Here is a 72089-nt window from a genome sequence, read left to right on the forward strand (position 1 = left end):
CATTTGTGTCAAAGAACATGAAAGAAGACGGCTGAAAGAAATTCAAAAAGGACAGGGGCTTATGAGTATCTTTTACTTTATTTGGATGTTAGCTGCATTTTTATCTAGACATCTAAAATTATCATGCTTTATGGCCATTTTTAGTAACGTTTAGAATCAGGGAAGTGATAGGATGACTATCTTTCTGAAAGAGAGGTCATTCTATTACAAAAGTGACACATTTTCAATGCAATTCAGCATATCAATCAAGAGTGCAAGTTTTGTATCCTTTTTGTGTCAAAAGACGATTGAGCTAACTCTTTAAAACCACTTAATACTGTAAATGTTTGTGATACTTCCCATGGTTCCTCTCAAAGGATATGGGTCCTATTATTTTACAAGAGTTAAGAATTCAATTATCATCAGCCACCTTCTCATTTTCATAGGACACATGTTATTATCTCCACATGAGTACTAATTAGATTCATGAAGATGATATGTAAGGGGATCTTTGGTTGAGTTCATTATAATTTATCATGACAGATCAACTGGCAGATCATTAATTTATATAAGACTCAAAGTGAGATTCTCAGTGTGCATTAGTCTTGATCAGAAGTTTAAATGCATTCAACTGACTGATGAGTTGAAAATGAATGAAATTATTTCCTCAGCATTGCATCCGCCTACAAGCTAAAATGCACACAAACATGTACATGAGGCTAAAGGGTGCACTCACATTGAAGTTTTTGAGTCTGTTTGTGTGTAGAATTTTTTTTACCTTTTTACTTGCTACAGAGTATATACTCAAAACCTAAGATACAAACACAATGAACATACTGTATATACCCTGCTATAAGTAAATAAAAAGCAATAGTGCATATAAATAACATAGGGTACTCAGTAAACACTGTTTTTGATTTAAAAAAAGGGTAAAAGTCATCCTACCAATGCCAATGTGTACCCAATCGGGACAGTCCTAACCTCTAGTATTAAAAACTTACCATGTGACAAAAATGTCCTCTATGTGAATAAGGGCTGATCAGGACCAGGACCCAGCTACGGACACCCAGCAATGAGAAGCCATATAAACGTAATACCCAGTTAAAGGTAAGGGAGGTTGCACTCTTACGTGCACTGAGTGCAAGGTCTTAAAGCAAAACCGAAAGAGATGAGCCAGCGTATAAGTTGGTATACAGTACAGACCAAAAGTTTGGACACACCTTCTCATTTAAAGATTTTTCTGTATTTTCATGACTATGAAAATTATACATTCACACTGAGGGCATCAAAACTATGAATTAACACATGTGGAATTATATACTTAACAAAAAAGTGTGAAACAACTGAAAATATGTCTTATATTCTAGGTTCTTCAAAGTAGCCACTTTTTGCTTTGATGACTGCTTTGCACACTCTTGGCATTCTTTTGATGAGCTTCAAGAGTTAGTCACCGGAAATGGTCTTCCAACAATCTTGAAGGAGCTTCCAGAGATGCTTAACACTTGTTTGCCCTTTTGCCTTCACTCTGCGGTCCAGCTCACCCCAAACCATCTCGATTGGGTTCAGGTCTGGTGACTGTGGAGGCCAGGTCATCTGACGTAGCACCCCATCACTTTCCTTCTTGGTCAAATAGCCCTTACACAGCCTGGAGGTGTGTTTTGGGTCATCGTCCTGTTAAAAAATAAATGATGGTACAACTAAACGCAAACCGGATGGAATAGCATGCCGCTGCAAGATGCTGTGGTAGCCATGCTGGTTCAGTATGACTTCAATTTTGAATAAATCCCCAACAGTGTCACCAGCAAAGCACCCCCACACCATCACACCTCCTCCTCCATGCTTCACAGTGGGAACCAGGCATGTAGAGTCCATCCGTTCACCTTTTCTGCGTCGCACAAAGACTCGGTGGTTGGAACCAAAGATCTCAAATTTGGACTCATCAGACCAAAGCACAGATTTCCACTGGTCTAATGTCCATTCCTTGTGTTCTTTAGCCCAAACAAGTCTCTTCTGCTGGTTGCCTGTCCTTAGCAGTGGTTTCCTAGCAGCTATTTTACCATGAAGGCCTGCTGCACAAAGTCTCCTCTTAACAGTTGTTGAAGAGATGTGTCTGCTGCTAGAACTCTGTGTGGCATTGACCTGGTCTCTAATCTGAGCTGCTGTTAACCTCCGATTTCTGAGGCTGGTGACTCGGATAAACTTATCCTCAGAAGCAGAGGTGACTCTTGGTCTTCCTTTCCTTGGGCGGTCCTCATGTGAGCCAGTTTCTTTGTAGCGCTTGATGGTTTTTGCAACTGCACTTGGGGACACTTTCAAAGTTTGCCCAATTTTTCAGACTGACTGACCTTCACTTCTTAAAGTAATGATGGCCACTCATTTTTCTTTACTTAGCTGCTTTTTTCTTGCCATAATACAAATTCTAACAGTCTATTCAGTAGGACTATCAGCTGTGTATCCACCAGACTTCTGCACAACACAACTGATGGTCCCAACCCCATTTATAAGGCAAGAAATCCCACTTATTAAACCTGACAGGGCACACCTGTGAAGTGAAAACCATTTCCGGTGACTACCTCTTGAAGCTTATCAAGAGAATGCCAAGAGTGTGCAAAGCAGTCATCAAAGCAAAAGGTGGCTACTTTGAAGAACCTAGAATATAAGACATATGTTCAGTTGTTTCACACTTTTTTGTTAAGTATATAATTCCACATGTGTTAATTCATAGTTTTGATGCCTTCAGTGTGAATGTACAATTTTCATAGTCATGAAAATACAGAAAAATCTTTAAATGAGAAGGTGTGTCCAAACTTTTGGTCTGTACTGTACATGCAACATGTAGGAACATGTTCACACTTGCCATTAAGCAGGAAAAACCTAAGATAGAAACAAAATGAACATATACCATGCTATAAGTAAGTAAAAAGTAATAATGCTTATAAATAAAATAGAGTACTTAGTAAATATTGTTATTGATTAAAAACAAAATGTAAAAGCCATCCCACCAACTGAGGATAAAGGGTGCACTCACATTGAAGTTTTTGAATCTGTTTGTGTGAGTCTGATTTACTTGCTGTAGAGTATATGCTCATTTTGTTATATTCTTTTCTTGGGCTTTGTCTGTTAAACGGCTGCAGTGTGAACGTGCTCGTAGACATTGCAAGTATACAAATTTATACTCTGTCTCATTTCTTTGGTTTTGCTGTAGTGTCTTGTGCTTTGTACAAGCAGGGGTATAGCTCCCCTTTTGTGAGCTAGGTATTTCTTTTACATAGCTTCCCATGGGCAGGTATCTGAACAGTCAGGCCTGGGTCCTGCTCTGCCTCCATCTAAATTGAGGTTCGGTTAACATAAGGTGAGGTTTTAATACCAGAGATAGGACAGTCCCGATTGGGTACACCTTGTAGCGGTGGCATGGCTTTTGTGCTTTTTTGATCAAAATAGTGTTAACTATGTACCCTATGTTATTTACATGGACTATTGCTATTTACTAATTTACTTACTACAGGGTATATGCTCAATTTGTTTTGCTTTTTTTTCCTTGGGTTTTGTCAGTTAAATGGCTACAATGTGAACATGCTCCACATTGCACGTATACCAATTTATGTTCTGGCTCATTTCTTTGGTTTTGCTGTATGTGTGAAGAATTCATGCATTTTTTAGTGCGCCTTGAGAACCTAATTGACAGCATCTACGGCTCTGCTCTTGATTAGCCGACCTGGCACAATGTGCGTCATGTTGCAATAATGATGTTGTGCTAATCAAAAAAAGAGCCGCAGATGCTGAGAGGAAGGCGATGGTTTTCATGGCTCACATCCAGCGACCATAGACGACCAACATGGCTGCTGGACTGGGTCCTGTGAATTGATTCGCATCAACTATATTACTGAGCTATCTCTGTAATTCTTGTAGACTTTGAACAAACGATCAGTGTGTATATGTCACTCCTTCTGCATTTCAGAAAAACATACATTTAAAAAACACTAATGTGAATTTGCCCAAAGAGTACAATTAAACTGGGAAACATACCAATAGCAACAAACACTGGAAAACCAATAGCAACAAACACTGAAAAAAAAGCTATTTTAGTTAAAGTTTTTGGCAGGTGAAGTAGTGTTATGTTTACTAGATAAACCTTATGCTATGTATTAGGACAGGAGTGGATGATCTTTTCTGTGGCCCTTGGGCAGATTCGGGGAACCGCAGTGCTCAGGCCGACCCTTTAAACCCTCACCTACACTGCGAGCACGCGCATGCAACATTCACTACTAAACACTGAGTACACATGCCTTAAAGGATTATGTCCTCACGCTGGCACAACATGAGGACGTACTTTATGAGTAGGCGTGCGATGCACTCCCGTCCCACAGAATAAGAGAACAGCGGCAGCCACGTCGTCCCCAGTGATGTCTATGGCCCCCAGCCCTCCTCAGTGATGTCTATACCCCCAGTTCTCTCCAGTGATGTATATGCCCCCCAGCCTTCACCAGTGATGAATATGCCCCAGCCCTTCTCTGTGATGTCTATGCCCCCAGCCTCCCCAGTGATGTATATGCCCCCCTGTCTTCATCAGTGATATATATGACCCCCAGCCCTCCTCAGTGATGTATATGCCCCCAGTGATATATATGTCCCCAGCCTCCCCAGTGATGTATATGCCCCCAGCCTCCCCAGAGATATATATGTCCCACAGCCCTCCCCAGTGATTTCTATGTTCCTAGCCCTCCCCAGTGATGTATATGCCCCCAGCCTCCCCAGTGATGTCTATGCAACCTAGCCTCCCCAGTGATGTCTATGTCGCCCAGTCTCCCCAGTGATGTTTAAGCCCCCCAGCCCTCCCCAGTGATATATATGACCCCCAGCTCTCCCCAGTAATGTCTATGCCCCCAGCTTTTCCAGTGATGTCTATGCCCCCCAGCAATCTCCAGTAATGTATATGCCTCCCAACTACCCCCAGTGATGTCTATGCCCTCCAGCTTCCCCAGTGATGTCTATGCCCCCCAGCCTCCCCAGTAATGTCTATGCTACCCAGCCCCCCCAGTGATATATATGACCACCAGCCTCCCCAGTGATATCTTTGCCCATGCTTCCCCAGTGATGTCTATGCTCCCAGCAATCCCCAGTGATGTGTATGCCTCCTAACCCTCCCCAGTGATGTCTATGCCCCTCAGCAATCCCCAGTGATGTATATGCCCCCAGCCCTCCAAGTGATGTCTTTGCCCCCAGCCTCCCCAGTGATGTCTATGCTCCTAGCCCTCCCCAGTGATGCATATGCCCCCGAACCTCCCCAGTGATGTCTATACCCCCAGCATCCCCAGTGATGTCTATGCCCCCAGCCTCCCCAGTGATGTCTATGCTCCTAGCCCTCCTCAGTGATGCATATGCCCTCCAGCCTCCCTAGTGATGTCTATGCAACCTAGCCTCCCCAGTGATGTCTATGCCCCCCAGTCTCTTCGGTGATGTTTAAGCCCCCCAGCCCTCCCCAGTGATATATATGACCCCCAGCTCTCCCCAGTAATGTCTATGCCCCCTAGCCTCCCTAGTGATGTATATGCCCCCATTCTCCTCAGTGATGCTATGCCCCCAGCCTCCTCAGTGATGTCTACACCCCCAGTCTCCCCAGTGATGTCTATGCCCCAGCTTCCCCAGTGATGTCTATGCCCCCAGCCTTCCCAGTGATGTCTATGCCCTCCAGCAATCCCCAGTGATGTATATGCCTCCTAACCCTCTCCCATGATGTCTATGCCCCCCAGCCTTCCCAGTGATATCTATGCCCTTAGCCCTCCCCAGTAGTGTTGAGCCACCCCCGTAGTGTTCGAGTTCGGTTCGGTTCGTCGAACACTCGTGTGTTCGCCGAACTGTTCGTCGAACGGTTCGTCGAACACCTTCGAACACCGTTAAAACCAATGGCAGGCAAACAAAAACAAATAGAAACACATAGAAAACACCTTCAAAGGTGTCCAAAAGCTGACAAACTGCTCAGAAGACATAACTAACACATGGAAAAGTGACAAGTACATATAGTCATGCGAAAATAAAAGAGGTGGAGGAGTAAAAGGAGGGGGAGACACAGATATAGGCATGTCATGCCCTTCTAAAATCCAAAAAGTGAGAAGCCGACACGGCCAGTCCGCTCCTGCCCGTGCCACCTCCGTGTCACCGGGTTTGTGCCAGAGCCGCGGTGAACCCTGATGGCCAGCCCCCCTCTCCCAATACTGGTGCCTGTCCGCTGGTGGGTCGAGCGAGCCCCCCTGTGGTGGAGGCAGCTCTAAGCTTTTTAATTTAAATTGTCTCTCTAATTTGAATGAATACACTTTAAATCCATTTACAAGGATCTATTGGAGGGCAAGTCTCATGCCAGCAGCCGCGTAATTCCAGCTCCAGTAGCATCCACTAAAGCTGCTGCAGTTAAAAAGCTTTTATAAGGATCGAGCTCGGCTGTCCACCGCAAGGCATCCTACTGCCAGTCCCAGCCCCTATGCCTTGGGGTGCCTCCTGATGCTCTTCACTGAGTATCCCATGGTCCCGAAGCATTTCCTTTGAAAAAATTAAGTGTCTAAACTACAGGTGGTGTAGCTTGCTTAACAGCCGGGATAATCCGCTGACTAGCAGACACTGCTACTAGGCACAAAGTATTTCCTGGGCTAGATGCAGTTAAAAATTTGTAATTAGATACTCTCGTTGAATGCTGAGAAAGCATTCCATAGAGTCTCCTGGCACGCCATATATGATTCTCTTAAAAAGCTTGGGGTAGGGGTCTAGGGGACCCTTTTATAGCCAAAATCACGGCCCTGTATCACAATACGTCACCTAGGCTGAAGATAAATTGAACTGTAGCACCCTGAGGGCTCGGTTGCTACAGAGGTATTGCACCTCACCCAGAGGTGTGATATCTCACTCTCAGGTAAGGATGGAGTGTGGATCAGGACCCGACACCTGCATGCATTACACCACATTGCCGTGGGGCAGGGCGACCAATATGCCTCTGAGATGGACACGACAGTCCCTGTCCCTGGCTGGAGTGGGGGGAGGGAACACTGAGGAAGGGGAACCCTGTAGTGCAGGAGCAGGGAGGAAGCAGTTCCTGGGTGCATTGAGAAGGGAGTATAAAAGGTGGGCACCATCTTAGTTCAGTGCAGAGAAGTCTGAGCAGAAGTGGCAGGGAGCAGGGGCTCTGCATGAGCTCTGCTCCGGAGGCGGGCCTAGTAACAGAGGCCCAGGCCTGGAAGAGGGAGAAGGAAGGAAGAGGAGCGGAGAAGGCTCCAGGAACAAGGAATGAAGGGATCCCAGGGGTGCGGACGGGCGAGTCGCCACCGCACGCCCGAATCCACCTGCGTGGAGGGGTCAGGCCAAAGGGGGAGACCGGTCCCCGAAACTAGTGGAGGCAGGAAACGACCCTCAGCTAGAAACCGGAGGCTGTGACATTTTATGTGGCGCAGCCCCTCGCTACACCCGCTAGGAAGGCACTACATAGGGTCAGGGAAACTGGCGCCAAGTTTACCAAGAGGAGGCCCGAGGCAGCCGGACACAAGGGTTGGTAAGAAAGGCCAGACAAAGTACACACAAAGGGGGTCCTGTGAAGCGTTCCAAAGTTATCTGGGAGTTGTCTGAGCCCCTCACCTGGTGAGCACAGTACGACGTGGGCAGCCGTTACCTGCAGACGTGGTCTGGATAATAAGAACTGTGAGTAAAGGCCCTGGACTGCATCACTGACTCCGTGTCGTTACTGCTGCTGCCCTGCACCATCACCCCCATCCTCCGCATACACTGCCCTGAGGCTATACTCCTCCCGTGGGGAGTTATGCTACGCTCTGCTGCACCCACAACACCAGCCTCAGCGGTCTGCCCTGCAGCGGCGGTTCACTCTGACCGCAATCCACGGGTGGCGTAGTCGGACATTTAAACATCAAAACCACATAAATAGTTCCGCCACTGGTTTGACCACCCTGAGCCACGGAACCGGGTCGACGCCGCGAAGACTACAACCACCAGCATCCACCAAAAAGGGTCCGGCTCCGGGTGTCCCAAGGCCCAGGGGGTGCATCAGAACATTTTCATCACCTTTCACAATCACCAATGGGACAAGGCAGGGATGTCCTCTGTCCCCTCTCTTATACATCCTAGTGACGGAGCACCTGCTCTCATCAATTCGCCATAACCCCAATATTAGGTGGATTGAGGTGGGAGGCACCGAGTACAAGTGCTCTCTATTTGCTGATGATGTCCTAGTATATATCACTCAATCACATATATCCATCCATGCTGTTATGGCTGAAATAGATCACTTTGTTACATGGTCAAATTTTAAAATCAATGCAGCGAAGTCTGAGGCCCTCGATGTCTCCCTCCCCAAATCCATATAGGATTCCATCCAGTCCAACTTTCCCTTTGCCTGGCCCTCACAGGGTATCAAATACTTAGGAATTCCTATTCATAGAGACCTCTCCCATCTATGTTATCTTAATTTTGGGCCCTTTATTGAACAACTCCATACAGACCACGGTTGGCAAGTTAGAACTGTAAGATTCACTACGTGAACCACTGGTGTTTTGTGGAAAAGCACATGTACACTGCGTTCCAAATTATTATGCAAAAAGTGTTTAGGAGTGATAAGGGAAGAATTTATTTGTTTGTCAGTTAAACTCATTGATGGTGATGTGTGTCAGGGCTCTTTATATCACTGTAAGCAATTGCAGACACCTGTGCTAATTAGTTTGGCAGGTGTGTCCATTGAAAGGCAAGACTACTTAAGAAGGCTGTCTCACATTATTAAGCAGCCTACATTTTCTGCCAAAATGGGAAAGAAAAAGGATGTGTCGGCTGCTGAGAAGCAACAAATTGTGGAGTGTTTAGGTCAAGGCATGACTACAATCAACATTGTGCGATGATCAGGATGAAGTGTCTTGGCAATCAAGAAGTATGTAGCTGATTCACAGTACACACGTGTGCGTGCTGATAAGGGCAAATTGATGACTCTTTCCTACAGGCAATTACGTCAGGTTGAGAGAGCAGCGGCAAAAAAGCCTTGTCATACTTTTTTTGATCAAAAATAGTTCACTAAGTACCCTATATTTATTATGCAACTTTGCTTTACATTTATATATAATGATGGTAGGGTATGAGATATATTTTTGTCTTTTGTAGGTTTTGCTTCTTTTTGCTAGTGTGAACATGCTCCTATTTCTTGCATGTCTACCATCTTAGACCTCAGTTCACATTGCTTGGTTTTTTGTCTTGTTTGCATTCTGTGCAATTTAAGGGTGTGGCATCCCCTTTGTTGAGCTGATTAGTATATATGTAGCTTACCACAGGCCTAGGTGGTCTGGAGTTGGGACCCGGTCCTATTTGTCTACCCTTTTATATGCATTACTTCAACTTTGATATACAGTAAGGTTTTTAATATAGGCAGTATAGGTACCGTCCCAATTTAGGGTCACCTTGCCGCTGGTGGGACGGCTTGTATACTTTTTTTGATCAAAAATAGTTCACTAAGTACCCTATATTTATTATGCAACTTTGCTTTACATTTATATATAATGATGGTAGGGTATGAGATATATTTTTGTCTTTTGTAGGTTTTGCTTCTTTTTGCTAGTGTGAACATGCTCCTATTTCTTGCATGTCTACCATCTTAGACCTCAGTTCACATTGCTTGGTTTTTTGTCTTGTTTGCATTCTGTGCAATTTAAGGGTGTGGCATCCCCTTTGTTGAGCTGATTAGTATATATGTAGCTTACCACAGGCCTAGGTGGTCTGGAGTTGGGACCCGGTCCTATTTGTCTACCCTTTTATATGCATTACTTCAACTTTGATATACAGTAAGGTTTTTAATATAGGCAGTATAGGTACCGTTCCAATTTAGGGTCACCTTGCCGCTGGTGGGACGGCTTGTATACTTTTTTTGATCAAAAATAGTTCACTAAGTACCCTATATTTATTATGCAACTTTGCTTTACATTTATATATAATGATGGTAGGGTATGAGATATATTTTTGTCTTTTGTAGGTTTTGCTTCTTTTTGCTAGTGTGAACATGCTCCTATTTCTTGCATGTCTACCATCTTAGACCTCAGTTCACATTGCTTGGTTTTTTGTCTTGTTTGCATTCTGTGCAATTTAAGGGTGTGGCATCCCCTTTGTTGAGCTGATTAGTATATATGTAGCTTACCACAGGCCTAGGTGGTCTGGAGTTGGGACCCGGTCCTATTTGTCTACCCTTTTATATGCATTACTTCAACTTTGATATACAGTAAGGTTTTTAATATAGGCAGTATAGGTACCGTCCCAATTTAGGGTCACCTTGCCGCTGGTGGGACGGCTTGTATACTTTTTTTGATCAAAAATAGTTCACTAAGTACCCTATATTTATTATGCAACTTTGCTTTACATTTATATATAATGATGGTAGGGTATGAGATATATTTTTGTCTTTTGTAGGTTTTGCTTCTTTTTGCTAGTGTGAACATGCTCCTATTTCTTGCATGTCTACCATCTTAGACCTCAGTTCACATTGCTTGGTTTTTTGTCTTGTTTGCATTCTGTGCAATTTAAGGGTGTGGCATCCCCTTTGTTGAGCTGATTAGTATATATGTAGCTTACCACAGGCCTAGGTGGTCTGGAGTTGGGACCCGGTCCTATTTGTCTACCCTTTTATATGCATTACTTCAACTTTGATATACAGTAAGGTTTTTAATATAGGCAGTATAGGTACCGTCCCAATTTAGGGTCACCTTGCCGCTGGTGGGACGGCTTGTATACTTTTTTTGATCAAAAATAGTTCACTAAGTACCGTATATTTATTATGCAACTTTGCTTTACATTTATATATAATGATGGTAGGATATGAGATATATTTTTGTCTTTTGTAGGTTTTGCTTCTTTTTGCTAGTGTGAACATGCTCCTATTTCTTGCATGTCTACCATCTTAGACCTCAGTTCACTTTGCTTGGTTTTTTGTCTTGTTTGCATTCTGTGCAATTTAAGGGTGTGGCATCCCCTTTGTTGAGCTGATTAGTATATATGTAGCTTACCACAGGCCTAGGTGGTCTGGAGTTGGGACCCGGTCCTATTTGTCTACCCTTTTATATGCATTACTTCAACTTTGATATACAGTAAGGTTTTTAATATAGGCAGTATAGGTACCGTCCCAATTTAGGGTCACCTTGCCGCTGGTGGGACGGCTTGTATACTTTTTTTGATCAAAAATAGTTCACTAAGTACCCTATATTTATTATGCAACTTTGCTTTACATTTATATATAATGATGGTAGGGTATGAGATATATTTTTGTCTTTTGTAGGTTTTGCTTCTTTTTGCTAGTGTGAACATGCTCCTATTTCTTGCATGTCTACCATCTTAGACCTCAGTTCACATTGCTTGGTTTTTTGTCTTGTTTGCATTCTGTGCAATTTAAGGGTGTGGCATCCCCTTTGTTGAGCTGATTAGTATATATGTAGCTTACCACAGGCCTAGGTGGTCTGGAGTTGGGACCCGATCCTATTTGTCTACCCTTTTATATGCATTACTTCAACTTTGATATACAGTAAGGTTTTTAATATAGGCAGTATAGGTACCGTCCCAATTTAGGGTCACCTTGCCGCTGGTGGGACGGCTTGTATACTTTTTTTGATCAAAAATAGTTCACTAAGTACCCTATATTTATTATTCAACTTTGCTTTACATTTATATATAATGATGGTAGGGTATGAGATATATTTTTGTCTTTTGTAGGTTTTGCTTCTTTTTGCTAGTGTGAACATGCTCCTATTTCTTGCATGTCTACCATCTTAGACCTCAGTTCACATTGCTTGTTTTTTTGTCTTGTTTGCATTCTGTGCAATTTAAGGGTGTGGCATCCCCCTTGTTGAGCTGATTAGTATATATGTAGCTTACCACAGGCCTAGGTGGTCTGGAGTTGGGACCCGGTCCTATTTATCTACCCTTTTATATGCATTACTTCAACTTTGATATACAGTAAGGTTTTTAATATAGGCAGTATAGGTACCGTCCCAATTTAGGGTCACCTTGCCGCTGGTGGGACGGCTTGTATACTTTTTTTGATCAAAAATAGTTCACTAAGTACCCTATATTTATTATGCAACTTTGCTTTACATTTATATATAATGATGGTAGGGTATGAGATATATTTTTGTCTTTTGTAGGTTTTGCTTCTTTTTGCTAGTGTGAACATGCTCCTATTTCTTGCATGTCTACCATCTTAGACCTCAGTTCACATTGCTTGGTTTTTTGTCTTGTTTGCATTCTGTGCAATTTAAGGGTGTGGCATCCCCTTTGTTGAGCTGATTAGTATATATGTAGCTTACCACAGGCCTAGGTGGTCTGGAGTTGGGACCCGGTCCTATTTGTCTACCCTTTTATATGCATTACTTCAACTTTGATATACAGTAAGGTTTTTAATATAGGCAGTATAGGTACCGTCCCAATTTAGGGTCACCTTGCCGCTGGTGGGACGGCTTGTATACTTTTTTTGATCAAAAATAGTTCACTAAGTACCCTATATTTATTATGCAACTTTGCTTTACATTTATATATAATGATGGTAGGGTATGAGATATATTTTTGTCTTTTGTAGGTTTTGCTTCTTTTTGCTAGTGTGAACATGCTCCTATTTCTTGCATGTCTACCATCTCAGACCTCAGTTCACATTGCTTGGTTTTTTGTCTTGTTTGCATTCTGTGCAATTTAAGGGTGTGGCATCCCCTTTGTTGAGCTGATTAGTATATATGTAGCTTACCACAGGCCTAGGTGGTCTGGAGTTGGGACCCGGTCCTATTTGTCTACCCTTTTATATGCATTACTTCAACTTTGATATACAGTAAGGTTTTTAATATAGGCAGTATAGGTACCGTCCCAATTTAGGGTCACCTTGCCGCTGGTGGGACGGCTTGTATACTTTTTTTGATCAAAAATAGTTCACTAAGTACCCTATATTTATTATGCAACTTTGCTTTACATTTATATATAATGATGGTAGGGTATGAGATATATTTTTGTCTTTTGTAGGTTTTGCTTCTTTTTGCTAGTGTGAACATGCTCCTATTTCTTGCATGTCTACCATCTCAGACCTCAGTTCACATTGCTTGGTTTTTTGTCTTATTTGCATTCTGTGCAATTTAAGGGTGTGGCATCCCCTTTGTTGAGCTGATTAGTATATATGTAGCTTACCACAGGCCTAGGTGGTCTGGAGTTGGGACCCGGTCCTATTTGTCTACCCTTTTATATGCATTACTTCAACTTTGATATACAGTAAGGTTTTTAATATAGGCAGTATAGGTACCGTCCCAATTTAGGGTCACCTTGCCGCTGGTGGGACGGCTTGTATACTTTTTTTGATCAAAAATAGTTCACTAAGTACCCTATATTTATTATGCAACTTTGCTTTACATTTATATATAATGATGGTAGGGTATGAGATATATTTTTGTCTTTTGTAGGTTTTGCTTCTTTTTGCTAGTGTGAACATGCTCCTATTTCTTGCATGTCTACCATCTTAGACCTCAGTTCACATTGCTTGGTTTTTTGTCTTGTTTGCATTCTGTGCAATTTAAGGGTGTGGCATCCCCTTTGTTGAGCTGATTAGTATATATGTAGCTTAACACAGGCCTAGGTGGTCTGGAGTTGGGACCCGGTCCTATTTGTCTACCCTTTTATATGCATTACTTCAACTTTGATATACAGTAAGGTTTTTAATATAGGCAGTATAGGTACCGTCCCAATTTAGGGTCACCTTGCCGCTGGTGGGACGGCTTGTATACTTTTTTTGATCAAAAATAGTTCACTAAGTACCCTATATTTATTATGCAACTTTGCTTTACATTTATATATAATGATGGTAGGGTATGAGATATATTTTTGTCTTTTGTAGGTTTTGCTTCTTTTTGCTAGTGTGAACATGCTCCTATTTCTTGCATGTCTACCATCTTAGACCTCAGTTCACATTGCTTGGTTTTTTGTCTTGTTTGCATTCTGTGCAATTTAAGGGTGTGGCATCCCCTTTGTTGAGCTGATTAGTATATATGTAGCTTACCACAGGCCTAGGTGGTCTGGAGTTGGGACCCGGTCCTATTTGTCTACCCTTTTATATGCATTACTTCAACTTTGATATACAGTAAGGTTTTTAATATAGGCAGTATAGGTACCGTCCCAATTTAGGGTCACCTTGCCGCTGGTGGGACGGCTTGTATACTTTTTTTGATCAAAAATAGTTCACTAAGTACCCTATATTTATTATGCAACTTTGCTTTACATTTATATATAATGATGGTAGGCTATGAGATATATTTTTGTCTTTTGTAGGTTTTGCTTCTTTTTGCTAGTGTGAACATGCTCCTATTTCTTGCATGTCTACCATCTCAGACCTCAGTTCACATTGCTTGGTTTTTTGTCTTATTTGCATTCTGTGCAATTTAAGGGTGTGGCATCCCCTTTGTTGAGCTGATTAGTATATATGTAGCTTACCACAGGCCTAGGTGGTCTGGAGTTGGGACCCGGTCCTATTTGTCTACCCTTTTATATGCATTACTTGAACTTTGATATACAGTAAGGTTTTTAATATAGGCAGTATAGGTACCGTCCCAATTTAGGGTCACCTTGCCGCTGGTGGGACGGCTTGTATACTTTTTTTGATCAAAAATAGTTCACTAAGTACCCTATATTTATTATGCAACTTTGCTTTACATTTATATATAATGATGGTAGGGTATGAGATATATTTTTGTCTTTTGTAGGTTTTGCTTCTTTTTGCTAGTGTGAACATGCTCCTATTTCTTGCATGTCTACCATCTTAGACCTCAGTTCACATTGCTTGGTTTTTTGTCTTGTTTGCATTCTGTGCAATTTAAGGGTGTGGCATCCCCTTTGTTGAGCTGATTAGTATATATGTAGCTTAACACAGGCCTAGGTGGTCTGGAGTTGGGACCCGGTCCTATTTGTCTACCCTTTTATATGCATTACTTCAACTTTGATATACAGTAAGGTTTTTAATATAGGCAGTATAGGTACCGTCCCAATTTAGGGTCACCTTGCCGCTGGTGGGACGGCTTGTATACTTTTTTTGATCAAAAATAGTTCACTAAGTACCCTATATTTATTATGCAACTTTGCTTTACATTTATATATAATGATGGTAGGGTATGAGATATATTTTTGTCTTTTGTAGGTTTTGCTTCTTTTTGCTAGTGTGAACATGCTCCTATTTCTTGCATGTCTACCATCTTAGACCTCAGTTCACATTGCTTGTTTTTTTGTCTTGTTTGCATTCTGTGCAATTTAAGGGTGTGGCATCCCCTTTGTTGAGCTGATTAGTATATATGTAGCTTACCACAGGCCTAGGTGGTCTGGAGTTGGGAACCGGTCCTATTTGTCTACCCTTTTATATGCATTACTTCAACTTTGATATACAGTAAGGTTTTTAATATAGGCAGTATAGATACCGTCCCAATTTAGGGTCACCTTGCCGCTGGTGGGACGGCTTGTATACTTTTTTTGATCAAAAATAGTTCACTAAGTACCCTATATTTATTATGCAACTTTGCTTTACATTTATATATAATGATGGTAGGGTATGAGATATATTTTTGTCTTTTGTAGGTTTTGCTCCTTCAGAGGTTTGCAGCTGTGCATACGCCATCCTGTCGACCTCCTCTATCCACTTCACACAAGCAGAAACGGCTCCAGTGGGCCAAACATTACATGAAGACTGATTTCAAAACTGTTTTGTTCACGGATGAGTGCCGTGCAGCGCTCGATGGTCCAGATGGATGGAGTGGAGGATGGCTGGTTGATGGACACCCCGCGCAAACACGGCTACAGCGCCAACAAGGAGGAGGTGGAGTAATGTTTTGGGCTGGAATCATGGGGAGAGAGATTGTCGGCCCCTTTAGGATCCCTGAAGGCGCTGAAGATGAACTCCATAATGTATGTGGATTTTCTCAAACAGCACTTCCTGCCATGGTTCAAGAAGAAGAACCGTGTATTTCACAGCAAGATCATTTTTCTGCATGATAATGCACCATCTCATGCTGCACATAAAACATCTGCATCTCTAGCTGATATGGGCATAAAAGGGGACAAACTTATGGTGTGACCCCCATGCTCCCCTGACCTGTACCCCATTCAGAACCTTTGAAGCATCATTAAAAGGAGTGTCTATGATGGCGGGAGGCAGTTCACATCTAAGCAACAGCTCTGGGAGGGTATTCTGTCCTCATGCAAAACAATTGAAGCAGAAACCATCCAAAACCTGACAAATTCAATGGACGAGAGAGTTCAGAAGCTCCTTTCGAACAAGGGGTCCTATGTGAAAATGTAACATCACCTAGAATAAAGTTTTGAGTTGAAAACTGTTTGATTTCAGTTTCTAACAACCTGCTAATGCTTATAATTTCAAAAATGACCATTTTTTTGGTCTTTATTAAAATGAAAAGGTTGATCGAAAAGTTTGGGGGATCTAAGAGTGTGGCAACCCAGTAGTCATGATTACTTCGAATTCTGACAATATGAGGGTCATGCTGCAGGTAGTGCAGCAAGAAGGCACTTATGTGTCTTAGAATCATAGAATCATAGAATCATAGAATGGTAGAGTTGGAAGGGACCTCCTGGGTCATCTGGTCCAACCCCCTGCTCAAAGCAGGATTCACTAGATCATCTCAGACAGATGTCTGTCCAGCCTCTGTTTGAAGACGTCCATTGAAGGGGAACTCACCACCTCTCGTGGCAGCCTGTTCCACTCATTAATCACCCTAACTGTCAAAAAGTTTTTTCTAATATCTAATCTGTGTCTCCTCCCATTTAGTTTCATCCCATTGCTTCTAGTCTTTCCTTGTGCAAATGAGAATAAAGATGATCCTTCTACAATGTGACAGCCCTTGACATATTTGTAGACAGCTATTAAGTCTCCTCTCAGTCTTCTTTTTTGCAAGCTAAACATTCCCAAATCCTGCAACCGTTCCTCATAGGACATGGTTTGCAGACCAGTCACCATTCTGGTCGCTCTTCTCTGAACTTGCTCCAGTTTGTCTATGTCTTTTTTAAAATGTGGTGCCCAAAACTGTACACAGTATTCCAGATGAGGTCTGACCAAAGAGGAGTAAAGACCGATAATGACTTCACGTGATCTAGACTGTATGCTTCTGTTAATACATCCCAGAATTGTATTTGCCTTTTTTGCTGCTGCATCACACTGTTGACTCATGTTCAGTCTATGATCTATTAGTATACCTAAGTCTTTTTCACATGTACTGTTGCTTAGCTCTATTCCTCCCATTCTGTATATGCTTTTTTCATTTTTATTGCCCAGATGTAGTACTTTGCATTTTTCCCTGTTAAAAACCATTCTGTTGGTTGCTGCCCACTGCTCCAGTTTATTTAGGTCTTTTTGAATCCTCTCTCTCTCTTCTCTAGTATTAGCTATCCCTCCTAGCTTTGTGTCATCAGCAAATTTAATCAGTTTACCCTCAATTCCTTCATCTAAATCATTGATAAAGATGTTGAACAATACAGGTCCCAGGACGGAGCCCTGTGGTACCCCACTTGAGACATTCATCCAGCTGGATGTGAAGCCATTTACAACCACCCTTTGAGTCCGATCACTAAGCCAGTTATGAATCCACCTAACAGTTGCCTGGTCCATTGCATACTTGGTCATTTTTTCAATAAGGATGGTGTGAGATACTTTGTCAAATGCTTTGCTCAAGTCAAGATATACTATATCTACAGCATTTCCCTGATCCACCCAGTCAGTGATTCTGTCATAGAAGGAAATTAAGTTAGTCTGACATGACTTGTTAGTTACAAACCCATGCTGACTCTGGTTAATCACTTCATTCTTATCCATGTACTTACATACATGTTGTTTAATAATTTGTTCAAAGATCTTTCCTGGTATAGAAGTCAGACTCACCGGCCTATAGTTCCCTGGGTCCACCTTCTTCCCCTTTTTGAAGATAGGAACAACATTTGCTCTTCTCCAGTCTTCTGGGACTTCTCCTGTTCTCCAAGAATTTTCAAAGATTATGGAGAGTGGTTCTAAAATTTCTTCTACGATCTCCTTCAGTACTCCTTCAGTACTCTTGCGCATCTCGGAGCCCCAAAATTATTTTCCGGGCTAGATGCAGCTAAAAATTATTATTAATTTTAAATCTGGTGAAGCTTTAGTATAGATGGCCTAATAGGATCAGTGCTGCACACTGCTACAAAGCCCAAATTATTTTCCAGTCAAGATACAGATAAACATGATTAGTAATTTTAAATCTGGTGGAGCTTATTATAGATGGCCTAATAGAATCAGTGCTGCACACTGCTACAAAGCCCAAATTATTTTCCAGCCAAGATACAGATAAACATGATTAGTAATTTGAAAGCTTAAAACGGTTGGTAGGGTGATTTTAACCAATCATCAAGCTTTTACTCTCCCCAGGATGACACAGGGGTAGAAAAGTCGTTTCGGATCCATGATTTGTTCATCTTTATGAACGTGAGTCTGTCTACATTATCAGTGGAGAGCCGCGTGCGCTTATCTGTCAGCACACCACCAGCAGCGCTGAACACACGTTCAGACAGAACGCTGGCTGCGGGGCATGACAAGATCTCCAAGGCGTAAGTGGCTAGCTCCGGCCATTTATCCAGATTGGAAGCCCAAAAAGAGCAAGGGTCCAGTGACACAGTCGTGGCTAGAGATGAGCGGTGTTCGACTAGAACTGTTCGCCAATCTCAAATTCGAGCTGTTTTGGGCGTTGTTCGAGTTGTTCGACGAACCCGAACGATTTGCAAAAAATTCGGCTGTTCGAGGTGATGTTCGATAACTGTTCGTGCACCAAAAGCGTGTCCTGCATGTCTGGCGCTATTTAGAGCACCAATCATGCAGGGATTGTCTGCCACTCACTGTAATGCCACAGCCATGGTGGTTTTGGCATTACAGTGATTGCCCAAATCGATGGAAACAGTGCCAACAGTGAAACATGAAAAGCCTGCAATTCATCAGCGGCATACACCGGTACCCGACAATTTAGAACCGAAAGAATAGAGCTTCACACATAGATTAGATAGATAGAAACATGTCAGTCACACATATAAGAAGCACAGTGACAGTGTTGCTTACTGTACTTGTCATTTAGTGTAAAGGATTTATCAAAAAACATAATAGTGTTTTCATGCACCGTCTCTTTAAAAAAGCCGGCCGGCAATTCAGCAGCGGTACCTGACAATTTAGAATAGAAGGAATAGAGAATCACACATAGATTAGGTAGATAGAAACATGTCAGTCACATATATATGAAGTACAGTGACAGTGTTGCTTACTGTACTTGTCATTTAGTATAAAGGATTTATTAAAAAAAATAATAGTGTTTTCATGCACTGTCTCTTTAAAAAAGCCGGCCGGCAATTCAGCATCTGTACCCGACAATTTAGAATAGAAGGAATAGAGAATCACACATAGATTAGATAGATAGAAACATGTCAGTCACATATATATGAAGTACAGTGACAGTGTTGCTTACTGTACTTGTCATTTAGTGTAAAGGATTTATTAAAAAAAAATAATAGTGTTTTCATGCACCGTCTCTTTAAAAAAGCCGGCCGGCAATTCAGCATCTGTACCCGACAATTTAGAATAGAAGGAATAGAGAATCACACATAGATTAGATAGATAGAAACATGTCAGTCACATATATATGAAGTACAGTGACAGTGTTGATTACTGTACTTGTCATTTAGTGTTAAAATAAAGGATTTATTTAAAAAAAAATTGGCGTGGGGATCCCCATAATTTTAGGCTCTAGCGGAGTTTAACCAGACGGCTGGGGCAGATGTTTGAAGCCTGGGAAGGGGGTAATACCCACGGAGCTTCCCAGGCTACTAATATCAGCCCCCAGCGGAATACCTAGCCTTTACTAGCTATTAAAATGGGGGACCCCCCAAAAAAATGACGTGGGGTCCCCCCTATTTTAATAGCTAGCAAAGGCTAGGCAGACAGCTGGGGGCTGATATTAATAGCCCAGGAAGGGTTCCATGAATATTGGCCCCCTCCCAGGCTAGAAACACCAGCCGTCAGCCGCCCCAGAAATGGCGCATCCTTAGGAAGCGCCAATTCTGGCACTTAGCCTCGCTCTTCCCACTGCCCTGTAGCGGTGGCAGTGGGGTAATAGGGTTGGGGTTGATGTCAGCTTATAATGCCAGCTGACATCAAGCCCAGGTTAGTATTGGAGAGGCGTCTATAAGACACCCCCATTACTAACCCCATAGTCAAAGTTAAAAGAAAACACAAACACCCAGAATAAAGTCCTTTAATTGAAATAAAGACACATTCCTTTATTGTTCTAAATTAAACCATACTTACCATCACGCCCATTCCAGCTGAAGCCAACGATCTCCTGCAATAAAAGAAAAATAATAAAGCAACCTCATCCTTAGCTTTCCATGGTTCCCACGACAGCTTCAGCTCTGCTACATCGAGATAACAGGCTGGACCGCAGCAGAACGCTGCCATCCAGCCTGTCATCCCGCAGACACTGAGAAGCTCGGACATGACCTCGGCTCATCTGGATGCCGTCACAGCCAGACACTGAGTAGCGCAAGCATGCCTGCGCTTCTCAGTGTCTGCGGGATGACAGGCTGGATGGCAGCGTTCTGCTGCGGTCCAGCCTGTCATCTCGATGTAGCAGAGCTGAAGCTGTCGTGGGAGCCATGGAAAGGTAAGGATGATGTTCCTTTATTATTTTACTTTTATTGCAGGAGATCATTGGCTTCAGCTGGAATGGGCGTGGCGGTAAGTATGGTTTAATTTAGAACAATAAAGAATTGTGTGTTTATTTCAATTAAAGGACTTTTTTCTGGGTGTTTGTGTTTTTTTTAAATACTTTACTAGAAATTCATGGTGGTCATGTCTAATATTGGCGTGACCCCATGAATTTCGGGCTTAGGGCCAGCTGATAATGCCAAGCTGGCCTTAACCCCTTTATTACCCAGTGAGCCACCGCACCAGGGCCCTGGATGAGTTGGCTATGGATGCGCCATTTCTGGGGCGGCTGACGGCTGCTGTTTCTAGCCTGGGAGGGGGCCAATATTCATGGCACCCTTCCTGGGCTATTAATATCAGCCCCCAGCTGTCTGCCTAGCCTTTGCTAGCTATTAAATTAGGGGGGACCCCACGTCATTTTTTTGGGGGTGGGGGGTCCTCCATTTTAATAGCTAGTAAAGGCTAGGTATTCAGCTGGGGGCTGATATTAGTAGCCTGGGAAGCTCCGTGGGTATTACCCCCTTCCCAGGCTTCAAACATCTGCCCCAGCTGTCTGCTTAACCTCCGCTAGAGACTAAAATTACGGGGAACCCCACGCCAATTTTTTTTAATAATAAATCCTTTATTTTAATACTAAATGACAAGTACAGTAACCAACACTGTCACTGTACTTATTATATATGTGATTGACATGTTTCTATCTATCTAATCTATGTGTGAAGCTCTATTCTGTCTGTTATAAATTGTCGGGTACAGATGCTGAATTGCCGGCCGGCTTTTTTAAAGAGACAGTGCATGAAAACACTATTATTTTTTTTGGATAAATCCTTTACACTAAATGACAATTACAGTAAGCAACACTGTCACAGTACTTCTTATATATGTGACTGACATGTTTCTATCTATCTAATCTATGTGTGATTCTCTATTCCTTCTATTCTAAATTGTCGGGTACAGATGCTGAATTGCCAGCCGGCTTTTTTAAAGAGACGGTGCATGAAAACACTATTATTTTTTTTAATAAATCCTTTGCAGTAAATGACAAGTACAGTAAGCAACACTGTCACAGTACTTCATATATATGTGACTAACATGTTTCTATCTATCTAATCTATGTGTGAAGCTCTATTCTGTCTGTTATAAATTGTCGGGTACCGCTGCTGAATTGCCGGCCGGCTTTTTTAAAGAGACGGTGCACGAAAACACTATTATATTTTTTAATAAATCCTTTACACTAAATGACAAGTACAGTAAGCAACACTGTCACTGTACTTCATATATATGTGACTGACATGTTTCTATCTATCTAATCTATGTGTGATGCTCTATTCCTTCTTGTCTAAATTGTCGGGTACCGGTGTATGCCGCTGCTGAATTGCCGGCCGGCTTTTTTAAAGAAAGCGTCTTCTGTTCCCCGAACCCGAACACTACGGGGGTGGCTCAACACTAGTCGTGGCTTCAATGTTTACTTGGAGATACTCCTGTACCATCGTCTCTAGGCGTTGACTATGTGTCAGACTTCTTGTCTCCTGTGGCCTTGCAAAGGATGGGCTAAAAAAGTGGTGAAATGATTCCGCAAAATTGATGTTACCAGCAGATACTGTGGTTCTGTTACGGTTTGAGTGCTGAACACTTGACGGTCCCACGGTTGGCAAGTTGGAACTGTGAGATTCGCTACATGCACCACTGGTATTTTGTGGAAAAGCACATGTAAGATTCTGCAACAGTCTCTGCTGATACTCCTGCATGCGTGCATCCCTTTCTATGGCAGGAATAATTTCTGCAAATTTACTTTTGTACCAGGGATCTAACAGTGTGGCAACCCAGTAGTCAGGATTATTTCTAATTCTCACAATTCGAGGGTCATGTTGCAGGTAGTGCAGCAAGAAGGCACTCATGTGTGTTGCGCATCCAGGAGCACCAAGTCCCTGTTGTGTTGGTGGCGAGGTAACAATCATGCTTCCTTCCTCTGTCCTCTCCCCCCAACCTCGCACAATAGAAATGTGATCAAGGTCTCCCTCATCTGATGAGTCTTCCATCAGTTCGTCCTCCACTTCTTCCTGGGCTCCTGCACCTTCCTCACTAGTTTGGCTGCTACCATGCGCCCTGGTAAAACCATCTCCCCCACCCTCACATGCCTGCCGCCTTGGTGCTGCCGACCGTCTGGACCTTGCAGATGTTAGCCCTTCCGCATACAACTCCTCCTCCTCTACTTCCTCCACCTCCTCTTGTGCCACCACCTGACTCCGAATTCTGTTTAGCATGTGCTCCAGCATGTAAATCACTGGAATAGTCATGTTGATAATGGCATCGTCAGCACTAAACATCTTCGTCGCCATTTCAAAACTGTGCAGAAGGGTGCATAGGTTCCTGATCTGAGACCACTCCTCCAGCGTGATTTGCCCCACCTCTGAATCTCGTTGGCCCAGGCTATATGGCAGAACGTATTGCACCAGGGCTTGTCGGTGCTGCTACAGTCGCTGCAACATGTGCAGAGTTGAATTCCACCGGGTAGGCACATCGCATTTTAGCCGGTGAAGTGGCAGGCCCAACGACTTCTGTAGAGATGTAAGTCGCTGAGCTGCAGGATGCGAACGGCGGAAGTGAGCACACAGCGACCGTGCCCTCTGCAGAAGGCCATCTAGTCTGGGATAGTGGGCTAAAAATTGCTGGACAACCAGGTTCAACACGTGAGCCATACAAGGCACGTGTGTGACATTGCCCCGGCGAAGGGCCGCACCCAGGTTTGCAGCATTGTCGCACACGGCCTTCCCTGGTTTCAGGTCCAGTGGAGACAACCATTCATGAAATTGGTTCTCCAGAGCTGACCACAACTCCTCAGCTGTGTGACTCACATTTCCCAGACATTTCAATGTAAAAACCGCCTGATGACGTTGAGCCCCACTGCCAGCATAGTAAGGAGGTGTGCAGGATCCCTTCTGCGCAGTTAGAAAGCTTGTGGCATGACCAGACAGGCTTTGGGTGCAGGTGGAAGACCGAGAGGAGGTTGAGGAGGCAGAAGCAGTGGAGGAACTTTGACATAAAGAGGATTGACGCACAACTCGTGGGGACGGCAAGACTTGGACAGCAGCCCCTTGTCCTGCTGTCACCATAGTTACCCAGTGCCCAGTCAGCGACATGTAACGCCCCTGTCCATGCCTACTCGTCCAAGTGTCTGTGGTGAAATGCACCCTGTCACACACAGAGTTTCTCAAAGAAGCGGTGATGTTGTGTGCGACATGCTGGTGGAGCGCAGGCACACCTTTCTTTGAGAAGTAGTGCCGACTGGGCATCTGGTACTGGGGCACTGCGACGGACATAAGGTCTCGAAAATCCTCTGTGTCCTCCAGGCGGAAAGGCAGCATTTCTGTAGCCAAGAGCTTGCAGATGGTGAAATTCAAGCTCTTAGCTTTCTCATGGCTAGGAGGAAATGGTCTTTTACTTGTCCACATCTGAGGGACCGAGGGCTGGCTATTGTGCTTAGACGGGGTTGATAAGGGTGTCCCCGGCAAACTGCCGGTCTGTGAGGAAGATGCAGGCGGACATGTTAGGTTGCCTTGATCCAAAGGTGGTGCTATCGATGTCGAACAGCGCTCAACACCAGCTGGTGTTACCACCTCCAAAGAAAATGATGACCTGCCAATCACGCTGGCTGTTGCGGGTAAAGAGGTGGCAGGTCTGCGCCCCAAAACAGGTGTGACTGCTGTCCCCCCAGTCACAGAGGATGAAGAGGCCGCGGATGCACAAGATATGGCAGACGGTGGTTGGCCCGGCCAGCTAGGCCGCATTGTAGCACACTGAGCTTCCAACTGCAACTTATGCTTCATGTCCATGTGCCGGTTCATGCATGAAGTACTCAAACTATGTATTTTTTGGCCTCTACTTAGCTTTTGCTGACAAATGTTACAGATAACACGAGTTGGGTCATCTTTATCGATCTGAAAAAATGCCCAGGCTATGCAAGGCTTAGCACCCATGTGACCTGAAGAGCCACCACGACTTGTGGTGAGAGGCAGAGTTGTGTTTGAGGATGCAGTTGTTGACGTGCTTCCAGTACTACGTCTCTGTCCAGGAAGGCGCAACCTGACCTCGTCGTCACTAGCATCTTCCTCCACCTCCTCTGCTGACCTCATCTCTTGGCTGACTGTGGGTTGACAGTAAGTGGGATCTCCAACCTCATAATCATCACCCTGTGCGTTATCACACCCGTCGTCCTCAGAGCCAACCTGTTCCTGCCCTGACAAAAAACTAAAGTTGTCGCTCCAATCAGGTATTTGAGTCTTATCATCGTCTTCCTCATTGTCTCCACCAACAGGAGTTACAGTTTGGGAATGAGGGTCTACATTATGGTCAGAACCTTCTGCGTCTGGTCCTGGATCCGACTCATAAAGATTCTGGGCATCAGTGCAGATCATTTCCTCGTCTGGATTCACAGAAGCGCTGGAGTCGACCTCTGATTCCCAGGCTATAGTATGAGTAAACAGCTCTGCAGACTCAACCATCTGTTCTACCTCATACTCAGACGGGCAGCTGGAGATTTGGGAGCTGTGAGGAAGCAAGTGCGATTGGGGTGACACCTTTGAGGACTGGAGTATTTGTGATGTTGAAGTTTATGTGGAGGAGAGCCCACTTAAAGGAGCACTTGATATCCGTTGAAGCACCTGCTGTTTTTGTGCCTCATCTGGAATTTGTAGCGATTGGCGTGGCCGTAAGAAAGGGATCTTATCACATTGTCCGCTAAAAGAAGTAGACATTTTAGTTTGGCTGGAAGATGGTCTTTCTTCTGCAGATGTTACTGTTGCTTTAACACCTACCCCACGGACACAACCTTTTTTCCCCTTCCCAACACGCCTATTCCCCTTTCCACCAGCAGCAGGCCTTTTTCCACTCATTTTGGTGGTTAACTAATTCACAACTCTGGAGTTGTTTGCACAAAAAAACAATGGATGGGAACCGAGCAGAGCTGAGTGGCCAAACTGTGGTATTAGGCCAAAACTATTGGCTGGGTTAGATGCAGAAAAAAATTATATTCAATTTGCAACCTGATGGAGGTCTGTATAGATGGATTAATAGAACAAGTCCCACACACAGCTAGAAGCCCAATATTTTTTCAGAGGTAGATGCAGAAAAAAATATATTCAGTTTGCAACCTGATGGAGGTCAGTATAGATGGACTAATACAACAAGTCCCACACACAGCTAGAAGCCCAATATTTTTTCAGAGGTAGATGCAGAAAAAAATATATTCAGTTTGCAACCTGATGGAGGTCTGTATAGATGGATTAATAGAACAAGTCCCACACACAGCTAGAAGCCCAATATTTTTTCAGAGGTAGATGCAGAAAAAAATATATTCAGTTTGCAACCTGATGGAGGTCTGTATAGATGGATTAATAGAACAAGTCCCACACACAGCTAGAAGCCCAATATTTTTTCAGAGGTAGATGCAGAAAAAAATATATTCAGTTTGCAACCTGATGGAGGTCTGTATAGATGGATTAATAGAACAAGTCCCACACACAGCTAGAAGCCCAATATTTTTTCAGAGGTAGATGCAGAAAAAAATATATTCAGTTTGCAACCTGATGGAGGTCTGTATAGATGGATTAATAGAACAAGTCCCACACACAGCTAGAAGACCAATATTTTTTCAGAGGTAGATGCAGAAAAAAATATATTCAGTTTGCAACCTGATGGAGGTCTGTATAGATGGATTAATAGAACAAGTCCCACACACAGCTAGAAGCCCAATATTTTTTCAGAGCTAGATGCAGAAAAAAATTATATTCAATTTGCAACCTGATGGAGGTCAGTATAGATGGACTAATAGAATGATGCTATGCCCAAAAGATTTTACTTCACTAGGTGCAGTAAAAAAATTGGTATTCTATACACAGGTGGTATATCTTGCAACACAGATAGGCTACTCCACTGACTAACACACTCTGCAATAGGCCAAAAAGGATTAGCTTTGCTAGATTCAGCCAAATGCTGTGAAAAAAACTTGCACAGCACTGGCACAGACCTGCCTGGCAAAAACTGATAGGAACTGATGTAACCTAGTCCTGAAAAGGACTCCAATTACAATTAGTCTTTACTCCCACAATCTATCTATTTAAGAGCACAGACCTGCCTGATAAAAGTCGTAGGAAATGCTGTAACCTAGTCCTTAAAAGGACTGCAATCACAACTATTCCCTACTCCCAAGCTATCTGTAGATTTGTGCGAAAATTGGCTTGAAATTAACAAGGTATAGCGCACACAGCAACAGCGGTGCCGTCTAACACGCAGCTGCAGCAGTGAGAAAATGGTGGCGACGGGGAAAATGGCTGGGTCTTATAGGGCAAGGACATGTGACATACACTGCCAATGACACATGCACTTGCTTGTGTGAAAAAAAGCACTTCGCTCCGTGTGTGCACTGCTGATAGGCTGACAGATTGCACCTCCCCACTGCAAATGCGGGAAAGAGAAAAAAAAATGGAGATCTTCATTGTTCCTGCAGAAATCCATCCCCTGCCCCTCCCCCCACCCCGCTGTACACTCAAACTGCGTATTAACATTAATTTTCATCATTACTGAGAAAAATTCCAGTTATGATTTTGGTGCACGAACAGTTATCGAACATAACCTCGAACAGCCGAATTTTTCTCAAATTGTTCGTGTTCGCCGAACGGCTCGAACACCGCCCAAAACAGCTCGAATTTGAGATTGGCGAACAGTTCGAGTAGAACAACGCTCATCTCTACTCCCCTGTGATGTGTATGGCCCAGCCTTCCCGGTGATGTCAATGCCCCTCAGCAATCCCCAGTAATCTATATGCCTCCCAAACCTCCCCAGTGATGTCTATGTCCCCCAATTTCCTCAGTGATGTTTATTCCCCAGCTTCCCCAGTGATGTCTATGCCCCTAGCCCTCCCCAGTAATATATATTCCCCCAGCCCACCACAGTGATATATATGTCGCAGCACCTCCCCAGTGATGTCTATGCCCCCAGCTTCCCCAGTGATGTATATGCCCCCCAGCCTCCGCAGTGATGTCTATGCCCCCAGCAATCCCCAGTGATGTATATGCCTCCCAACTCTCCCCAGTGATGTATATCCCCCAGCCCTCCTAGTGATGTCTATGCCCACCAGCCCACCCCAGTGATGTCTATGCCCCCAGCCCTTCCCGTGATGTCTATACCCCCCAGCCCAGTGATGTCTATGCCCCCCAGCTCTGCCCAGTGATGTCTATGCCCTCCATTTCTTCTCCATGTTGTATATAACCCCAGTGTCCCCTGTGAAGAATATGCCCCCAGCGTCTCTTGTGATGTATATACTGCAGTCCCAGCATCTAATATGTGATGTATATGATGTGATGCTTTAAAAAAATATATAATCACAAAGAGTCAAATAGTTGCCTGCACTCCAGACTGATGCAAACCTGGAAAAGCAGTTATGAGAAGCAACATGCACAATATGACCGAGCATCACCACAGCACCAAAGAGAAGAAGCTCCAGCCACCACATTAGGGGTGAATTAAACTGGTCATCCAAGAAGTAATCCAATATTGGGACTGTCTCTTTTTTTCACTTTTCAGTACAGTATATGGTAGAATGAATGATGTCATTCTAAATCACAACTTGTCCTGCAAAAAAACCAGCCCTCATCTGGTTATGGGGGCGGGGCGGGAAAATAACAAATGGCTCCTGGAAGAAGAGGAAGGAAAAGATGAAAGAGGGGAAAAAAATGTAGATTGGTGGGTGACCACTAGTGATATACAAGTTATCATCTATCCTGTGGATATAGTGGAATGCTCCTTTAACTAATTGCTTGAACAAATATAGTAGGGTAGTTTTAAAGTTGATAATTTTGTGCGGTCCCCGAATGATGGTAGAAATTTCCAAATGGCACTTGGCAGAAAAAAGGTTCCCCACCCCTGTATTAGGATACATTAAAAAAAAATCTGGTCCTTAGAAAGTCTTACAATTAAAGGGAATCTGTCACCAGCTTTGTCCCATACAAGATAAGACCAGCACCTTTCAGCCCTCGTACACAGCATTCTAATATGAATGTTCACTCCATGAATCCCAGGGAACTATAGGCCGGTGAGTCTGACTTCTATACCAGGAAAGATCTTTGAACAAATTATTAAACAACATGTATGTAAGTACATGGATAAGAATGAAGTGATTAACCAGAGTCAGCATGGGTTTGTAACTAACAAGTCATGTCAGACTAACTTAATTTCCTTCTATGACAGAATCACTGACTGGGTGGATCAGAGAAATGCTGTAGATATAGTATATCTTGACTTGAGCAAAGCATTTGACAAAGTATCTCACACCATCCTTATTGAAAAAATGACCAAGTATGCAATGGACCAGGCAACTGTTAGGTGGATTCATAACTGGCTTAGTGATCGGACTCAAAGGGTGGTTGTAAATGGCTTCACATCCAGCTGGATGAATGTCTCAAGTGGGGTACCACAGGGCTCCGTCCTGGGACCTGTATTGTTCAACATCTTTATCAATGATTTAGATGAAGGAATTGAGGGTAAACTGATTAAATTTGCTGATGACACAAAGCTAGGAGGGATAGCTAATACTAGAGAAGAGAGAGAGAGGATTCAAAAAGACCTAAATAAACTGGAGCAGTGGGCAGCAACCAACAGAATGGTTTTTAACAGGGAAAAATGCAAAGTACTACATCTGGGCAATAAAAATGAAAAAAGCATATACAGAATGGGAGGAATAGAGCTAAGCAACATTACATGTGAAAAAGACTTAGGTATACTAATAGATCATAGACTAAACATGAGTCAACAGTGTGATGCAGCAGCAAAAAAGGCAAATACAATTCTGGGATGTATTAACAGAAGCATACAGTCTAGATCACGTGAAGTCATTATCGGTCTTTACTCCTCTTTGGTCAGACCTCATCTGGAATACTGTGTACAGTTTTGGGCACCACATTTTAAAAAAGACATAGACAAACTGGAGCAAGTTCAGAGAAGAGCGACCAGAATGGTGACTGGTCTGCAAACCATGTCCTATGAGGAACGGTTGCAGGATTTGGGAATGTTTAGCTTGCAAAAAAGAAGACTGAGAGGAGACTTAATAGCTGTCTACAAATATGTCAAGGGCTGTCACATTGTAGAAGGATCATCTTTATTCTCATTTGCAGAAGGAAAGACTAGAAGCAATGGGATGAAACTAAATGGGAGGAGACACAGATTAGATATTAGAAAAAACTTTTTGACAGTTAGGGTGATTAATGAGTGGAACAGGCTGCTACCAGAGGTGGTGAGTTCCCCTTCAATGGACGTCTTCAAACAGAGGCTGGACAGACATCTGTCTGAGATGATCTAGTGAATCCTGCTTTGAGCAGGGGGTTGGACCAGATGACTCAGGAGGTCCCTTCCAACTCAACCATTCTATGATTCTATGATTCTATGAATCATTAGCATGTAGAACCACCTTTACTAGCAATAATTTCAATTAATCTTCATGATGTCTTTATTCATTTTTCACATCCTTCTGGAGGAATTTCAGCCTAGTCTTCTTTGTAACATTGCTTTGACTCAATTGTGAGAAAAGTGCAATACACATGTTTATTGAGGTTCGTGGGCATTTAGTCACAGCACCCATAAGGTTCTGCCACAGCAATTCATTTGGGTTGAGCTCTGGTCCTCTACTGGATCAGTTTAATTCCTTCATTCTTCACTTTTCCATCCATTCTGATGTTGATTTTCTGGTGTGCTTTGAATCATTGTGCTGTTCAGTTTCGGCCAAACTTTAACTTTTTGATAGATGGCCTCACATTTTTCCCCCTCTTCCATGACAGCACCACCTGAGAGAGGGTATCCGCCCACCAAGGACAGGAACCTACTGAATAAAAAGGCGGTACCTCTCCTCCGCATTAGTTTTGGTTCCTGTCCTTGATGGGAGCCTCACCAGGTGGCAGCCCCAGATAGATCTGTTTGCAAACAGACACAATCGAAAGACCGAAACCTTTTGCTCCCTGAATCCAAAAGAGGGGGCGTTTGCAGTGGATGTGCTGCAAATTCCGTGGGATTTTACTCTAGCCTATGCCTTTCCCCCTTTAGTACTGATCCCTACTATCCTGAGGAAGATCCGAGAGGAACGGGCGAAGGTTATATTGATCGCCCCGTTCTGGCCCAAGAGACCATGGTTCACTTGGATGAAGAGAATGTCCCAAGCAGATCCATGGGTTCTTCCGGACATCCCGGATCTCCTCAGGCAGGGCCCAGTCTGTCATCCCCAAAGAGCGGGCCTGCATTTGACGGCCTGGATTTTGAGAGGTCGCTATTGACACAAAGGGGGTTTTCTCCGGATCTCGTTACTACCCTTCTGGCAAGTAGAAAGCCGATAACAACTAGGATCTATGGTAGAACCTGGGCTAAGTTCTTGTCTACCTCGGGTCAGTCCGCCAAAGGGAGGATTCCTATTGAGGCCATACTAGAATTCCTCCAGAAGGGGTTAAACATGGGACTAGCCACCAGTACTCTTAAGGTACAGGTATCAGCTCTGGGAGCACTGTATAATTATGACTTGGCGGCAAATAGGTGGATCATTAGATTTATTAAAGCATGTTCCTATTCCAAGGATGCCTCCTTGGGACCTTAATTTAGTTCTGGAGGCATTAACCAAACCTCCCTTCGAGCCCTTAGAGAAGGTTTCAGAAAAAAATTTAACTTTAAAGACTGCCCTACTGGTAGCCCTGACATCAGCTCGTAGAGTCAGTGACTTACACGCACTATCCGTTAACCATCCATTCACTTAAGTATGTACGGATAGAGTAATCTTAAGACCAGACCCGGCCTATCTTCTGAAGGTAGCCTCCAAGTTCCATAGGACTCAAGTAATCACTCTCCCTTCCTTCTATCCTAATCCTAGGGATTCTGAGGAGCATAAGCTTCACACCTTAGATGTTAGGAGGGTGTTAGTCCAGTATTTGGAAGTGACAAAAGCCTGGAGGAAGAGTGACGCCTTATTTATATCCTTTCAGGGGGCTAGGAAAGGGCTTAAGGTTACAAGAGGGACCATAGCTAGATGGGTCAGGGATACTATTACTTTAGCATACTCTTCTAGCAATCTGCCGGTTCCAGAGAACCTTAAGGCCCACTCCACCAGAGCGGTAGCTGCTTCCTGGGCTGAGAAGGCGGATGTGCCCATCGACATCATATGTAAGGCGGCAACTTGGTCATCCCCCGCTACATTTTACAAACATTACTGTCTTGACCTTTCCTCTTCTACTGATCTGTCTTTTGGTAGGAAGGTGTTGCAAGCGGTGATTAGAGATGAGCGGTGTTCGACTAAAACTGTTCGCCAATCTCAAATTCGAGCTGTTTTGGGCGGTGTTCGAGTTGTTCGACGAACCCGAACGATTTGCAAGAAATTTGGCTGTTCGAGGTTATGTTCGATAACTGTTCGTGCACCAAAAGCGTGTCCTGCATGTCTGGCGCTATTTAGAGCACCAATCATGCAGGGATTGTCTGCCACTCACTGTAATGCCACGGCCATGGCGGTTGTGGCATTAGAATGATTGCCCAAATCGATGGGAACTGTGCTCACAGTGAAACATGAAAAGCCGGCAATTCATCAACGGCATACACCGGTTGCTGACAATTTAGAACCGAAAGAATAGAGTATCACACATAGATTAGATAGATAGAAACATGTCAGTCACATATATATGAAGTACAGTGACAGTGTTGCTTACTGTACTTGTCATTTAGTGTAAAGGATTTATTAAAAAAATATATTAGTGTTTTCATGCACCGTCCCTTTTAAAAAAGCCGGCTGGCAATTCAGCAGCGGTACCCGACAATTTAGAATGGAAGGAATAGAGAATCACACATAGATTAGATAGATAGAAACATGTCAGTCACATATATAAGAAGTACAGTGACAGTGTTGATTACTGTACTTGTCATTTAGTGTTAAAATAAAGGATTTATTTAAAAAAAAATTGGCGTGGGGTTCCCCGTAATTTTAGGCTCTAGCGGAGGTTAAGCAGACAGCTGGGGCAGATGTTTGAAGCCTGGGATGGGATAATACCCACGGAGCTTCCCAGGCGACTAATATCAGCCCCCAGCTGAATGCCTAGCCTTTACTAGCTATTAAAATGGGGGACCCCCCAAAAAATTGACGTGGGGTCCCCCCTATTTTAATAGCTAGCAAAGGCCAGGCAGACAGCTGGGGGCTGATATTAATAGCCCAGGAAGGGTGCCATGAATATTGGCCCCCTCCCAGGCTAGAAACACCAGCCGTCAGCCGCCCCAGAAATGGCACATCCATAGGATGCGCCAATTCTAGCACTTAGTCTCGCTCTTCCCACTGCCCTGTAGCGGTGGCAGTGGGGTAATAGGGCTGGGGTTGATATCAGCTTATAATGCCAGCTGACATCAAGCCCAGGTCAGTAATGGAGAGGCGTCTATAAGACACCCCCATTACTAACCCCATAGTCAAAGTTAAAAAAAACACAAACACCCAGAATAAAGTCCTTTAATTAAACCATACTTACCGTCACGCCCATTCCAGCTGAAGCCAACGATCTCCTGAAATAAAAGAAAAATAATAAAGCAACATAATCCTTACCTTTCCATGGTTCCCACGACAGCTTCAGCTCTGCTACATCGAGATGACAGGCTGGACCGCAGCAGAAAGCTGACATCCAGCCTGTCATCCCGCAGACACTGAGAAGCGCAGGCTTGCTTGCGCTCCTCAGCGTCTCTCTGTGACGGCATCCAGATGAGCCGAGTTCATGTCCAATGAACTCGGCTCACCTCATGCACTTCACTGACAGCGTGGGAAAATTCTCACGCTGAAGCGCTGAGTGCAGGAGAATTTTCCCACGCTGTCAGTGACGTGCATGAGGTGAGCCGAGTTCATTGGACACTGTGGAGCGCAAGCAAGCCTGCGCTTCTCATTGTCTGCGGGATGACAGGCTGGATGGCAGCGTTCTGCTGCGGTCCAGCCTGTCATCTCGATGTAGCAGAGCTGAAGCTGTCATGGGAACCATGGAAAGGTAAGGATGATGTTGCTTTATTATTTTTCTTTTATTTCAGGAGATCGTTGGCTTCAGCTGGAATGGGCGTGACGGTAAGTATGGTTTAATTTAGAACAATAAAGAATTGTGTGTTTATTTCAATTAAAGGACTTTTTTCTGGGTGTTGTGTTTTTTTTAAATACTTTACTAGAAATTCATGGTGGTCATGTCTAATATTGGCGTGACCCCATGAATTTCGGGCTTAGGGCCAGCTGATAATGCCAAGCTGGCCCTAACCCCTTTATTACCCAGTGAGCCACCGCACCAGGGCCCTGGATGAGTTGGGTACAGCGCCAGAAGATGGCGCTTCAAAGAACGCGCCATTTTCCGGGGTGGCTGCGGACTGCAATTTGCAGCGGGGGTGGCCCAGAAAGCTTGGGCCTCCCTGCGCTGCGGATTCCAGCCCCCAGCTGCCTAGTTGTACCTGGCTGGACACAAAAACAGGGCGAAGCCCCACGTCAATTTTCTTTAAATTATTTCATGAAATAATTAAGAAAAAAAGGGCTTCCCTACATTGTTGTGTCCGGCCAGGTACAAATAGGCAGCTGTTGGTTGGGGGCAGCCCGTTCCTGCCTGCTGTACCTGGCTGGACACAAATATAGTGCGAAGCCCCACGTCAATTTTTTTTTAATTATTTCATGAAATAATTAAAAAAAAAAGGCCTTCCCTATATTGTTGTGTCCGGTCAGGTACAAATAAGCAGCTGGTGGTTGGGGGCAGCCCGTTCCTGCACTCAGCGCTTCAGCGTGGGAGAATTCTCACGCTGAAGCGCTGAGTGCAGGAGAATTTTCCCACGCTGTCAGTGACGTGCATGAGGTGAGCTGAGTTCATTGGACATGAGCTCACCTCATGCACGTCACTGACAGCGTGGGAGAATTCTCCTGCACTCAGCGCTTCAGCGTGAGAATTTTCCCACGCTGTCAGTGACGTGCATGAGGTGAGTTCATGTCCAATGATCTCAGCTCACCTCATGCACGTCACTGACAGCGTGGGAAAATTCTCACGCTGAAGCGCTGAGTGCATGAGAATTTTCCCACGCTGTCAGTGACGTGCATGAGGTGAGCCGAGTTCATTGGACATGACCTCGGCTCATCTGGATGCCGTCACAGCGAGACACTGAGGAGCGCAAGCAAGCCTGCTCTTCTCAGTGTCTGCGGGTTGACAGGCTGGATGGCAGCGTTCTGATGCGGTCCAGCCTGTCATCTCGATGTAGCAGAGCTGGAGCTGTCCTCGGAACCATCGAAAGGGAAGGATGATGTTGGTTTATTATTTTATTTTTATTGCAGGAGATCGTTGGCTTCAGCTGGAATGGGCGTGACGGTAAGTATGGTTTAATTTAGAACAATAAAGAATTGTGTGTTTATTTCAATTAAAGGACTTTATTCTGGGTGTTTGTGTTTTTTTTAACTTTCACTATGGGGTTAGTAATGGGGGTGTCTTATAGACGCCTCTCCATTACTAACCTGGGCTTGATGTCAGTTGGCATTATAAGCTGACATCAACCCCAGCCCTATTACCCCACTGCCACCGCTACAGGGCAGTGGGAAGAGCGAGGCTAAGTGCCAGAATTGGCGCATCCTATGGATGTGCCATTTCTGGGGCGGCTGACGGCTGGTGTTTCTAGCCTGGGATCGGGCCAATATTCATGGCACCCTTCCTGGGCTATTAATATCAGCCCCCAGCTGTCTGCCTGGCCTTTGCTAGCTATTAAAATAGGGGGGACCCCACGTCAATTTTTTTGGGGGGTCCCCCATTTTAATAGCTAGTAAAGGCTAGGTATTCAGCTGGGGGCTGATATTAGTAGCCTGGGAAGCTCCGTGGGTATTACCCCCATCCCAGGCTTCAAACATCTGCCCCAGCGGTCTGCTTAACCTCCGCTAGAGACTAAAATTACGGGGAACCCCACGCTAATTTTTTTTTAATAAATCCTTTATTTTAACACTAAATGACAAGTACAGTAACCAACACTATCACTGTACTTATTATATATCTGACTGAGATGTTTCTATCTATCTAATCTATGTGTGATGTTCTATTCTTTCTGTTCTAAATTGTCGGGTACAGATGCTGAATTGCCGGCCGGCTTTTTTAAAGAGACGGTGCATGAAAACACTAATATTTTTTTTAATAAATCCTTTACACTAAATGACAAGTGCAGTAACCAACACTGTCACTGTGCTTCTTATATGTGTGACTGACATGTTTCTATCTATCTAATCTATATGTGATGCTCTATTCCTAAATTGTCTAAATTGTCGGGTACCGGTGTATGCCGCTGCTGAATTTGCCGGCCGGCTTTTTTAAAGAGAGTGTCTTCTGAGCAGTTTGTCAGCTTTTGGACACCTTTGAAGTTGTTTTCTATGTGTTTTTGTTTGCCTGCCATTGGTTTTAACGGTGTTCGACGGTGTTCTAAGGTGTTCCACGAACAGTTCGACGAACAGTTCCTCGAACATCCCGGTGTTCGACGAACCGAACCGAACCCGAACACTACGGAGGTGGCTCAACACTAGCGGTGATCCCTCCCTCTGGTATTTGATCTCTATAAATCTCTCAGGTGGTGCTGTCATGGGAGAGGGGGAAAAGATCCTAGTTACTTACCGGTAATGGGATTTTACAGACCCCATGACAGCACCCTATTAATTCCCTCCCCTTTATCACTATGGTGTGCACTTTTTAAGGTGTTTAGTACAAATGTTGAGGTGGTGGTTATGTATTAACCTGTCTTCGGAGGCCCTCTCATGCTCTGAAATAAAACTGATGCGGAGGAGAGGTACCGCCTTTTTATTCAGTAGGTTCCTGTCCTTGGTGGGCGGATACCCTCTCTCAGGTGGTGCTGTCATGGGCTCTGTAAAATCCCATTACCGGTAAGTAACTAGGATCTTTTTGCAAAATAAGCCCAAAATCATCATTTCTCCATCACTGTTCTTGACAGTTATTATGATGTGTCAAATGTGGCATAGGGAATTAAGGCCATATATCTCCATTTTGGACTCGTCTCTCCAAAAAACATTGTTCAAAACTCATCTAGCTTATTCAGATACAAGTTTGCAAACTTGAGCCATGCTGACATGCAACCCTTCCAAATAGCCATACTTGTTCAGTCTTTTTCTAAATGTGCTATCATGAACTTGAACATTTAACAAGCTAACTGAGGCCTTTAGAGCTTGAGCCATCACTTCTGGGGTTTTTTTGTATTTTTTTTGCTCAGTGAACATTGCATGGTCTTACCTGGGAGTGAATTTGCTGGGGCATCCATTTTGGGGAAAAATGTCAGCTGTCTTGAATGTTTTACACTTGAGAATAGTCTTTCTCATTGTAGAATGATGGACACCAATTTCTGTGGCACAACTTGACATTTGTGAGCCCCAATTAAAAGATTCCAATAGTGCCCCCAACTTTCACAGGTCTTTAATAGTATTAATCTTTATATATGGGCCAAATGATCCATTTGTTCTTGGCAGTTGAATCGTATGTTTCATAATGAAGTGCAACTGCAATTCCCATTATAATTAATACCCTGTTCAAATTGTTTGGAAAAATGTTCTTATAACATTTCCCAAATTGATGAGAAGCAACAATTACTTTCTCTCTGCCCTTATCCACATGTACAGTATGTCACTTGACAAGCGGAAAGGTCTGAAATATTAGAGTTAGGGTTGTCCCATAAGGGTCGCCTTGACGAGGCAGGATGGCTTTCGCATTATTTTGATCAAAATTATGTTAACTAAGTACCCTTTATTATTTTCATGCACTATTGCGATTTATTTATTTACTGCAGGGTATTTGTGTATTGTATTTCTGTCTTTGTTTTTTTTCTGCTTAGTGGCCATGTGTGAACATGCTCTTACATGCTGCATGCACACCAATTTACATTCCAGTTCAGGTCTTTTGTTTTTTCAGTCTAATGTATTTAAGCACATATAAGGGTGTGGGGGTGTGGTAGCCCTTTCTTTGAGCTGGAAAGCTTATTCATCTTGCTCCCCATGTCTCTGTGTCCACTGTTTTGGTTCAGTCTCTCTGCCCTTATCCACAAGTATTTCACTTGACAAACGGTAAGGTTTTAAATATTAGAGTTAGGACTGTCCCATAAGGGTCGCCGTGAGGTCCAGTTCAGGTCTCTTGGTACTTTCTAAGATTATTGCTGATGTCTTTCCCCTTGGCATTGTGTTAACACATACCCTAAGTCTCCAGACCAGCCAACAACCAAAACATTTGCTTTTATAAAGATAGTCATACTAGGGTAATCATACTGTGCGTGTGCATGCTGTGTGTTTGAAGGAATTCTCTGTGGGGGTATCATGCTGTGTTTGGGGGGCACTTTTATTGGCAATATACTTTATGGGGGTCATGAATGAGGTATCTTAGTGCATGGGAGCACATAGAGGCTTCAATAGGAACTGCAAAGTTGTGAAATATGCTCTTCTGTGACCCACCGAACATTAGTTTTTTTTGTGTTTAGCCCAATTAGGACTTCTACTATGGGGCCCCATGATTTTCCTGTATGTCCCTGGTAGGGGGGTGTTAATTTAAGAAGTTTATAAATTATTATTTTTTAATCTTATTCCTTTAGATTATATAAATGGTATACTGTGAAACATTAGGTTTGAAGTGATGAATTTAAAGAAAAATAATAGTATAAATTATATAGCTATTACCATTTTCAAAGTTAAGTTTATTATTTCAAATTATTCATGGTATTTCTGTATTAACAACACTCCATTTTTAGCATCCAAATGTTTTGTAGAGATTTACCATTACAGTTTATGTTTTAAGGTTATTTTTGTGCACCAGGGATAGAAGAATATAGATAATTTAATCTGAATTAGCAATGAGATTTTTAACGAATCTAAAATATTCATATCCATGTATTATGCAGTTTCTGGTATAACCATTTAACCTTTAACAGTAATTTGCTAGCTGGTAGATGCATATGACACATAAAGGAACACTGTAATGATCCAGGACTAATTAAAATGAAGGCTTCAATATGATGTAAATGCAAGTGAAAACCTTAGGCGTGATGCATATTTCATGTGGCTAACCATTTAATCTGATTTGAAGAGCACAATAATCAGAAGCATGGAAGAATGTGGAAAACATTATTGCGGTGATAATCATGGCACAAACCACATAAAAGGCTAAACTGAACTTGTTACTGGCCACCTGAGACTCATCCGAATTAGGGTCACTAATAAAAGAGCAGCCGAGATTTAAATACACGTGTAAAGTGCTACTGATTAGCGTAACTCTGAGAACTACAAAAGCGTGATTGAAAAAGGGTCAATAGCCTCTGAAATTATAAAACAGTTGTAAAATATTTAACACAATAGATCGGTGTTTTCTGAAAACAGGAGTCACAAAATAAAGTGGACATAGACAAATGTGCACTCACTGTGCTGCTCATCATCTACTGCAGTGTCCTCTGATAAAATACAGAAAAAGAGCTGTATTGTAATTAAGCCAAAGAGAGACATTGCCTGTGGCCTCCACTATCTATGGGTTTCAAGTGCGCCTACTCCTACCATGAGGGACTCTTGCTAACCATCTATTATATCTTGATTCCTTTTAACTTACAAAGCTTTTGTTGTGTTATTATTTAGAACTGGATACTTTATAGAGCTGCTATTTATTACATGGTCTCTGTATAGCGCTATTATATTTTCCCATATATGAAGGTATTTTCAGACACAATTACTCTGTTAGTATTACGAAAATAACATTCTTCAATTACCTCCTTCAAACAATGAAACAATGAAACTAACATACCACCGTGTCAAGTCATTTAACCAGTTCAAGACCTGGCCATTTACACCCATTGCTGACAAGGCACGTTTTCTCCTTTTTTCGTACATGCGGTTTAAAGAGTTATAAAAATATTTCTAATTTGGACATCCTAGTCATTTTGGCATCTTTTTTTCATTATACATATGGCTTCATTTTTAGGTCGCTATCATGTTCTCTCTTTTTCTTGCTGAAAATGCGATATTGGTTGAAAAATAAGGGGAAAAGTTGTCTGTTTTTCAAATTTTCTTATTTGTTTTGTTTCATCACCACTGTGTATGAAGGAATAAACATCATCAGCGATTACTATTAGTATGTACACAGCATTTGTTGACCGCTGTGTATACGGCCAAAGAGAAGGCAGACAGTAATAAACTGACTCCGCCGTCTCTATGGTGACTCTGCCTGTCTCTTACAGCCAGATCCTCACTTCCGCAGATACACAATCCTTAGAACATTGTTGCTGAGTAGGATAAGACTACCTGGATGTTTAAAATCTATGGGTTAAACAAACTTTTTAAATTCAAGTTTTCCAGCCTTGTCAATGTTTGGGAAAACAATCAATTAGCAAGTTGCAAGTACTCTAAATGCCCCCAAAAGACATATATAGCACTTTGAGACCATATCCACCTCCTTTCAAGCTCTGTAAAGCAAACACAGTCTTAATAATTTCAAAGTGACATCAACAAACTGTCATGGCCAAAAGTGTTGGCAATAGTGTTGAGCGAGCATGCTCGACACTGCTCGGTACTCGCCCGAGTATCTCACTACTCGGGATGTTCGGCGAGCACCGAGCATTTCCAGGTTACTCGGGCGGGAGCTCGGGTCTCCGCCCTGCACGTTTGGCGCTCTTTACAGAGCCAATGAACATGCAAGGATTGCCAGCCAGTCACTGTAATGCCGCAGCCATGTTGTTTGTGGGCATTATAGTGATTGGCTGGCCGCACAGCGTCACCTCGAGTATTTAAAACCGGGCGCCGCCATCTTGGACACAGTTGCTCTGGATCAAACAGTGTAGGGTCAGTGCTGCTGAGCTAGGGAGAGATTTATACTCCGAAATAGTTAGTGTAGGGTCTCTAAAGCCTGCCAAATCAAACAAACAGTCCTTCTCAGGACTAATATCCATCCCAGATATCAGGCAGGCAGGCAGGCTGTATAGGAGATGCAGTGGTTATACCAGCAAACGCTGCATTACAGTTCTGTGTGCTCCTGTTGGTCAAATTGCTAGACTTATCACCCCTGTCTCAGGGGCCAGGAAAATTTTTTTTTTTTCACCTAAATCCTGCATTTTTTTTTTCCTCAGTCAGACTGTCCAAATACGCATCTTATTAACCATCTGGTATCCCCCCCCCCCCAAAAAAAAAAAAATTGAGTGTGTCTGTGACTGTTCAGACACCAATATATCTGTTTAAAAGAGTCTGGTGTAGGCCAGAAAAATATAACTGTGGTTTTGCAGTTCCACGGGTCAAATCTCTGTATTATCCTGTTTTTGGCATTTTTTGCCGTTAAAAAAACCCATAATAGTGTCTCCCTGACTGGTCAGACATCAATATATCTGTTTAAAAACGTCTGGTGTAAGCCAGAAAAATATTACTGTGTTTTTGCAATTCCACGGTTCAAATCTCTGTATTATCCAGCTTTTGGTATTTTTTTCGTAAAGAAAAACAGTAATAGTGTCTCCCTGATTGTTCAGACACAAATATATCTGTTTGAAAGATTCTGGTGTAGGCCAGAAACAACTGTGGTTTTGCAGTTCCACGGTTCAAATCTCTGTATTATCCAGCTTTTGGTATTTTTTCCGTAAAGAAAAACAGTAATAGTGTCTGCCTGATTGTTCAGACACAAATATATCTGGTTGAAAGTTTCTGGTGTAGACCAGAAAAATATAACTGTGGTTTTGCAGTTCCACGGTTCAAATCTCTGTATTATCCAGCTTTTGGTATTTTTTCCGTAATGAAAAACAGTAATAGTGTCACCCTAATTGTTCAGACACAAATATATCAGTTTGAAAGATTCTGGTGTAGTCCAGAAAAATATAACTGTGATTTTGCAGTTCCACGGGTCAAATTTCTGTATTATCCTGTTTTTGGCATTTTTTGCCGTAAAAAAAACCTTAACAGTGTCTCCCTGACTGGTCAGACAACAATATATCTGTTTAAAACAGTCTAGTGTAGGCCAGAAAAATATAACTGTGGTTTTGCAGTTCAACGGTTCAAATCTCTGTATTATCCAGCTTTTGGTATTTTTTCCGTAAAGAAAAACAGTAATAGTGTCTTCCTGATTGTTCAGACACAAATATATCTGTTTGAAAGATTCTGGTGTAGGCCAGAAATCTATAACTGTGGTTTTGCAGTTCCACGTCTCAAATCTCTGTATTATCCAGCTTTTGGTATTTTTTCCGTAAAGAAAAACAGTAAAAGTGTCTCCCTGATTGTTCAGACACAAATATATCTGTTTGAAAGATTCTGGTGTAGGCACAAAAATATAACTGTGGTATTGCAGTTCCACGGGTCAAATCTCTGTATTATCCCGTTTTTGCCATTTTTTGCCGTAAAAAAAAAACCTTAATAGTGTCTCCCTGTCTGTTCAGTAACAAATATATCTGTTTAAAAGATTCTGGTGTAGGCCAGAGAAATAGAACTGTGGTTTTACTCTTCCACGGTTCTTATCTCCTTTTTATTACCCTTTTTCCATTGATAGTGCGAGTGTAAGCTATTTTACTTAATTTACAATGGGCAAAGCGCGTGGCAAGGGACGTGGAACTGGACGTTCTGTTGATGGTGTGTGTAGAGGACGGGGCCGTGGCCAAGGTAAAAATGTGCCACAACCAACAGCCACATCTTCTCGCTCCCACTTCTCGACCAAATTACTAGGGAACAACACTACAACACCAGTATTGCGAACTAATCAGTGTGAACAGGTTATTAATTGGATAGCAGATAATACTTCCAGTTACCTGGGCACCACCACCTCAGGTCTGTCTTCCACACGGTCAAGTTTTAGTAGCAATGAGTCTCGACCGCATACTCCTCCTCACCCTGATGCTCATTCCTCCCACCATGCCGAGTGTCGTCAGACAGCAACTGATCCCACACTTGGACACTCTGAAGAGCTGGTCCATTTCCATATTTGTGCCCCTCGCCTGCTCCGCTTGAAGTGGTGGAAGAGGAGATCCCATGTAGCGATGCCCAAATATTTGAACAGCCAAGCCCAGAGGAAGTCGACGCTGGCAATTTGTCAAAAGAGATGGACGATGATGAGACACAATTGCCACGAAGTGAGGAGGAGGATCGTGGTGCGCAAGTGGAAGAGGAGGAAGTGGTGGATGATCTAGTAACTGACCCAACGTGGCAGGGGGACACGCAGAGCGAGGCCAGCAGCACACAGGGGGAGGAAGGCAGAGTACCCCAACAGGCAGGAAGAAGCAAAGTGGTGGCCGCACACAGAAGGCGGGCAACTGTTCCCCGCAACACCAACACGAGGGACATTGCCAGTACAACCGGTAGGTCTTCCAGAGTCTGGAATTTTTTTAAAGACTCTGCTGATAACCCCAGAAAGGCCATTTGTACCACCTGCCATGCCAGCATCAGCAAGGGTGACAAAACTACCAGCCTGACCATCACCAGCATGATCAGGCACATGGCAGCAAAGCACCCGACTTTGTAGGGCAAAACCCTGTGTCCACGACCAGTGTCAGCGGGTGTCACCACTGCTTCTTCCGCTGTTGTGCATGTAATAGAACCCCCTGTTGTGCGTGCAAGGCAATCCCCTGTCCATACTGCATGCAAAGATGTCCCCTCCTTTCAGTCTTCACTTGTTATGGCAGTTTCTCAAGAAACAGCATCAACGTCCACATCCACGTCCCACCGCAGTGTTCAATTGTCCATATCCCAGAGCTTTGATCAAAAGCGCAAATTCGCAGCCAACGCCCCACAGGCCACAGTCCTAAATTAGCACATTTCACAACTGCTTGCGTTGGAAATTCTGCCTTTTAGGCTGGTGGAGACGGAATCCTTCCGCAACTTTATGGCGGTGACCGTCCCTCGGTACTCGGTCGCCAGCCGACACTATTTTGCCCAGTTTGCCATCCCCGCACTACACAAGCACGTGTCCCAAAACATCTGCCGTGCCCTCAACAACGCAGTTACTGGGAGAGTCCACATGACAACGGACACGTGGACAAGTGCTTGTGGCGAGGGACGGTACATCCCCCTGATGGCACACTGGGTAAACATAGTGGAAGCCGGGACCCAGTCGGACCTTGAGACGGAACACATCCTCCCCACACCGAGGATTGCGGGCCCTATGACAGTCAGAGTTGCCCCCACAGTGTACATCCCTTGAACGTCATCCTCCTCCTACTCCTCATGTTCAGCCTCTTTCTCAGATATCACCACATCAGTTACAAGCTGGAAGCACTGCAGTACTGCCTCAGCCAAGCGGCAACAGGCTGTGCTGAAACTCATAAGCTTAGGTGATAAACCTCACACTGCTTGTCAGTTGTGGACAGCTGTGAATGAGCAGGCAGATCTGTGGCTGGGACCGCTGAACCTACATCCAGGCATGATTGTGTGTGACAATGGCCGTAACCTGGTGGCGGCTCTGAGGCGAGATCACACACGTACCATGCCTGGATCATGTGCTTAACCTCGTGGTTCAGCGGTTTCTTAAATCATACCCCGAGTTGCCAGATCTGCTTGTCAAAGTACGCCGCCTGTCAGCTCATTTTCGCAAGTCGGCTACAGCTTCCGCCACCCTTGCTGTGTTGCAGCAGCGTTTGCAGCTTCTGGCACACTAACTGGTGTGTGATGTCCCCACATGTTGGAACTCTACCCTCCACATGTTGCAAAGGATTTGTGAGCAGAAGAGCGCAGTTGTGGAGTACCAGCTGCAAAAAGGTCATCGGTATTCAGGTCAGACTCCACACATAAGACCTCAGGAGTGGACCTGGATGTCTGACATATGTACCATCCTGACAAATTTTGAGGAGTCCACCAAGATGGTGAGTGGCGATGACGCCATCATTAGCATCAGCATCCCACTTGTCTGTCTTTTGCAACGCTCTCTACAGAGAATTAAAGAGGAGGCATTGCAGCCAGAGTATGATGAGATGGATCAAGAAGCCGTTGCGGGCGATTACACACAGCCCAGCCTCATCTCATCCCAACGTGCATTTGGGGACAATGAGGGAGAGGGGGAGGAGGAGGAGGAGGAAGAACAGGAGCTGGTATCATGCACTGCAGACGGTAGTACCTGTACAACTGTCATACCGTCTGTGCAGCGTGGGTGGCCTGCAGACAGGGGGGAGGAGGAGAAGGAGGAGGAGAGCATGGTCTGTCGTCATCTTGGTGAGGACACGGAAGTCTTGCCCGTTACCAGTCTGGCACGCATGGCTGACATTATGTTAAGCTGCCTTAACTGTGAGCCTCGTGTTGGAAAAATGATAGGTGACAGTCATTACTGGTTGGTGACACTTCTAGACCCACTCTACAAGGAGAACTTTCACTCTCTTATTCCTGAGGTGGAGAGGTCTACAAAAATGGGGCAGTACCAGAAGGCCCTTGCTGCAGAACTGTTAAAAAAATTCCCATCTGAACACGCTAGCGGCAGAGGTCACAGTTCGTTGCCCAACCAAGGCGTACAGATGAGAGAGACGCAACTCCAATCCAGCAGAGGCAGGGGAACACCGTCAACATTCTGGGACAGTTTTCTGAGACCCGCCCAGCTTACAGGCCTTGAGGCGCGGGTACTCTCAAAAGGAGTGGAAAGTTTCAAAAGATGGTGAGGGACTACCTTGCCGACCGTACCAGCGTCCTCCGTGATTCCTCTGTGCCTTTTAATTATTGGGTATCCAAGCCGGACACTTGGAATGAACTCGCTCTGTATGCATTGGAGGTCCTAGCCTGCCCTGCCGCTAGCGTGTTATCAGAGCGTGTTTTTAGTGCCGCTGGGGGAATTACAACTGATAAGCGCAGTCGCCTGGCAACTGACAATGCTGACAAGCTGACCCTTATAAAAATGAACAAGGGCTGGATTGGGCCAGACTTCTCATCACCACCAAATGACAGCAGAGTAACATAAAGTCAAATCCACTGTGTTATTTCGGGAGGTGTATTCCCATGCACCTTTTCACACCCACACATGGGTATACGCTTCCTCATTTCGGCTGTATTTTGCTCTTCTACTTATCCTCAGTCTCCACCACCACTATACCACCAGGATGACCTTGTTCCATGTTGCCAGCCTTGCAAGTTCCTCCCTCCAAAATTTTGGCAGCTTTTGCTTGGAAGGCATAGGCAAATACTATGGGAGACCCACTCCCCAATAATGGGAATAATGTTTTTAAGATGCTGTACTGCATGGCTCTTCCAAGGGGCAATAAAACTGTCTTGTTAAGCTACTGCGACCTCCACCATTCTGCCACGGGGCATTAAAATCGTCTTATTAATCTACTGCAACCTCCACCACTTTTCCCAGGGGCATTAAAACCGTCTTGCAAAGCTACTGCGACCTCCACCACATTTTCAAGAGGCATTGATATTGTCTTTTTATTCCACTGCGACCTCCACGTCTCTTCCAAGAGGCATTAAAACCATCTTGTTAAGCTACTGCAACCTCCACCACTTCTCCAAGGGGCAATAAAACGGTCTTGTTAAGCTACTGCGAACTCCACAACTTCTCCAAGGGGCATTAAAACCATCTTGTTAAGCTACTGCGACCTCCACCACATTTTAAAGGGGCTTTGATATTGTCTTTTTATTCCACTGTGACCTCCACGTATCTTCCAAGGGGCATTAAAACCGTCTTGTTAAGCTACTGCGACCACCACCATTCTTCCAAGGGGAATTTAAACCGTCTTGTTAAGCAACTGCAACCTCCACCACTTTTCCCAGGGGCATTAAAACCGTCTTGTTAAGCTACTGCGACCTCCACTACTTTTCCAAGGTGCATTAAACGGTCTTGTTAAGCTCCTGTGACCTCCACCATTCTTCCAAGTGTCATTAAAACCGTCTTGTTAAGCAACTGCAACCTCCACCACTTTTCCCAGGGGCATTAAAACCGTCTTGTTAAGCTACTGCGACCTCCACTACTTTTCCAAGGGGCATTAAAACCGTCTTGTTAAGCTCCTGTGACCTCCACCATTCTTCCAAGGGGCATTAAAACCGTCTTGTTAAGCAACTGCAACCTCCACCACTTTTCCCAGGGGCATTAAAACCGTCTTGTTAAGCTACTGCGACCTCCACTACTTTTCCAAGGGGCATTAAAACCGTCTTGTTAAGCTCCTGTGACCTCCACCATTCTTCCAAGGGGCATTAAAACCGTCTTGTTAAGCAACTGCAACCTCCAACACTTTTCCCAGGGGCATTAAAACCGTCTTGTTAAGCTACTGCATCCACCACCACTTTTCCCAGGTGCATTAAAACCGTCTTGTTAAGCTACTGTGACCTCCACTATTCTCCAAGGGGAAATAAAACCGTCTTGTTAAGCTACTGCGACCTCCACCTTTCTTCCAAGGGGCATTAAAACTGTCTTGTTAAGCTACTGCAACCTCCACCACTCTTCCAAGGGGCAGTAAAACCATCTTGTTAAGCTACTGCGACCTCCACCACATTTTCAAGGGGCATTGATATTGTCTTTTTATTCCACTGCGACCTCCACGTCTCTTCCAAGGGGCATTAAAACCATCTTGTTAAGCTACTGTGACCTCCACCACTTCTCCAAGGGGCACTAAAACCATCTTGTTAAGCTACTGCAACCTCCACCACTTCTCCAAGGGGCATTTAAACCGTCTTGTTAAGCTACTGCGACCTCCACCTCTTCTCCAAGGGGCATTAAAACCATCTTGTTAAGCCACTGCGAACTCCGCCACTTTTCCTAGGGGCATAAAAAAGGCTTGTTAAGCTACTGCGACCTCCACCACTTCTCCAAGGGGCATTAAATCCGTCTTGTTAAGCTACTGCGACCTCCACCATTCTGCCACGGGGCATTAAAATCATCTTATTAAGCTACTGCAACCTCCACCACTTTTCCCAGGGGCATTAAAACCGTCTTGCAAAGCTACTGCGACCTCCACCACATTTTCAAGAGGCATTGATATTGTCTTTCTATTCCACTGCGACCTCCACGTCTCTTCCAAGAGGCATTAAAACCATCTTGTTAAGCTACTGCGACCTCCACCACTTCTCCAAGGGGCAATAAAACGGTCTTGTTAAGCTATTGCGAACTCCACAACTTCTCCAAGGGGCATTAAAACCATCTTGTTAAGCTACTGCGACCTCCACCAAATTTTAAAGGGGCTTTGATATTGTCTTTTTATTCCACTGCGACCTCCACGTATCTTCCAAGGGGCATTAAAACAGTCTTGTTAAGCTACTGCGACCTCCACCATTCTTCCAAGGGACATTAAAACCGTCTTGTAAAGCAACTGCAACCTCCACCACTTTTCCCAGGGGCATTAAAACCGTCTTGTTAAGCTACTGCGACCTCCACTACTTTTCAAAGGGGCATTAAACGGTCTGGTTAAGCTCCTGTGACCTCCACCATTCTTCCAAGGGTCATTAAAACCGTCTTGTTAAGCAACTGCAACCTCCACCACTTTTCCCAGGGGCATTAAAACCGTCTTGTTAAGCTACTGCGACCTCCACTACTTTTCCAAGGGGCATTAAAACCGTCTTGTTAAGCTCCTGTGACCTCCACCATTCTTCCAAGGGGCATTAAAACCGTCTTGTTAAGCAACTGCAACCTCCACCACTTTTCCCAGGGGCATTACAACCGTCTTGTTAAGCTACTGCATCCACCACCACTTTTCATAGGTGCATTAAAACCGTCTTGTTAAGCTACTGTGACCTCCACTATTCTCCAAGGGGAAATAAAACCGTCTTGTTAAGCTACTGCGACCTCCACCTTTCTTCCAAGGGGCATTAAAACTGTCTTGTTAAGCTACTGCAACCTCCACCACTCTTCCAAGGGGCAGTAAAACCATCTTGTTAAGCTACTGCGACCTCCACCACATTTTCAAGGGGCATTGATATTGTCTTTTTATTCCACTGCGACCTCCACGTCTCTTCCAAGGGGCATTAAAACCATCTTGTTAAGCTACTGCGACCTCCACCACTTCTCCAAGGGGCACTAAAACCATCTTGTTAAGCTACTGCAACCTCCACCACTTCTCCAAGGGGCATTAAAACCGTCTTGTTAAGCTACTGCGACCTCCACCTCTTCTCCAAGGGGCATTAAAACCATCTTGTTAAGCCACTGCGAACTCCGCCACTTTTCCTAGGGGCATAAAAAAGGCTTGTTAAGCTACTGCGACCTCCACCACTTCTCCAAGGGGCATTAAATCCGTCTTGTTAAGCTACTGCGACCTCCACCATTCTGCCATGGGGCATTAAAATCATCTTATTAAGCTACTGCAACCTCCACCACTTTTCCCAGGGGCATTAAAACCGTCTTGCAAAGCTACTGCGACCTCCACCACATTTTCAAGAGGCATTGATATTGTCTTTTTATTCCACTGCGACCTCCACATCTCTTCCAAGAGGCATTAAAACCATCTTGTTAAGCTACTGCGACCTCCACCACTTCTCCAAGGGGCAAAAAAACGGTCTTGTTAAGCTATTGCGAACTCCACAACTTCTCCAAGGGGCATTAAAACCATCTTGTTAAGCTACTGCGACCTCCACCACATTTTAAAGGGGCTTTGATATTGTCTTTTTATTCCACTGCGACCTCCACGTATCTTCCAAGGGGTATTAAAACAGTCTTGTTAAGCTACTGCGACCTCCACCATTCTTCCAAGGGACATTAAAACCGTCTTGTAAAGCAACTGCAACCTCCACCACTTTTCCCAGGGGCATTAAAACCGTCTTGTTAAGCTACTGCGACCTCCACTACTTTTCCAAGGGGCATTAAACGGTCTTGTTAAGCTCCTGTGACCTCCACCATTCTTCCAAGGGTCATTAAAACCGTCTTGTTAAGCAACTGCAACCTCCACCACTTTTCCCAGGGGCATTAAAACCGTCTTGTTAAGCTACTGCGACCTCCACTACTTTTCCAAGGGGCATTAAAACCGTCTTGTTAAGCTCCTGTGACCTCCACCATTCTTCCAAGGGGCATTAAAACCGTCTTGTTAAGCAACTGCAACCTCCACCACTTTTCCCAGGGGCATTACAACCGTCTTGTTAAGCTACTGCATCCACCACCACTTTTCCCAGGTGCATTAAAACCGTCTTGTTAAGCTACTGTGACCTCCACTATTCTCCAAGGGGAAATAAAACCGTCTTGTTAAGCTACTGCGACCTCCACCTTTCTTCCAAGGGGCATTAAAACTGTCTTGTTAAGCTACTGCAACCTCCACCACTCTTCCAAGGGGCAGTAAAACCATCTTGTTAAGCTACTGCGACCTCCACCACTTCTCCAAGGGGCATTAAAACCATCTTCTTAAGCTACTGCAACCTCCACCACTTCTCCAAGGGGCATTAAAACCGTCTTGTTAAGCTACTGCGAACTCCGCCACTTTTCCTAGGGGCATAAAAAAGGCTTGTTAAGCTACTGCGACCTCCACCACTTCTCCAAGGGGAATTAAATCCGTCTTGTTAAGTTACTGCGACCTCCATCACTTCGCCAAGGGGCATTAAAACCATCTTGTTAAGCTACTGCGACCTCCACCACTTTTCCCAGGGGCATTAAAACCATCTTGTTAAGCTACTGCGACCTCCACCACATTTTCAAGGGGCATTGATATTGTCTTTTTATTCCACTGCGACCTCCATGTCTCTTACAATGGGGCATTAAAACCGTCTTTTTAAGCTACTGCGCCCTCCACCATTCTTCCAAGGGGCATTAAGACCATCTTGTTAAGCTACTGCGAACTCCACCACTCCTCCAAGGGACATTAAAACCGTCTTGTTAACCTACTGCGACCTCAACTACTTCTCCAAGGGGCATTAAAACCATCTTGTTAAGCTACTGCAACCTACTCCACTCCTCCAAGGGACATTAAAACCATCTTGTTAAGCTTCTTCGACCTCCACCACTTATCCAAGAGGCATTAAAACTGTCTTGTTAAGCTACTGCGACCTCCACCACTTTTACTAGAGTCATTAAAAACCGCTTGTTAAGCTACTGCGACCTCCACCACTTCTCCAAGGGGCATTAAAACCGTCTTGTTAAGTTACTGCGACCTCCATCACTTCGCCAAGGGGCATTAAAAAAATCTTATTAAGCTACTGAGAACTCCACCACTTTTCCCAGGGGCATGAAAACCATCTTGTTAAGCTACTGCGACCTCCGCCACATTTTCAAGGGGCATTGATATTGTCTTTTTATTCCACTGCGACCTCCACGTCTCTTCCAAGGGGCATTAAAACCGTCTTGTTAAGCTACTGCGCCCTCCACCATTCTTCCAAGGGCCATTCAAAACATCTTGTTAAGCTACTACAACTTCCACCACTTTTCCCAGGGGCATTAAAACCGTCTTGTTAAGCTACTGCGACCCGCACTACTTTTCCAAGGGGCATTAAAACCGGCTTGTTAAGCTCCTGCGACCTCCACCATTCTTCCAAGGGGCATTAAAACCATCTTGTTAAGCTACTGCGACCTCCACCTCTTCTCCAAGGGGCATTAAAACCGTCTTGTTAAGCTACTGCGACCTCCTGCACGTTTCCTAGGTGCATAAAAAATGGCTTGTTAAGCTACTGCGACCTCCACCACTTCTCCAAGGGGCATTAAAACTGTCTTGTTAAGTTACTGTGACCTCCACCACTTCGCCAAGGGGCATTAAAACCATCTTGTTAAGCTACTGCGACCTCCACCACTTTTCCCAGAGGCATTATAACCATCTTGTTAAGCTACTGCGACCTCCAGCACGTTTTCAAGGAGCATTGGTATTGTCTTTTTATTCCACTGCGACCTCCACGTCTCTTCCAAGGGGCATTAAAACCATCTTGTTAAGCTCCTCCGGCCTCCACCACTTCTCCAAGGGGCATTAAAACCGTCTTGTTAAGCTACTGAGACCCCCACCACTACTCCAAGGGGCATTAATACCGTCTTGTTAAGCTACTGCGACCTCCACCACATTTTCAAGTGGTATTAATATTGTCTTTTTATTCCACTGTGACCTCCACGTCTCTTCCAAGGGGCATTTAAACCGTCTTTTTCAGCTACTGCGACATCCACCGCTCTTCCAAGGGACATTAAAACCATCTTGTTAAGCTACTGCGACCTCCATCACTCTTCCAAGGGGCATTGCATTTCCTCCTAATTTTATTAACCTTTGGTTTTCAATGCATACGCGAACACAAAGTGAGACCCACTCCCCAATAATGGGTAGAAGGTTTTTAGTATGCTGTAATACACGTCTGTTTCAATGGGCATTGCAGTTCCTCATAATTTTCGGAAAGCCTTCCATTCACTGCTTAGGCCAACAGTACACAGGAGACCCAGTTGCTATAAATGGAAAAAATGGTTTAGTTAAAGCCCTCTGACCTCCATGTCACTTCCAAGGGGCATTGGAGTGCCTCGAAATTTTTGGTAGGCATTGCACTCACTGCATGCCCTTTAACTGTGTAGCCGAACCGCTCCTTTTGGTACAGAAACATATCCTACAAGACATGTGTGGTTGACTGGCCTGATATTGATGTGAATGGTACCTGTTCCTCCTGCTCTTTCTCCTTTGCCACCACCTCATCCATCATTCATCACCTGAAGCTTTGTTTTAACGGGAGTCATAGAACTGGGATAGTAGCAGGAAAATGTCCAGCAATCCTCGGAGGAGGTAGGATATGCGCCAAAACGCTGACCACCTCAGGCCTAGCCGCTACTACATACATGCGCTTGCATTCCAAGAAAACAAAGCAGACGCTAACTTCTATCATCATCATCATGCTCCTCATCTTGGCACTCTCAACTCCCCTGATGGAGACGCCAGGGCCCACCGGAGGAGTCTGGGTCTTTAGTAGGCTCATCCAATGCCTCCCTAAAGCAGGCCGGGCTAAGAAAATTGTGTGGGGGGATGTTCCAAGGAGAAATATGGGCGGCTGGGGACCGTTTATTAACACCCGGCCGCCCCCAGGCGGCTGGGGAGCGTGCGTGGACACCCGGCCGCGAGGCGGCTGGGGACCAAGTAAGGACACCCGGCCGCCCCCTGGCGGCTGGGGACCGAGCGTGGACACTCGGCCGCCGGGCGGCTGGGGACTGAGTATGGATACCTCGCTGCTGAAGTAGCCATGAGGTAGTGGCCATCTTCGGCCTCTTTCAAACTAAAAGGCCCCATTTCAAGTGCAAGCCAGCAGTATGGTATTGCAGCCTGGGGGTGGGTGGGTGTTTGGTTGCACACTTACGCTTGCATTCCAAGAAAACAAGCAGATGCTAACTTCTATCATCATCATCATGCTCCTCACCTTGGCACTCTCAACTCCCCTGATGGAGAAGCCAGGGCCCAGTGGAGGAGTCTGTTTCTCTAGTGGGCTCGTCCAATGCTGCCCTAAAGCAGGCCGGGATAAGAAAAGTGTGTGGGGGGATGTGCCAAGGAGAAATGGGGGCGACTGGGGACCGTTTATTAACACCCGGCCACCCCCAGGCGGCTGGGGAGCGTGCGTGGACACCCGGCCGCGAGGTGGCTGGGGACCGAGTAAGGACACAAGGCCGCCCCCTGGTGGCTGGGGACCGAGCGCGGACACCCGGCCGCCGGGCGGCTGGGGACTGAGTATGGATACCTCGCTGCTGAAGTAGCCATGAGATAGTGGCCAGCTTCGGCCTCCTCCAAACTAATAGGCCCCATTTCAAGTGCAAGCCAGCAGTATTTTATTGCAGCCTGGGGGTGGGTGGGTGTTTGGTTGCACACTTACGCTTGCATTCCAAGAAAACAAAGCAGATGCTAACTTCTATCATCATCATCATCATGCTCCTCACCTTGGCACTCTTAACTCCCCTGATGGAGTAGCCAGGGCCCACCGGAGAAGTCTAGTTCTCTGGTGGGCTTGTCCAATGCTGCCCTAAAGCTGGCAAGGCCAAGAAAAGTGTGTGGGGGGATGTTCCAAGGAGAAATGGGGGCGGCTGGGGACCGTTTATGGACACCCGGCCGCCCCCAGGCGGCTGGGGACCGTGTGTGGGCACCCGGCCGTGGGGCGGCTGGGGACCGAGTATGGACACCCGGCCGCTCCCTGGCGGCTGGGGACCGAGCATGTACACCCGGCCGCCGGGCGGCTGGGAACCGAGTATGGACACCCAGCCGCCGGGCGGCTGGGAACCGAGTATGGACACCCGGCCTCCCCCTGGCGGCTGGGGACCGAGCGTGGACACCCGGCCGACGGGCGGCTGGGGACTGAGTATGGATACTTCGCTGCCGAAGCAGCCATGCGGTAGTGGCCAGCTTCGGCCTCCTCCAAACTAAAAGGCCCCACTTCAAGTGCAAGCAAGCTAGCATTATGGTATTGCAGCCTGGGGGTGGGAGGGTGGCAGGCTGCATACTTGCACTTGCATTCCAAGGAATGGGGGAGGTACAATTGAACACTGCCCTGGACAAGGACTTGCACGGGGATAGTTGCAAGTCTGCATCTTCTGATGCGAAAAGGATCACTTCTGATGGGCACACTTTTAGGCAGTGACCTGGGTGTCAGAGATGCTTCCAGGGGTCTTCCCCATGCTGTTCCCATGTCTTTTCAGCACTGTATGCATGTGTCACACAGAAGTGACCTGGGAGTCAGAAATTCTTCCTGGGGCAATGCCCATGCTGTCCCCTTGTCTTTTGAGCATTGTCACTATTGTTTTGGGCACTTTTTAGGCTTTCTACAGACTGCCGGGGGTGCCGCCGCAAAATTGCTCAGGTCTCCCATAGACTAACATTGGGCTCGTTGCTCGGGTCTAGCACCCGACATGGGGACAGCATGGGCATCGCCCCAGGAAGCATTTCTGACCCCCAGGTCACTGTTGTCAACAATGTGGTCAGAGGTATTAAGCCACTTTTACGGGCTCTCAATAAAACGTTCAAAAACGAAACTGAAACGGTTTTCTTGTGAAATATGTTAAGGAACTTCCTTTCCAGGGTAAAGACTTGTGTTTAAGGTAAAATAAATAACCAAAAACAAAAATACTCCTCCACACCTTGGGCGTTTTTGCACTTTTGTATTGCTTTCGACCGTGACAAATGCATTCACCGGGAAATGTCATTTTAACATTTTACAATCTTATCTGGCCATGTGCTGTGTGACACATGAATAAAGTGCTGAAAAGACATGGTAACAGCATGGAGAACACTCCTGGAAGCATCTCTGACACCCAGGTCACTGCCTAAAAGTGTGCCCATCAGAAGTGTTCCTTTCCGCATCAGAAGATGCAGACTTGCAACTATCCCCATGCAAGTCCATGTCCCAGTGCAGTGTTCAATTGTACCTCCCCCATTCCTTGCAATGCAAGTGCAAGTATTCAGCCTGCCACCCACCCACCCCCAGGCTGCAATACCATACTGCTAGCTTGCTTGCACTTGAAATGTGGCCTTTTAGTTTGGAGGAGGCCAAAGCTGGCCACTACATCATGGCTGCTTCAGCATCGAGGTATCCATACTCAGTCCCCAGCCGCCTGGCGGCCGGATGTCCATACTCGGTCCGCAGCCACCCGGCGGCCGGGTGTCGACGCTCGGTCCCCAGCCGCCAGGGGGCAGCCGGGAGTCCATGAACGGTCCCCAGCCGCCCCCATTTCTCCTTGGAACATCCCCCAACACACTTTTCTTAGCCCGGCCAGCTTTAGGGCAGCATTGGACGAGCCCACTAGAGAACCAGACTCCTACGTGGGCCCTGGCTTCTCCATCAGGGGAGTTGAGAGTGCCAAGGTGAGCAGCATGATGATGATGATAGAAGTTAGCATCTGCTTTGTTTTCTTGGAATGCAAGCGTAAGTGTGCAACCAAACACCCACCCACCCCCAGGCTGCAATACCATACTGCTAGCTTGCACTTGAAATGGGGCCTTTTAGTTTGGAGGAAGCCGAAGCTGGCCACTACCTCATGGCTGCTTCGGCAGTGAAGTATCCATACTCAGTTCCCAGCCACCCGGCGGCCGGGTGTCCACGCCCAGTCCCCAGCTGCCAGGGGGCGCCGGGTGTCCATACTTGGTCCACAGCCACCCGGGGGCCGGGTGCCCACACACAGTCCCCAGCCGCTTGGGGGAAGTCGGGTGTCCATAAACGGTCCCCAGCTGCCCCCATTTCTCCTTGGAACATCCCCCACACACTTTTCTTAGCCCGGCCAGCTTTAGGGCAGCATTGGACGAGACCACGAGAGAACCAGACTCCTACGTGGGCCCTGGCTTCTCCATCAGGGGAGTTGAGAGTGCCAAGGTGAGGAGCATGATGATGATGATAGAAGTTAGCATCTGCTCTGTTTTCTTGGAATGCAAGCGTAAGTGTGCAACCAAACACCCACCCACCCCCAGGCTGCAATACCATACTGCTAGCTTGCACTTGAAATGGGGCCTTTTAGTTTGGAGGAGGCCGAAGCTGGCCACTAACTCATGGCTGCTTCGGCAGCGAGGTATCCATACTCGGTCCCCAGCCGCCCCACGGCCGGGTGTCCACACACGCTCCCCAGCCGCCTTGGGGCGGCCGGGTGTCCATAAATGGTCCCCAGCCGCCTCTATTTCTCCTTGGAACATCTCCCAACACACTTTTCTTAGCCCGGCCTGCTTTAGGGCAGCATTGGACGAGCCCACTAGAGAACCAGACTCCTCCGGTGGGCCCTGGCTTCTCCATCAGGGGAGTTGAGAGTGCCAAGATGAGGAGCATGATGATGATGATAGAAGTTAGCGTCTGCTTTGTTTTCTTGGAATGCAAGCGCATGTATGTAGTAGCGGCTAGGCCTGAGGTGGTCAGCGTTTTGGCGCATATCCTACCTCCTACGAGGATTGCTGGATGTTTTCCTGCTGCTATCTCAGTTCTATGACTCCCGTTAAAACAAAGCTTCAGGTGATGAATGATGGATGAGGTGGTGGCAAAGGTGAAAGGGCAGGAGGAATAGGGACCATTCTCATCAAAATCAGGCCAGTCAACCACACATGTCTTGTAGGATATGTTTCTGTACCATAAGGAGTGGTTCGGCTACACAGTTAAAGGGCATGCAGTGAGTGCAATGCCTACCAAAAATTTCGAGGCACTCCAATGCCCCTTGGAAGTGACATGGAGGTCAGAGGGCCTTAACTAAACCATTTTTTTCCATTTATAGCAACTGGGTCTCTTTTTCACTGTTGGCCTAAGCATTGAATGGAAGGCTTTCCAAAAATTATGAGGAACTGCAATGCCCCTTGAAACAGACATGGATTACAGCATACTAAAAACCTTATACCCATTATTGGGGAGTGGGTCTCCCTTAGTGTTCGCCTATGCATAGAAAAGCAAAAGCTGACTAAAATTGGGAGGAAATGCAATGCCGTTTGGAAGAGTGGTGGAGGTCGCAGTATCTTAACTAGACTGTTTTAATGCCCCTTGGAAGAGGGGTGGAGGTCGCAGAAGCTTAAAAAGATGGTTTAAATGCCCCTTGGAAGAGACGTGGAGGTCACAGTGGAATAAAAAGACAATATCAATGCCCCTTGAAAATGTGGTGATGGTCGCAGTAGCTTAACAAGATGGTTTTAAGGCACTCTGGAAGAGCGATGAAGGTCGCAGTAACTTAACAAGACGATTTTAATGCCCCTTGGAAGAGTGGTGGAGGTCACAGTAGCATAAAAAGACGAATTTAATGCCCCTTGGAGAAGTGTTGGAGGTCGCAGTAGCTTAACAAGATGGTTTTAATGCCCCTTGGAGAAGTGGTGGAGGTCGCAGTAGCTTAACTAGATGGTTTTAATGCCCCTTGGAAGAGACATGGAGGTTGCAGTGGAATAAAAAGACAATACCAATGCCCCTGGGAAAAGTGGTGGAGGTTGCAGCTGCTTAACAAGACGGTTTTACTGCCCCTTGGAGAAGTGGTGGAGGTCGCAGTAGCTTAACAAGATGGTTTTAATGCCCCTTGGAGAAGTGGTGGTGGTCGCTGTAGCTTAACAGGATGCTTTTAATGCCCCTTGGAGTATTGGTGGAGTATTGGTGGAGGTCGCAGTAGCTTAACAAGATGGTTTTAATGCCCCTTGGAAGAGACGTGGAGGTCGCAGTGGAATAAAAAGACAATATCAATGTCCTTTGAAAATGTGGTGGAGGTTGCAGTAGCTTAGCAAGACGGTTTTAATGCCCCTGGGAAATGTGGTGGAGGTTGCAGTAGCTTAACAAGACAGTTTTAGTGCCCCTTGGAATAATGGTGGAGGTCGCAGGAGCTTAACAAGATGGTTTTAATGCCCCTTGGAAGAGCCATGCAGTACAGCATCTTAAAAATATTATTCCCATTATTGGGGAGTGGGTCTCCCATAATCTTTTCCTATGCCTTCCACGCAAAAGCTGCCAAAATTTAGGAGGGAGGAACTTGGAATGCTGGCAACACGGACCAAGGTCACCCTGGTGGTGGAGGCTGAGGATAAGGAGAAGGGCAAAATACAGCCGAAATGAGGAAGCGTATACCCATGTGTGGGAGGCACTCCAATGCCCCTTGGAAGAGACGTAGAGAGCATCATAATAAAATGCTTCCATTGGAAGGGAGCGGGTCTCCTATACTTGTAATGCCCATGCACGAAGTGTATGGGCTGACAAACATTTACCCCAGGGGGGTATACATGAACATACTGTATACAAATTTTTTCTACGGGCATCATAAACACCCTTTAAAAAATGTATGTGTGTGTTGCATCATGGACCACGGTCAACCTGGTGATATGGTGGTGGAGGATGAGGATGAGGAGAAGGAGGAGGACAAGAGCAAATAGCTTAAATCAGGAAGCATATACCCATGTGTGGGTGTGAAAAGGTGCATGGGAATACACCTTCCGAAATAGCACAGTGGATTTGACTTTATGTTACTCTGCTGTCATTTGGTGGTGATGAGAAGTCTGGCCCAATCCAGCCCTTGTTCATTTTGATAAGGGTCAGCTTGTCAGCATTGTCAGTTGACAGGCGAGTGCGCTTGTAACATACCTGGCGGCATCCTTGCATAGTGGTCCATCTCCCACTGTGCAAGAGCGTGCACTTGATCTCCAGTCCAGTTTGCTAGCCAGGCTTCCCTCCATGCTGGCTGTTTGCCTCTGTATCTGCTGCTTAAGGGCGGCGCCCGATCACTTCCTGCTTTTTGTACCTGCTGCAGACACACCCCTTGTGCGTCCTCAGCCTATTGCTGCCTGCCATCTGGTATTTAACCCAGCTGCTCCAATGAATCCCTGCCTGAGCATTGTGTTCTGTCAGTTGGCCTTTGGTCACTGATATGCCAGGTCCCGTTTATGTTTCATGTCTTCGGTATCAGTTCCTGTGTCTGAACTGTGTCCTGTCTGTATTATTTTCTAGCCTGTTGTCTTCTGCCTATCCTGGAGGCTGTATTTCCAGGCCTGTGTGAACCCGCTCCTGTATCTTGCTGCTGTCTGTTCTTGTCTGAATACTCTCCTAGCCTGTTTTGTTTTTCTCTGTGTCCGTACTTTCCCTTTTTCTGCAGAGTCTGAACTCGTACCTAACTCCGGCTCGTTGTCACTGTACTTCCGTTTGTGAGTTTGTGGTCCACTCGCTACTTCTCTGCAAGTACCCTGTGGGTATCTGGTTCTGCCTTTCCCTTCTAGTCTGTTCCGTGTGTACAGAGCCCTGTCCCCACCGCGTCTGCGGTTTTCGCTTTGCTCAGCTCTGTCCACTGCGTCTGCGGTTTTCGCTTTGCTCAGCTCTGTCCACCGCGTCTGCGGTTTTCGCTTTGCTCAGCTCTGTCCACCGCGTCTGCGGTTTTCGCTTTGCTCAGCTCTGTCCACCGCTTCTGCGGTTTTCGCTTTGCTCAGCTCTGTCCACCGCGTCTGCGGTTTTCGCTTTGCTCAGCTCTGTCCACCGCGTCTGCGGTTTTCGCTTTGCTCAGCTCTGTCCACCGCGTCTGTGGTTTTCGCTTTGCTCAGCTCTGTCCACCCCGTCTGCGGTTTTCGCTTTGCTCAGCTCTGTCCACCGCGTCTGCGGTTTTCGCTTTGCTCAGCTCTGTCCACCGCGTCTGCGGTTTTCGCTTTGCTCAGCTCTGTCCACCGCGTCTGCGGTTTTCGCTTTGCTCAGCTCTGTCCACCGCGTCTGCGGTTTTTGCTTTGCTCAGCTCTGTCCACCGCGTCTGCGGTTTTCGCTTTGCTCAGCTCTGTCCACCGCGTCTGCGGTTTTCGCTTTGCTCAGCTCTGTCCACCGTGTCTGCGGTTTTCGCTTTGCTCAGCTCTGTCCACCGTGTCTGCGGTTTTCGCTTTGCTCTGCCCTGTCCACCGCGTCTGCGGTTTCGAATTTGTCTCCCAGTCTGTACTGGACCCTACCCAACCTGTGCTCTAGTCTGCCTGTTCCTGTATTCCCCGGTGTGGGTCAACAGCCGTGTCCGGAGTCTGACCTGGAGTAGACCCTGGTTCCTCTGCTCGGTTCCTCCCTGGTGCACTGGCGTCGTATGCCGTCGTGCGACCTTGGTCGGATCAGGCAGATACTTAGTTACGCCCCTCCAGGCACTCTCCGGTTCATTGCACAGTATAATCACTACATAAACACGCACACGCCAGTCAGTCCGGGCGTGTGCATTACAGCATGCTCAGGCCATGGTTCCCGTTGAACCCCACGGCCTTCGCTCTCTGAGACGTTTTCCAGCGAATACGTGCATTAAAAATAAATAAATAAAAAAATTTTTTTTCCTTAGCTGAGTTCCAGACGAATTACGCACCCGTCCAGATGGATCTTTCTGCACTCGTTCCTGCGGATCCGCCACGTTACTATGGGGATCCCAGACAGAGTCGTGCATTTGTGAAGCAATGCATGCTACACTTCAAGTTCTACCCTCTATGTTTTCCCACAGATCGGGCTAAGGTGGGATTCATGATGTCTTACCTAGCGGGTGATGCCTTGAATTGGATCACCCCCCTATGGGACTCACAGGATCCTATCGTCCTGGACATAATGGCCTTCCTGGTGGCCTTTCTAATGGTCTTCGATGATACTAACCAGGAGGCTCCTGTTGAAGCTTCACTTCCCAATATCCCGGAGCAGCCCCGATGGGTAATGTGTGTGGGTAGCGCAATAGTCCTCCAGCCCAATGAGACTACTGCCCACCCAGAATCCTCACAGGGTGACTACACTCTCCGGAATACTTCTCCCAACCTCAAGAGGCAGTCCAGACGTGCTAGACATAGAGGCAAGCCGTCACGCCAGGGTCTGTCCTCCCTGAGACCTCCTGACCCCAACCTTGAAGTCCCTACTGAAGCTTCATCTCCCTGTATCCCGGAGAAGCCCCAACGGGTAATGTGCGTGGGTAGTGCACCAGTTCTCCTGCCCGAAGAGACTGCTGCCCACCCAGAATCCACACCGGAGGACCCCCTGTTGCCTCCTGAATCCCCCGGGATACCACTTGATGACTATTGGAGAGAGACTTCCCTATACTCTGCACCTGTTACCTTACCCGCTTCGTCCAGTGAGTCCGACCTAGTGTTCTCCGAAGCAGAGGTTACCCCCGAGTCTCTACACCCCTCCGATCAGGCGGAGGATCTCCAGTTGTCTCTTGAACCCTTCGGGGTGCTACCTGGTAGCGAATGGACAGAGACTTTTCTATACTCTGCACCTGATACCTCGGCCGCTTCATCCAGTGAGTCCGACCTAGTGTACTCCGAAGCAGAGGCTACCCATGAGTCTCTTCACTCCTCCGACCTGGCGGAGGACCTCCAGTTGTCTCCTGAACCCTTCGGGGTGCTACCTGGTAGCGAATGGACAGAGACTTTTCTATACTCTGCACCTGATACCTCGCCTGCTTCGTCCAGTGAGTCCGACCTAGTGTACTCCGAAGCAGAGGTTACCCCCGAGTCTCTACACCCTTCTGACCAGGTGGAGGACCTCCAGTTGTCTCCTGAACCCTTCGGGGTGCTACCTGATAGCGAATGGACAGAGACTCTCCTATACTCGGTACCTGATACCTCGGCTGCATCATCCTGTGAGTCTGAACAAGTGTACTCCGAAGCAGAGGTCATCCCCGATTCTCTACACCCCTCCGACCAGGCGGAGGACCTCCAGTTGTCTCCTGAACCCTTCGGGGTGCTACCTGATAGCGAATGGACAGAGACTCTCCTATACTCGGTACCTGATACCTCGCCCGCTTCTTCCAGTGAGTCCGACCTAGTGTACTCTGAAGCAGAGGTTATCCCCGAGTCTCTACACCCCTCCGACAAGGCGGAGGACCTCCAGTTGTCTCCTGAACCCTTCGGGGTGCTACCTGATAGCGAATGGACAGAGACTCTCCTATACTCAGTACCTGATACCTCGCCCGCTTCTTCCAGTGAGTCCGACCTAGTGTACTCCGAAGCATAGGTTACCCCCGAGTCTCTGCACTCTTCCAACCCGGCGGAGGACCCCCAGTTGTTTCCTGAATCCTCCGGGGTACCACCTGATAACAAAGAGACAGTGACTTTTTTACACCTTGTACCTACCTCGCCCATTTCATCCTGTGAGCTTGACAAGATGTACCCCGAAGCAGAGGTTACCCTCGAGTCTCTGCACCCCTCCAACCCGTCGGAGGGCTTTCAGTTGTCTCCTGAACCCTCTGGGGTGCTACCTGATAATAAGTGGAGAGAGACTTCCTTGTGTGCTATTCCTGGTACTCCACCTGTTTCGTCTGTTGCTGAGGATGGCTGGATAGGAGGTAGCATCCTAGCTAACCAGAGGAGACCAGTTTTTCCGGTGGTCAGTGGAAGTGATCTCCTTGAAGTAAAGGATTGGCACTCGAATTCCCTGTGGAACATTCTGGCAGGCCTGAAGAAGAGGGGGCGTAAGGGGGGGGTACTGTAACATACCTGGCGGCATCCTTGCATAGTGGTCCATCTCCCACTGTGCAAGAGCGCGCACTTGATCTCCAGTCCAGTTTGCTAGCCAGGCTTCCCCCCATGCTGGCTGTTTGCCTCTGTATCTGCTGCTTAAGGGCGGTGCCCGATCACTTCCTGCTTTTTGTACCTGCTGCAGACACACCCCTTGTGAGTCCTCAGCCTATTGCTGCCTGCCATCTGGTATTTAACCCAGCTGCTCCAATGAATCCCTGCCTGAGCATTGTGTTCTGTCAGTTGGCCTTTGGTCACTGATATGCCAGGTCCCGTTTATGTTTCCTGCCTTCGGTATCAGTTCCTGTGTCTGAACTGTGTCCTGTCTGTATTATCTTCTAGCCTGTTGTCTTCTGCCTATCCTGGAGGCTGTATTTCCAGGCCTGTGTGAACCCATTCCTGTATCTTGCTGCTGTGTCTGTTCTTGTCTGAATACTCTCCTAGCCTGTTTTGTTTTTCTCTATGTCCGTACTTTCCCTTTTTCTGCAGAGTCTGAACTCGTACCTATCTCCTGCTCGTTGTCACTGTACTTCCGTTTGTGAGATTGTGGTCCACTCGCTACTTCTCTGCAAGTACCCTGTGGGTATCTGGTTCTGCCTTTCCCTTCTAGTCTGTTCCGTGTGTACAGAGCCCTGTCCCCACCGCATCTGCGGTTTTTGCTTTGCTCAGCTCTGTCCACCACTAGAGATAAGCGTTGTTCTACTCGAACTGTTCGCCAATCTCAAATTCGAGCTGTTTTGGGCGGTGTTCGAGCCGGTCGGCGAACACGAACAATTTGAGAAAAATTCGGCTGTTCGAGGTTATGTTCGATAACTGTTCGTGCACCAAAATCATAACTGGATTTTTTCTCAGTAATGATGAAAATTAATGTTAATACGCAGTTTGAGTGTACAGCGGGGCGGGGGGAGGGGCAGGGGATGGATCTCTGCAGGAACAATGAAGATCTCCATTTTTTTTTCTCTTTCCCGCATTTGCAGTGGGGAGGTGCAATCTGTCAGCCTATCAGCAGCGCACACACGGAGCGAAGTGCTTTTTTTCACACAAGCAAGGGCATGTGTGATTGGCAGTGTATGTCACATGTCCTTGCCCTATAAGACCAAGCCATTTTCCCCGTCGCCACCATTTTCTCACTGCTGCAGCTGCGTGTTAGACGGCACCGCTGTTGCTGTGTGCGCTATACCTTGTTAATTTCAAGCCAATTTTCGCACAAATATACAGATAGCTTGGGAGTAGGGAATAGTTGTGATTGCAGTCCTTTTAAGGACTAGGTTACAGCATTTCCTACGACTTTTATCAGGCAGGTCTGTGCTCTTAAATAGATAGATTGTGGGAGTAAAGACTAATTGTAATTGGAGTCCTTTTCAGGACTAGGTTACATCAGTTCCTATCAGTTTTTGCCAGGCAGGTCTGTGCCAGTGCTGTGCAAGTTTTTTTCACAGCATTTGGCTGAATCTAGCAAAGCTAATCCTTTTTGGCCTATTGCAGAGTGTGTTAGTCAGTGGAGTAGCCTATCTGTGTTGCAAGATATACCACCTGTGTATAGAATAACAATTTTTTTACTGCACCTAGTGAAGTAAAATCTTTTGGGCATAGCATCATTCTATTAGTCCATCTATACTGACCTCCATCAGGTTGCAAACTGAATATAATTTTTTTCTGCATCTAGCTCTGAAAAAATATTTGGGCTTCTAGCGGTGTGTGGGACTTGGTCTATTAGTCCATCTATACTGACCTCCATCAGGTTGCAAATTAAAAATAATTTTTTTCTGCATCTAGCTCTGAAAAAATATTTGGGCTTCTAGCATTGTGTGGGACTTGGTCTATTAGTCCATCTATACTGACCTCCATCAGGTTGCAAATTAAAAATAATTTTTTTCTTCATTTATCTCTGAAAAAATATTTGGGCTTCTAGCAGCGTGTGGGACTTGTTCTATTAGTCCATCTATACTGACCTCCATCAGGTTGCAAATTAAAAATAATTTTTTTCTATATCTAGCTCTGAAAAAATATTTGGGCTTCTAGCAGTGTGTGGGACTTGGTCTATTAGTCCATCTATACTGACCTCCATCAGGTTGCAAATTAAAAATATTTTTTTTCTGCATCTAGCTCTGAAAAAATATTTGGGCTTCTAGCAGTGTGTGGGACTTGGTCTATTAGTCCATCTATACTGACCTCCATCAGGTTGCAAATTAAAAATAATTTATTTCTTCATTTATCTCTGAAAAAATATTTGGGCTTCTAGCAGCGTGTGGGACTTGTTCTATTAGTCCATCTATACTGACCTCCATCAGGTTGCAAATTAAAAATAATTTTTTTCTGCATCTAGCTCTGAAAAAATATTTGGGCTTCTAGCAGTGTGTGGGACTTGGTCTATTAGTCCATCTATACTGACCTCCATCAGGTTGCAAATTAAAAATAATTTTTTTCTTCATTTAGCTCTGAAAAAATATTTGGGCTTCTAGCAGTGTGTGGGACTTGTTCTATTAGTCCTTCTATACTGACGTCCAGCAGGTTGCAAATTGAATATAATTTTTTTCTGCATCTAGCTCTGAAAAAATATTTGGGCTTCTAGCGGTGTGTGGGACTTGGTCTATTAGTCCATCTATACTGACCTCCATCAGGTTGCAAATTAAAAATAATTTTTTTCTGCATCTAGCTCTGAAAAAATATTTGGGCTTCTAGCAGTGTGTGGGACTTGGTCTATTAGTCCATCTATACTGACCTCCATCAGGTTGCAAATTGAATAAAAAAATTTTCTGCATCTAGCTCTGAAAAAATATTTGGGCTTCTAGCGGTGTGTGGGACTTGGTCTATTAGTCCATCTATACTGACCTCCATCAGGTTGCAAATTAAAAATAATTTTTTTCTGCATCTAGCTCTGAAAAAATATTTGGGCTTCTAGCAGTGTGTGGGACTTGGTCTATTAGTCCATCTATACTGACCTCCATCAGGTTGCAAATTAAAAATAATTTTTTTCTGCATCTAGCTCTGAAAAAATATTTGGGCTTCTAGCAGTGTGTGGGACTTGGTCTATTAGTCCATCTATACTGACCTCCATCAGGTTGCAAATTAAAAATAATTTTTTTCTGCATCTAGCTCTGAAAAAATATTTGGGCTTCTAGCAGTGTGTGGGACTTGGTCTATTAGTCCATCTATACTGACCTCCATCAGGTTGCAAATTAAAAATATTTTTTTTCTGCATCTAGCTCTGAAAAAATATTTGGGCTTCTAGCAGTGTGTGGGACTTGGTCTATTAGTCCATCTATACTGACCTCCATCAGGTTGCAAATTGAATAAAAAAAATTTCTGCATCTAGCTCTGAAAAAATATTTGGGCTTCTAGCGGTGTGTGGGACTTGGTCTATTAGTCCATCTATACTGACCTCCATCAGGTTGCAAATTAAAAATAATTTTTTTCTGCATCTAACCCAGCCAATAGTTTTGGCCTAATACCACAGTTTGGCCACTCAGCTCTGCTCGGTTACCATCCATTGTTTTTTTGTGCAAACAACTCCAGAGTTGTGAATTAGTTAACCACCAAAATGAGTGGAAAAAGGCCTGCTGCTGGTGGAAAGGGGAATAGGCGTGTTGGGAAGGGGAAAAAAGGTTGTGTCCGTGGGGTAGGTGCAGAAGAAAGACCATCTTCCAGCCAAACTAAAATGTCTACTTCTTTTAGCGGACAATGTGATAAGATCCCTTTCTTACGGCCACGCCAATCGCTACAAATTCCAGATGAGGCACAAAAACAGCAGGTGCTTCAACGGATATCAAGTGCTCCTTTAAGTGGGCTCTCCTCCACATCAACTTCAACATCACAAATACTTCAGTCCTCAAAGGTGTCACCCAAATCGCACTTGCTTCCTCACAGCTCCCAAATCTCCAGCTGCCCGTCTGAGTATGAGGTAGAACAGATGGTTGAGTCTGCAGAGCTGTTTACTCATACTATAGCCTGGGAATCAGAGGTCGACTCCAGCGCTTCTGTGAATCCAGACGAGGAAATGATCTGCACTGATGCCCAGAATCGTTATGAGTCGGATCCAGGACCAGACGCAGAAGGTTCTGACCATAATGTAGACCCTCATTCCCAAACTGTAACTCCTGTTGGTGGAGACAATGAGGAAGACGATGATAAGACTCAAATACCTGATTGGAGCGACAACTTTAGTTTTTTGTCAGGGCAGGAACAGGTTGGCTCTGAGGACGACGGGTGTGATAACGCACAGGGTGATGATGATGAGGTCGGAGATCCCACTTACTGTCAACCCACAGTCAGCCAAGAGATGAGGTCAGCAGAGGAGGTGGAGGAAGATGCTAGTGACGACGAGGTCAGGTTGCGCCTTCCTGGACAGAGACGTAGTACTGGAAGCACGTCAACAACTGCATCCTCAAACACAACTCTGCCTCTCACCACAAGTCGTGGTGGCTCTTCAGGTCGCATGGGTGCTAAGCCTTGCATAGCCTGGGCATTTTTTCAGATCGATAAAGATGACCCAACTCGTGTTATCTGTAACATTTGTCAGCAAAAGCTAAGTAGAGGCCAAAAAATACATAGTTTGAGTACTTCATGCATGAACCGGCACATGGACATGAAGCATAAGTTGCAGTGGGAAGCTCAGTGTGCTACAATGCGGTCTAGCCGGCCGGGCCAACCACCGTCTGCCATATCTTGTGCATCCGCGGCCTCTTCATCCTCTGTGACTGGGGAGACAGCAGTCACACCTGTTTTGGGGCGCAGACCTGCCACCTCTTTACCCGCAACAGCCAGCGTGATTGGCAGGTCATCATTTTCTTTGGAGGTGGTAACACCAGCTGGTCTTGAGCGCTGTCCGACATCGATAGCACCACCTTTGGATCAAGGCAACCTAACATGTCCGCCTGCATCTTCCTCACAGACCGGCAGTTTGCCGGGGACACCCTTAACAACCCCGTCTAAGCACAATAGCCAGCCCTCGGTCCCTCAGATGTGGACAAGTAAAAGACCATTTCCTCCTAGCCATGAGAAAGCTAAGAGGTTGAATTTCACCATCTGCAAGCTCTTGGCTACAGAAATGCTGCCTTTCCGCCTGGTGGACACAGAGGATTTTCGAGACCTTATGTCCGTCGCAGTGCCCCAGTACCAGATGCCCAGTCGGCACTACTTCTCAAAGAAAGGTGTGCCTGCGCTCCACCAGCATGTCGCACACAACATCACCGCTTCTTTGAGAAACTCTGTGTGTGACAGGGTGCATTTCACCACAGACACTTGGACGAGTAGGCATGGACAGGGGCGTTACATGTCGCTGACTGGGCACTGGGTAACTATGGTGACAGCAGGACAAGGGGCTGCTGTCCAAGTCTTGCCGTCCCCACGAGTTGTGCGTCAATCCTCTTTATGTCAAAGTTCCTCCACTGCTTCTGCCTCCTCAACCTCCTCTCGGTCTTCCACCTGCACCCAAAGCCTGTCTGGTCATGCCACAAGCTTTCTAACTGCGCAGAAGGGATCCTGCACACCTCCTTACTATGCTGGCAGTAGGGCTCAACGTCATCAGGCGGTTTTTACATTGAAATGTCTGGGAAATGTGAGTCACACAGCTGAGGAGTTGTGGTCAGCTCTGGAGAACCAATTTCATGAATGGTTGTCTCCACTGGACCTGAAACCAGGGAAGGCCGTGTGCGACAATGCTGCAAACCTGGGTGCGGCCCTTCGCCGGGGCAATGTCACACACGTGCCTTGTATGGCTCACGTGTTGAACCTGGTTGTCCAGCAATTTTTAGCCCACTATCCCAGACTAGATGGCCTTCTGCAGAGGGCACGGTCGCTGTGTGCTCACTTCCGCCGTTCGCATCCCGCAGCTCAGCGACTTACATCTCTACAGAAGTCGTTGGGCCTGCCACTTCACCGGCTAAAATGCGATGTGCCTACCCGGTGGAATTCAACTCTGCACATGTTGCAGCGACTGTGGCAGCACCGACAAGCCCTGGTGCAATACGTTCTGACGTATAGCCTGGGCCAACGAGATTCAGAGGTGGGGCAAATCACGCTGGAGGAGTGGTCTCAGATCAGGGACCTATGCACCCTTCTGCACAGTTTTGAAATGGCGACGAAGATGTTTAGTGCTGACGATGCCATTATCAGCATGACTATTCCGGTGATTTACATGCTGGAGCACATGTTAAACAGAATTCGGAGTCAGGTGGTGGCACAAGAGGAGGTGGAGGAAGTAGAGGAGGAGGAGTTGTATGCGGAAGGGCTAACATCTGCAAGGTCCAGACGGTCGGCAGCACCAAGGCGGCAGGCATGTGAGGGTGGGGGAGATGATTTTACCAGGGCGCATGGTAGCAGCCAAACTAGTGAGGAAGGTGCAGGAGCCCAGGAAGAAGTGGAGGACGATCTGATGGAAGACTCATCAGATGAGGGAGACCTTGATCACATTTCTGTTGTGCGAGGTTGGGGGGAGAGGACAGAGGAAGGAAGCATGATTGTTACCTCGCCACCAACACAACAGGGACTTGGTGCTCCTGGATGCGCTACACACATGAGTGCCTTCTTGGTGCACTACCTGCAACATGACCCTCGAATTGTGAGAATTAGAAATAATCCTGACTACTGGGTTGCCACACTGTTAGATCCCCGGTACAAAAGTAAATTTGCAGAAATTATTCCTGCCATAGAAAGGGATGCACGCATGCAGGAGTATCGGCAGAGACTGTTGCAGAATCTTACATGTGCTTTTCCACAAAATACCAGTGGTGCACGTAGTGAATCTCACAGTTCCAACTTGCCAACCGTGGGACCATCAAGTGTTCAGCACTTAAACCGTAACAGAACCACAGTATCTGCTGGTAACATCAATTTTGCGGAATCATTTCACCACTTTTTTAGCCCATCCTTTGCAAGGCCACAGGAGACAAGAAGTCTGACACATAGTCAACGCCTAGAGACGATGGTACAGGAGTATCTCCAAGTAAACATTGAAGCCACGACTGTGTCACTGGACCCTTGCTCTTTTTGGGCTTCCAATCTGGATAAATGGCCGGAGCAGCCACTTACGCCTTGGAGATCTTGTCATGCCCCGCAGCCAGCGTTCTGTCTGAACGTGTGTTCAGCGCTGCTGGTGGTGTGCTGACAGATAAGCGCACGCGGCTCTCCACTGATAATGTAGACAGACTCACGTTCATAAAGATGAACAAATCATGGATCCGAAACGACTTTTCTACCCCTGTGTCATCCTGGGGAGAGTAAAAGCTTGATGATTGGTTAAAATCACCCTACCAACCGTTTTAAGCTTTCAAATTACTAATCATGTTTATCTGTATCTTGACTGGAAAATAATTTGGGCTTTGTAGCAGTGTGCAGCACTGATCCTATTAGGCCATCTATAATAAGCTTCACCAGATTTAAAATTAAAAATAATTTTTAGCTGCATCTAGCCCGGAAAATAATTTTGGGGCTCCGAGATGCGCAAGACACATAAGTGCCTTCTTGCTGCACTACCTGCAGCATGACCCTCATATTGTCAGAATTCGAAGTAATCATGACTACTGGGTTGCCACACTCTTAGATCCCCCAAACTTTTCGATCAACCTTTTCATTTTAATAAAGACCAAAAAAATGGTCATTTTTGAAATTATAAGCATTAGCAGGTTGTTAGAAACTGAAATCAAACAGTTTTCAACTCAAAACATTATTCTAGGTGATGTTACATTTTCACATAGGACCCCTTGTTCGAAAGGAGCTTCTGAACTCTCGTCCATTGAATTTGTCAGGTTTTGGATGGTTTCTGCTTCAATTGTTTTGCATGAGGACAGAATACCCTCCCAGAGCTGTTGCTTAGATGTGAACTGCCTCCCGCCATCATAGACACTCCTTTTAATGATGCTCCAAAGGTTCTGAATGGGGTAGAGGTCAGGGGAGCATGGGGGTCACACCATAAGTTTGTCCCCTTTTATGCCCATATCAGCCAGAGATGCAGATGTTTTATGTGCAGCATGAGATGGTGCATTATCATGCAGAAAAATGATCTTGCTGTGAAATACACGGTTCTTCTTCTTGAACCATGGCAGGAAGTGCTGTTTGAGAAAATCCACATACATTATGGAGTTCATCTTTAGCGCCTTCAGGGATCCTAAAGGGGCCGACAAACTCTCTCCCCATGATTCCAGCCCAAAACATTACTCCACCTCCTCCTTGTTGGCGCTGTAGCCGTGTTTGCGTGGGGTGTCCATCAACCAGCCATCCTCCACTCCATTCATCTGGACCATCGAGCGCTGCACGGCACTCATCCGTGAACAAAACAGTTTTGAAATCAGTCTTCATGTAATGTTTGGCCCACTGGAGCCGTTTCTGCTTGTGTGAAGTGGATAGAGGAGGTCGACAGGATGGCGTATGCACAGCTGCAAACCTCTGAAGGACCCTGCATCTTGTTGTTCGGGGGACGTTGGAGGCACAAGCAGCTTCAAAAACTTGTCTGCTGCTATGACAAGGCTTTTTTGCCGCTGCTCTTTCAACCTGACGTAATTGCCTGTAGGAAAGAGTCCTCAATTTGCCCTTATCAGCACGCACACGTGTGTACTGTGAATCAGCTACATACTTCTTGATTGCCAAGACACTTCATCCTGATCATCGCACAATGTTGATTGTAGTCATGCCTTGACCTAAAGACTCCACAATTTGTTGCTTCTCAGCAGCCGACACATCCTTTTTCTTTCCCATTTTGGCAGAAAATGTAGGCTGCTTAATAATGTGAGAGAGCCTTCTTAAGTAGTCTTGCCTTTCATTGGACACACCTGCCAAACTAATTAGCACAGGTGTCTGCAATTGCTTACAGTGATATAAAGAGCCCTGACACACATCACCATCAATGAGTTTAACTGACAAACAAACAAATTCTTCCCTTATCACTCCTAAACACTTTTTGCATAATAATTTGGAACGCGGTGTACATGTGCTTTTCCACAAAACACCAGTGGTTCACGTAGTGAATCTTACAGTTCTAACTTGCCAACCGTGGTCTGTATGGAATTGTTCAATAAAGGGCCCAAAATTAAGATAACATAGATGGGAGAGGTCTCTATGAATAGGAATTCCTAAGTATTTGATACCCTGTGAGGGCCAGGCAAAGGGAAAGTTGGACTGGATGGAATCCTATATGGATTTAGGGAGGGAGACATCGAGGGCCTCAGACTTCGCTGCATTGATTTTAAAATTTTACCATGTAACAAAGTGATATATTTCAGCCATAACAGCAGGGATGGATATATGTGATTGAGTGATATATACTAGGACATCATCAGCAAATAGAGAGCACTTGTACTCGGTGCCTCCCACCTCAATCCACCTAATATTGGGGTTATGGCGAATTGATGAGAGCAGGTGCTCCGTCACTAGGATGTATAAGAGAGGGGACAGAGGACATCCCTGCCTTGTCCCATTGGTGATTGTGAAAGGTGATGAAAATGTTCTGACGCACCCCCTGGGCCTTGGGACACCTGGAGCGGGACCCTTTTTGGTGGATGCTGGTGGTTGTAGTCTTCGTGGTGGCGATCCGGTTCCGTGGCTCAGGGCGGTCAAACCAGTGGCGGAACTATTTATGTGGTTTTGATGTTTAAATGTCCGACTACGCCACCCGTGGATTGCGGTC

This window comes from Phyllobates terribilis, unplaced genomic scaffold (assembly GCF_046119375.1).
Source record: "Phyllobates terribilis strain yellow unplaced genomic scaffold, ASM4611937v1 Scaffold_1__5_contigs__length_1240528914, whole genome shotgun sequence".
Taxonomy (NCBI): domain Eukaryota; kingdom Metazoa; phylum Chordata; class Amphibia; order Anura; family Dendrobatidae; genus Phyllobates; species Phyllobates terribilis.